This window comes from Bos taurus, chromosome 1, assembly GCF_002263795.3.
Source record: "Bos taurus isolate L1 Dominette 01449 registration number 42190680 breed Hereford chromosome 1, ARS-UCD2.0, whole genome shotgun sequence".
Classification (NCBI taxonomy): domain Eukaryota; kingdom Metazoa; phylum Chordata; class Mammalia; order Artiodactyla; family Bovidae; genus Bos; species Bos taurus.
Window position 1 is genome coordinate 120875202 of NC_037328.1, and position 70710 is coordinate 120945911.

Below are 70710 nucleotides of genomic sequence, written 5' to 3' on the forward strand. Positions count from 1 at the left end.
ATAATTACCTAATGTATCACAGGTACTACTATGTAGCCCCTATCTGCTGTTCCCATACTCCAGCTACATCTGACTGGATCAGTTGTTATTATTTAGTCGATAAGTCATATCTGACTCTTTTACAACCCCATGTACTGTAGCCTGCCAGGCTCCTCTGTCCATAGGGTTCTCCAGGCAAGAACACTGGAGTGGGTTGCCATGCCCTCCTCCAGGGGATCTTCAGGATAGAACCTGCATCTCCTGCATCGGCAGGCAGATTCTTTACCACTAAACCATTAGGGAAGCCGACTGGACTAGAGTATATATCTAATTAAAGGTGGGAAAAAAAATCAGATCATCTCTCCCAGGAGTTTGGAATAGAGATGTGGAGAGATTAAGTCAGTCAGAGAACTGTGAAGACTGAAACTATAGACCATGTAGAGTCTGAGACTATTATCAACCAACACCATATGTAAAGTGAATTTTTAGACACACAAAAAAACCATAATTAAGGAAAGAAAGCTTATGAGAAGGAAGAACAGAATAGATGGTGCAGATATATAGAGACAGTGAGACATCTGGTCTTCCACTTTTCAGTGCCATCCACATATCTAAGCTCTGTTTCATTTACTCATGCTCTTTCCTAACAATAAAACCGTTTATCATGAGCTGCTTTAAACAGAATTGGATTCCTTACAATGTTAGACTCTTAACTTAAATATCCACTATATTTTCCATGGTACAAACTAAGACAATATTCCAACACTTGAAAAAATATATAAAATACACAAAAAGGTTCTCAATGCTGAATCCACTGCTTTTAATTTTAAAAAGTATAAGAAGGCGAAAACCAAGTCTGATTCTTGCCTTTGCAGGATTGCTCATATTCACATTAATTTGCATGCCCTCATTATTTAATTTTAAGTTTGATCACTATTAAAGCTATTATTTAACATTTATTCAGCAAAAGCTCCTTAATTCTGCCATACATTCCCATCCATTAAAACAGCTGTTTTGAGCCTAAATATCCCAAGCCCTTGGTGAGAAGAGTTGTATGTAATTTGCTACTACTAATAAAGTACATAAATTTACAAACTATTTCCCTTTTTTATAAACTCACACAGCTGGAGTTCCTTGCATTCCCACACGCATTCAACAGTGGAAGAAAAAGTGTTGGGTTGACTAGTAAATCACACATTATCTTCAGCCTGTATTACTAGGGCCCAGTCCGTCATTTGAAATATCCAAAGGGAGTAGGTGACACAAATGTGTACTTCACATTGCACCTTCTTAATATACAGGTCACCTACTCAGAAAGGCATTCTCTGGCTCCACCAAAGAAGTTTCTATCATGTTATTCTTTCTGAGTATTAATTCACTATCATCCGATACTTTTCTCGTTAGCTTTTGCTTTGTCTTTCCCACTGGAACATAGTTCTGTGAGAACTGGAACCCAACTTGTCTGTTTTGCTCGTCACCATTTCCCTAGTACTTCAGAGTATGTTGTACCTGGCGCAAAATAGGCACTGAGCAAATACTTGTGGAGAGGATAAATGGATGGTATAATGAACACACCAAGACGTTCCTGCCCCGGGGCCTTTATACTTTCTTTCCTGAGCCAGAATCTCCCACCCCTTATTCTTCTCATGGCTAATTCCTGTACAGCATTTGGGTCTCAGTCACTGGCTCCTCAGAAAGGCCACTGATGACACTAGACTTTCTATCTCTCAATGTCTTCTCTAACCTGTCACCTTATTTTGGTTTAACACAGCCCTTAAGTCTATCCAAAGTTCCTATTTATATGTGTTCTTTCCATGTTTATTATCATCACCTGTCTACTCACTGAAGTGTAATTTCCACAAGGAACTTTGACTGGTTCATCACCTGTCTCTAGAAACTAGAAGAGGGCCTGACTCTTAAGAGGCAGTCAATAAATATTTGTTAAGTGAGTGAATGAAAGGTTGAAAACTGCAGTTTTAAAATATATGCCCACACACACACTATTACTGTTCTTCAGTATTGGGATTCAAACAACAAACTAAATTGTTATAAGCACAAGTAATTTTTTAACAATTAAAATATCACATATGATATACATCAAAAGATTGCCAAATTATATTTCAGATGGATTTAAAATCCCAGTTGGGTACAAGTAGTACATGGTCAGTAGTTAGTTCAACTTTGACTAGCTGCACTTATAGTTTCCAAGAGAAAATCTTCCTTTCTTTCCTCATATGGACTGGAAACTAAAATTGCAAAGAAGGTGTTGCTACAATAAAACCACAACCAGTCAGACTTGCTACACGTATTTCACCATTCAATATATTTCTATAGGCAGACAGACAGAATTCCTAAAGAAAGAAAATTTTCTAATTCCAAAAAGCACCTTCCCATGCCTACTTCCCCAAACAAAATTAAGTTCCACTTCGTAACAGTCTCAGGTCTAAAAGGGGGGGTGCAGTTTCCTCCCCAGAGCCAGAAAATCACAATTATAACCACCTCAAGTCATCAGTAACTGGGTTAGCCCATAGGAGGCAGACTAAAGCTGTCAATCGTGAAGACATTTACCCCTCTAAGACAATTTACCTTACAATCCCATAGCCTCCACCTATAACCATTTCCTACCAATCTATGGGCACCTGTGAGATCTCCCTTACACGCATCACCTTTTGGAAATCTTTTCTGATTAACTTCATTTAGTCAACCATAATGATAATCAGACAACAAATATTTATTGAACAAACATTATGGAGCTGACATAATCTGTGTAGTGAGAACACATCAGTAAAGAAAACAGAGAAAAATGTTCACCCCCATGGAGCTTATATTCTAACTACCTCACATCCACTTCAAAAGCAGAAAAATATAGATATGATAAATACCAGGCATTTGAGAAAGATGACTACTTAAATTCACGGATACATCAACAGATACAATGTTGGTACATAAACACAAGGTTACCCAGTATCATCCAGGGAACTCAGATTTGCATCACTAAAGAGAATATTTGGGGTATGAATCAGCTATGTTGCTTTCCAATCGTTTTCATGTAACATTATGTGTGCCTGTTATCCTCATTATAGACTTCCCTTGGGCAGAAAATATGTCCTTCATTTTCTTTGTACTATGTTCAGGGGGCAAGTTATACGGTGCCCCCAAATGACTATGAGTTCATTAACTGTTTGTTAAATAATACATTGCACTTATATAGTGTTTTAAACTTCATAAAAGGCACTTTCATGTGCATTATTATTACTAACATAGTGTACTTATTCTTACTCTAATACTAGATCAAGAAGAAGACAGTGAATTGCAGTAAGGGGACTGGTGGGAACACAAGTAGTATGTTTGAGACAACCACTTTTGCATGCCAAGAACCAGTTTTGTTTATGTTTTTCTACATTTCTACTAAAGTCAAGATACTAGCAAGTGCAGGAATCTGGCAAATTTAAAATCATAGCAATGGAAATCAGAGAAAGAAAAGAAAACCTGGGCTCAGAAAAAAACTCAAATCCAAGGGCAAAGTCTATGGCTTTAGTTAGTGATTTTTAAGCTTCATTTAATTAAAATGCGCTTTCCTGGGAATTCCCTGGCAGTCCAGTGGTTAAGACTTCATGATTTCACTGCCAAGGGTGTGGTTCAATCTCTAGTGGAGGAACTAAGATCTCACAAGCCGCATGGCACAGCCAAAGAAATAAAAAATTAAAAAAATTCACAGTCCAATGAGCATCCTAACCCAGACATCCTGATTCATTAGACCTGGAGTAAAGGCAAGGAATATGAATTTTTACAAACATCCTCCAAATGATTTTGATGCTAACCCTCTGGGAAATGGTGGCCCAGAGAGAGTTTAACTTGACTATAAAGGTTGGACCAGGGAAGGTTAGTCAGTTCAATGCATGGCATCCAAAGCTTGGCATGTTCGAATATGGTTTGGTACCAGAAGTCTGTCATAGCAGGCATAGCACAGTGATGAGAAAAGTCACCATTTTTGAGTGTGGTCAGAATAACCACTGCTACTGGAGATGACTGGACCAGGATCTAGCCCTGGAAAGGAAAGGGCTAGACTGCTTCCAATGTTGGTCTAGGGCTCAATCTCAGGTCTAGGGCTGTTTTGTACCCTAGGGGAGATTTGAGTTCAAGGCAGGAAAACCTGGCACAGCCAACACATGTAGAATCCCAATCTATGGGAAGATCAGTCAGGAGGGTAAACTTGCCCTTTGAAGGGCTTATTTGTCCTCGTCCCTAATATTCCAAACAAGGCTAGAAAATTAGGAAGGGCAACATAATCTAAAAATAGAGATATGTTATGAAAACCCAAGTCTGAAAATCATGATTCAGCTCCAAGTTCCACAATGAATTACAGTTGAGGATGCTATATTCTCTCTCCAGCAGGAATGGCCCAGAGAGTCTGAAGGGCAGATGTGGTATAAAGGAAGAAACAATGAGGCAGGGGTTAACCCTGAACTTCAAGAGTCTCCATCCCCCACCAGGGAAGTGGATGCCCCAGCATTATGCTCTACCAATAATCTCATTTTAAAATCTACAGCTATCATTGTTTTCCTCACATACTGAGAACGGTTCTATTGTAATCAGTGCACAAAACAAGCACAAACGGAAAGTAACAACTAGGTCTTTCCAGAGATCTCAGAACAACCAGACAGCAAACATTCAAGTAACTGCAAGTTTAAATTATTAAGCAACATTTTCACTAGCAAGGTGTTAGCAAAACAGAGCAGGACTCTATGGTCTTGCCACCCATGTACTCAGCCTGCCTTTTGTCTGTGGAAAAACTTTAGCCAAAGAGTAAATTTAATCAGAGAAGTGAGAAGATGCAGAAACAAAGGAAAACAGTCAAAGGAGACCAAATAATACTTTAGTCATTAAGCATAGTCAAAGACCTTCAGTTCATTCTCAAGGGCCATAGATAATATTCTGATTCATACCCTGCAAGCTGTCTTACAGATAGTAAAACTCCAGGTGGGGAAGTTAACTACATGATGACCAGACTGTAGCCATGTCATAAGCTGTCACAGTTCTGAGAACTGACCTCAAAGAAATGGAAACAAACCAACCCTAGAACTGAAGATTAACTGTACCTAAAAACAATCAAGATGATGCAGGTCAGACTACAGCATGACCAATTTCAAGATGACTGTAAGAGGTGACTATACTATTTCGCCATGTAGCCCCCTTACTCTGTCTATAAAAGCTCTTGCCCCCTGATTGTCACCAGGGAGATTTGGCCTTTGGATAGGCATCCCCGCCCACCCCACCCCCCACCGCCCCGTCCAAGGTTGCCAACTTCCAAAATAAAGCAAAATTTCCTTTCCATCAACCTGGCCTCTTTATAGACTTTTGAGTGGCGAGCAGCCGGATCCTATTTCAGTCACATTAGGAATTTATATCTAACATATAGGGGTACATGGAAAAATACTGGGATTTATTTAAACCAGAGGGAGTATTTTATAGGTGTGAAAATGCAAATTGAAAGAGGTTCATTGGCTTTTTCAAGTATACACATAGGTAGTCCAAGATGAAGGAAATAAACCTCGACCTTTTTAATTTTAAATTCCAAACATTTTCATCCTAACTTTTGACTTCTCTGCTGACACTTTTAAAGTGATAGTTTAGTGGGATATTTTTTCCTGGCTTTTTTTTTACTATTAAGAAAAAAAATATTTATAGAAGTAGTGAGAATATCATCAAGTTCCGATCACCCAGCAATAAAAATCTTGATTCTTTTTTCACTCACTCACCACCCCTCCCCCAAGGTTATTGAAGCAAATTCTAGACATTGTATTACCTCATCCATAAACAGTTTGGCATAGAACTCTAAAGGATCAGTACTCTCTTTTTAAAAATTAACCATAACATATGGCTTCATACAATTTAATAAGATAAGAAAACGTTATACATAAATCACAGTGCATGAATTCATATTTATTATTGTATGAATAATTGGTGGGGGGTTGCCTTGGGTAGTATGAAGTTGAAATTCAAGACATATAGGTGATAGTTTTTTAAGCACAATGGTTTTTCCATATCACTATGTGTTCATCTTATTTTTTATAAAGGGAATTTATAGTCATCATATTTTTCCAAACTCAGAAACTTCTGAGTAAATTATTCTGATTCCACTGTGACTATTAGACTCTGGGAATTGTGAGATTTCCCACTTGAAGCTTCCATCTTCATTGATTATGAAGATAATCAACTGAATTATTCTTTTCCTCTTGAGAACTACAGAGCTCCTTGATTCCAGTGGCTAATAAAGGCTCTGTTATTAGAAGTAAAACTGTTAAAAGGATCAAGTACAGCAACCTAAAAGCTCAAACCAGGCAGTGTTTCAGAAAAACACACTAGTTGCTTTGAAAAAGCTACTCTGCTTTATAGCAAACATTAACTATATATAGTTAAATAATAAATATTTACATATTGAATAATGTAATGCCTAGAATGTGCTTCAAAATAATCCTGGGAGAGAATGGTGGATGAAAATATAGACAAAATTAAATTGGCTATGAGCTGATAAATGTTGATGTAGGGTAATGGAGATTTATTACTTGTATATGTTAGAAATCGTTCAGAATGAAAACTTTATTTTATAAAGAGGATAGGAATTACACAAAAATGATAAAGTTCTCAAACACACTTTGCAACCCCTCCTGCCTGAATCTACTCACCCAAACAGCCAGTAAGTACTAATCAGACTGGTCTGGGCTGTGCCACTTTCCAATCAACCCATAGAACAGCAACAAAGAAGAAGAAAAGAAGAATCTGAATAATATATAACCTGACCAGTTATTTCTACTTCTTTGGTTAGTTACAAGTTAGTCCTCCTTAGAGCTTCTAAAACACTTGAATGCAATCTATTTTGGAGAAAATTAATTATTCCTTGGTTTCATGGGATGACTATCAAATATTATAAGCAAGACACAAAATTTCCCAGGAAAATACTGCCAGAAAATCAAGTCAGCCTCGGGGAAAGGAAAAACATAGCTCAACAGCTTAACATCACAGAACAGATCAAAAATTTATGAAACAATTAGTATGCTAAACTTTTATAGCAATAAATTTTAAATTGAATAGAAATGAACAAATGAACCATCATAAAAATAAGAAAAGGCTTATTTATTAGTGACAAGGAACCTGTATTTAGATCAAATAAATAACAGAGGAGAGAGAAATCCTGCACAGTTCTGCAAAGTGTAACGTCCTTGCAAGCAATCACTGTTCTCTTTTCAAGTATTTGCCTGGAGTTGTCAGAATTTGGTCTCTGTTTGGCCTGACCCACTTCAACCAGAAAAACGGACACTCTGGTACCTGAAAAGCTCTGACCCAGCTCTAAGGCCCCACATTCACAGAGCTTAAGCTCATCCATGGGAGCCCAGGCTAGCTGGCTATAGATGGGCACTCAGACAAAACTGCCCCCCAAAGACAAAGGCCTGGTGAGGACTCAAGCAACAAGCCCACAAACCCACTACCACCACCCTGAGAAAGGTCTTTTGCAAATGTCATATTGCCTTAGGTTCCAGAGTCAGGGAAAGGGGAAGAGAAAAGGGAGGAGAGCAAGGGAGGGAATGGAGAAAAGGAGAGTATGAAGGAGAGAGAAAGAAAAGTTTGTGATGCAGTATTTTGTTCTGATTTTGTAAATCAGCAAGTGATCAGAAAGTCAAACATTGCCCAACCATATTTTGTTCATGCCTCCCTTCTGACAAATATCATATTTTACCTTAAATTTTGTTTAATTCTATGTGTCTCTCCCGTTGTATTCCTAGAGGAAAGAAAGCATTTGGAATTTTTTTTTGAAATGCCACACTCTCAATAACAACTACCATACTTGACTTTAATGTTTGTTGGTTTAATTAATCAATCAATTAATTAATTGGCCTAGTCAAGTGTAGTCAGCTTATAGGTAAGTAACAAGCAACAGCTGCAAAACCTGTAGATTGAATAATATACTCAATATATTTAGCCCTTCACACTGATCCAGAAATGAGTGTGCAGAATTGTGTTTTATTATTTTTGTTATTTTACATAGTGGGATTTGTAAATTCAGTGAATTAATATGTACAGCAAACATATTTTACATACATTTGCATACAACCAGAACTTGAAGTTCACAATTCCCAAATGCATGCCCTTAAACTACTGAATTTAATAATGCTTCCATCTCCTAAGTACTCTCTGCCCCAGGTCCTTGTAATTCACATAAACAAAACATTAGGAATGTATGTTATTTCTTTTTCAAACTAAGAAAAAGAGATAGATTTCCTGTATCCCCCACCCCTTGTTTAATAGAATGCATATTTCTAAAACAGGACTCTCTCTCAAGTACACATACACAAAAGAAAAACCTTAACGATGAATTTTACAATAGGAATTGCTGATTACATTTATATCCAATCAGTTAAGTAAATTTTCCTGATTTAATTTTTTCACAAATAAAATTCTATCTTTAAAAGTTTTTAAAATGTCAATCTATAAGAGTAAGCAAGACCATTGCTTTAAGAACTATATAAAAATTCAGTGAGCATCTTATCTAGGGCACTAATTTTACACTGAAAAAACTAAGAGTCAAGGATATCAACTGACTTTGCCCGGTCAGCAAGTGAAATCAGGACTGAGGCAACACCAAAAATCACATAAGGCCCATAGGATACTGTCCAAATTGCACAGATTACTTATGTGGAGATACACATACATACATAATGACCTTGAAATTTGGCACTTCAATTATTGCCTTAAATCTATAAATAATTGATTCAGGAACTATAGCAATATTAGCTGACTTTTTTAATCTAATGAATATCTTAAGGTTTTTCTCAGCCAGAGTGTAACACATATAGTCTGGAAAATATCTTAGACCCATAAATTTCAACCTGTTGCACCAAAAAAGAGCAGAACTCTCTGGGAATATTTATAGTATATAAAAGTAGTAGTAAGTAAAGTAGCATTGAAGTTGCTGGATGCCGAATAACTGTTGTCCTCAACTTCAAATATTTATTACAGTTAACACACATTTTTGGAATTTTAAATAAAAATCTAGGTACAAGCCATGAAAACAGATAATAATAATCAAAGAAAAAAAGGTTGGAACTTGGACCTTTGTTTTTATTTACCCTGAGGTTCTTTTTTTCCCTCTTTGTATGCAGATATCTCTTTTCAAATACTTCTAATACAATTCCTGGAAATTTTTATTGGTGTGTATTTCTGGAATTTTGTATTCAATACAGGTATTAATATGACCTTTTAAGCTTTTTAAAATTCTCCATAGAATTTCTATACTACAAATATATTTACACTTGGTATTAAGCATGGGCTCCATTTTCCCTCATATTTTATGAACTAGGTCTCTTCTGAGAAATCAGTATATACTTGTTAAATGTTTATCATATAATTATTGGTTCAAAATAAATTACTGATTTCAGAATAAAATGGTCATCATCATAGATCTGAATCAAAAGCTGCCTACAGGGTTCTAAAGGTTTCAAAAGAAAAATTAAAGTTTAGTTCATTCTTTTTCAGTCAGTGAAACTAACAAATTACCTGCTATTTAAAGTACTTTTCAGGATATTTCTGCCTTCTATAGATATAACTAGAGAGGCCTTGTGTTCTGACTCTGGGTAGTATCAGATGCATTCTGTATTCACATGTATGAAGATAATTTTATATTTCTGAGAGCTGCTATTTACTGACGATATGCAGTGATATATGTGAGTTTTATTTTTATATTCAGGATCTTCCAAATGGCTAATTCAACTAGCCAGTTTCGAGGAAATTGTTTATGGCAAATAATATAATATTTAAGACATTTGAATTTGTGGATTATTGTTTCCATTTACATAAAAAATTTAATTTAGGTGGGGTTTTAGTTTAACTCTAAGTTCACTTTGTTCTTTTTTTTTTTTTTCAGAAAATCACTTCACTATCACCTGTGGAATTTATCATATTGCACGATTTTTGTTCCCTCTGCAGAGAAGGGCCCAAGAGAGAATATGCCTCACAGTGACCCTGCTTATGTTTACTAGGCAGTGATCCTCGGAGAAAGGATTTTTGAAAATGTATTAGAGCTAGAACCAAGAATTGGTGTGATTTTTAAGAAGTTATTACCGCTTAAAATTCTATTTTGAGCTAGATATTGCATGCCTAATTCCTTTTAAAACAAAGGAAAAAAGGAAAGCTGCTTTTGACATTACCAGTGAAAGGTTTCGTTGCTAATACAGAATTTCATTTTTCATTTATCTTGACCCTGTCGATGTACGTGGGGTTTTCCCTCTTTTTACTCAACAACAGCCATAATAATATCAGATCTCTGGCCAAAGATCTAACCAAATAGAAAGGGTGATAACGAACATCCTAGATCCATCTTTAGGACGCAATGTCCACCCTATCTCACCTCCTTGGGTTCTGGAGATAATTAAACTCCTCAAACTTGAATCTACAGGGAAGTTGTCAATGCGAGTCCCGTAGGAACAAATACTAGCACTTCCACCGAAAATCTGCCAAACCAGCTACAAAGTGAGGAGCCCACACCTACGGAAGGGTGCACACAGGGGGCGGACCTGGACACTGGAGGGTGAGAAGTTACTAACTATGCTTTGAGAAACCGAATCACTGTTTCTCATTCCATTCCCCCCCTTCTTTTCTCGCTCCCCACACCATTATATATATATACATACACACATATATACATATATATATAATATACACACACACATATATACACACACATATATAACTCTCAAAATCAGCTGCCTCCTGAAAAACCTTGAGCTTCCCGTGTAACATTTACTGTCTGGTAATTAATGATGCCCGCGCCGCGCGCCTCCTGGCCGGGGCTGGAGTTCAGGTCACTGGGAGCCCCTGACGTCAGCGACCGCTCTGCCTTCGTCAGGTCCAGGGCAGCCCCTGGGGTGGCCAGGCCTAGGGCTGTGGGGGGCTGCGGGGAGGGAGCCCGGGTGAGGGCCGGAGGAAACCCCCAAGCGGCGAAAGGGGCAGCCCTGGCGCCCGCCAGAAAGTCCTGCGGCAGTCAGAACCACAGCGTCCGTGGCTTCCGAGCACAAGCGGGCACCCAGACTCCGGACCGCGTGCAGAAGCTCCAGCGCTCCTGGAGACTCCCGGGGCTGGACGTGGGTGGGCGGTCTAGACAAGAGGGCCAAAGAAACTCCAGACTAGTCTGCAAGCTGCGGGGGCTTCCTTCCTTCCACTCTTTATAAAAGTCAACGTTAGATGGTTTCCACTGACTCCAGAAGTGGACCTTAAAATGAAACAGACCCACCGTTTTTCAACCTCAAACTTGACACAACTTGGCAGTTGGTGATCCAGAGAGTTTCTCCCCCAAGCACCGGTTGCTGATGCTCCAAACCTGGGACCCGCCACCAGGGAAAAATGAACTCGATCTTGAAGAGGACTGGCAGCAAACTCTGCTCTCTCCACTCCCAACCTTTCCTTCTTCCCCTACTCTCCTGTTCACCATTAGGCCAGCTTTTGTAACCCTCCCAAACCTTAGGGGTTCTCAAGATTGTGCAGAGGTGTGATTTTTCAAAAGGGGGTCAGAGCCTGAATCCAGAAAAGTGATCCGCCCGCTCAGTTGCCCTGATCCTAAAGGTGGGGGACACGCGAGCCTGTCAGCCTGTGCGTGGGACTGGGTCTACAGAGCTCTGTCTGGAATGAATCCCGTACCTCTCCTGGGTCCTGTCTGAATTTCTTCATCATAGGTCTGGGAGAATCACTTCTCTCCCCTAGCATCCTTGTTTTTAAACTGTCTCTTTCTTTTCATGATAGTTAATTTTCCATCTTTTTATCCACACTCAGAGGACAAGAGGGGATTGGAGGCAGACTCCCAGAACAAAGATTTGAGGCCAAAAATTGCTTTGCCTAATAAACTCTGGTCCCAGAAACCGCCCCTGTGCAGCCCCAGCAAAACCTGAGGCAGAATCCAACACTCAGGTGTAGAAAACTGCCACGGCTGCTGCGACCCTCCCCCAGGATAGTAGTTGAGGGAAATCGGCCTTTGCAGGGCTGCAGGACACAGATTCCTCCTCCCCTTTCCACCCTAAGAATGGCTGGGAACTTACGCAGGAGAGAATTTCTCCCCCCTCTCTCCAATTCAGACCATTTCGCAGGCTCTGCTTTTGGGAGGAGGAGAAAAACATTTTCTAGGGGTGCTTCTTTTTTGTTTTTTTTTTTGAAGTTGGAGCTCTATTGTCAACTTAAATAAAATCACACCTTTCCAAAGTCAGTAAATACCGCGGGAGCCGCTGCAGCCTCCAACTGGCTTCCTATTCCACTGTCACAGCCAAGTCCCCAACTTCAGTCTCATCCGTGAGGCTGGCGAGCTGCAGGTTCCGCCGCCGCGCCAGGCCCGGGATCCCCGTGTCCAGCCTGCCTTCCCTTGATGGGCTCCGAAGTCTGGACACGAGTCGAACCAAATTAAATCGAGACGCGTCAACTTTGAAACGGTTTTAAAATCTGTGACTTTCCCCTCCATATGTGCCCCCACTGCCTGGCAGAAATGAACTGTCACATTCTAACATCTCCAGCGATTAATGAGAAAAAAAATTATATAAATGTGTATTAAATATATATCATATACGTGTATATATTTCCATGCACACACACATTATATATCCATAACTGTGACACTGTCTTCACAGCTTGGCCTCGTGTTAGGAATTAATACAACAGAATTCACTAGAACGAGATGATTAGCCTTATTTATAAGCATCACTTAAAAGGAGTGACTTGGAGGATTTCGGAAATCTTTCAAAGATGATTTGGGGGGTTGATTTTGTTTGTTTTTTAAGGAGCAGTGAATGTGCCTTTTACATAGTGTCTTTCGCTGCCCTTTTCAGGAAGCAATCGGCCCTCCTGACACTTGGTTAAGCCTCAGGACTTAAAAAGATCATTTCCTCGTACACTAATTTGAGCGAAATCTGGATTCAGAGTGTGGGTTTACACGCCCAGCTCGAATGTCTAATGTATCAAATCCTCGTTAACTAACGGCCCGCTCCGTGGCTGTGTCAGCCAAAGGTCAGCCCCGTGCAACAGGGCTGCTCGGTTCAAAAGCACTCTTCCAGCGCCCTGCCTTCCCCTCCCCCCCCCCCCAAAATCCATCCTTCACATTTCAATAACAGAGCACGCGGAGTCCCAACGAGAAATGGCAAGGTTGTTTTTCTTTCTTCCCTTCTTCCCTCACATTAGGAACTTGTAAACGACGTGTCCTAAGGCAACTACTGAAAAATTAAGTTTATTTTTTTTCCAGTGGGAAGGGAGAGGAGTTAGTGGACAAGGTAATTGTCGAAATGCCCTCCAGAGGCACGTATATCTGAGAAGCTGTGACTCTCAGAAATCTTCACTTGAAATAGTAATGATAATAACTTCACAGCATTCGAATGGAGATCATGAGTAAACTTTGTTGGGGACCTCAGGAATTAGAAACTGCTTAGGGGAAGGAGCAATTCTCCTCCCCTGCTTCCCTCCCCCAACACACACACACACTTTAGAGACCAGCAGAAAGCTTATTCTTAAAAGATAGCTTTAGGGGGTGTCCACAGGGACAAAGAGGATCCAGAGGAGCGAGGCTGGACCACCCCCCTCCGCTCCATCCTCACAGGGGAGCCCGCGACACCTCTGACTACTTCGGGTAGTGTGTTCACACACACCAGCCGCAGGGGCCCAAGTTCTCGGCGCGCGCCTCCAGCGGCTCGCGCGCACACGCAGCCGCCCGCGGAGTCCGCTAGAAAGGTGGCAGGGCGGGGTGAGGGGAGAACGCGACTTACCGGATCTGGGGTCTAGATTTCGGGCAAGGTTGGCAGCAGAGTAAGGCCGGGCAGACGGTCAGTCCTACCGGATACAGGCAACTTGGGCAGGGGCTGGGACTGGGGCGGAGGGAGGGGGAGGGGAAGAAAGCGCCTGTCCGGTTGGGGTCCCCGATTCCTTGGCCCTGACCCGCGTCCCCCGCCGTCGCTTCCTCAGACTAAACTCGGCCTGGCTCGGGGAGGCCCCAGAGCCCGCCTCGCCGCCTCAAGTCAGAGCCTCCGGGCCGCCAGGTCTCTGGCGCCGACCCCGGGGGCGCTGGGGGCGCTAGGGGCGCCGGGGGCGGGGAAGGGGCGTCCCCAACTCTCTGGCCCGGAGAGGGCAACCGCGTCGCCCGCACGGACTCTGGCGGCCAAGCGGGGAAGCCGGGCCTGTCAGCCACGCAGGGCTGCCGGCTCGCGGAACCCGGCCCGCTCCCGTTCCCGCCCCTCCCTCCCCTCGAGCCCCAAGCCAAAAGAAAAAGGTTCTTTGGGCCTTGGCCTTTGGGGCAAGAACGCAGGAACCCACGCTGAGTTTGAGCTTTCTGCTTAGAAGGAGCCGACTCAGGTCTTCGTAATTAGCGTAGAGTTAAGAATTAAAATTGCACCTCCCTCCCAACATATTAAAACACAAAGGGACCCAAATCGGAGCGAGTTTCCTGTGGAGTGTCCCTTTTAACGGAGGTTCGGTGGATCGAGGGCCTCTTCTCCCCTAAATAGACGCGGGGTGCACTGTCCTCCCGGGACCTCGAACAAGAGAACTCTGATGCGCCAACCCCTTTCCACCGAGTCCTTGGGACCGAACCCAGGTTGGTTGACTTCTGCCAGGCCTCGCCAGGCCTCCCCAGGCCCAGGTCCCCCGGCAGCTCTAATCCAGCCACCCTTATGTTATTTAGCTCTGAGACTCGAGACTCGGAGGCCTCCGGGTAGGCCTTTTCCTAGCAGGAACGTTTCCACAACCCCTCTGCTGCACTTCCAGTTTCAAAGCTGAAGACTTGGCTAGTGATGGCTGCCAGGTGAAATGATGCTATGGCGCTGGGATCTCAGAACTGGCAGGAGTGAAGCTGGCTCTTGGTTAGCTGCACTGAGAACCGGGCAGTGACAAAAGGCCTCTCCTGTTGGCAGTGAGGGAAGCAAAAGGGGTGGGCCCCATGGAATGGGTCTGCCTCTACTTGAAAGTAAAATTCAGAGGAGGATTGGGACCTGTCTGGGAGCCATTTTCTGATGTTATGGAACCTAGGACTTTTGACAGAAACACTCAGAAGCCTAACTCCATGGACACTGGTGTGAGGATGGAGGAACCAGGGGCGCTCCACTACCCCTCCCCTGTGCTTACAAGTGTTAGTCACTCCACCAGACAATTTATGCACTCACTCTGGAATGTCAGCACATTGGCCACAAAATATCATGAAAAGGGCAGAACCCAAAGAACGTCACCTGGAAAGCAAAGCAATAGCCCAGCGCCTGAACTCTGGGCTTTTCTCCCCAAACCCTACACTTACCAGGTCTCCTGGACAGAGTAGTTCCTCCACCCGTGGCTACTTTTGAGCTTAATAGAACTACACCAGCTCTTACACGTGCGTGAGCGCACGTTTTATTTGGGAAGGGTGGAGTTAAAACCTTAGAGCAGTTGTTCAAACAAGGGGCTGATAGTCCACCAGATGAGTGGGTAGGGACTGGGGGACACAGTCAGAAACAGGACTGGGAACCCGGAGAGAAAAAGGAAAAGGAGGAGAAAGACAAAGACAGGCCTGAATCAGAGCAAAGAAAGAGGGTGGGTGATAGGAAAACCCTTAGTACCCTGCCCACCATCTCAGGCGTGGGGTCTGTGACTGGAGAGGGGCCAGGTGACTAGAAAAGCCATGATGCCAGCTCCCTGGAAGGGGACAGGAGGAGGACCGCTTCTAAGCTGCATGGTTCGTGGTCCACCGGGGCGGTCTTTAAGGAAGGGGAAATTGCAGGGCCCACCCAATTGCTGGAGCCTACGCTGTCTGCCTGGCTTGCTGATCTCACTTAAACCCGCGAGGTTTCAAAACAAACACGTGCAGCTTCCTCGCCACACTATTTTGGCAGCCAGACCACAGGCTTTCGCAGGCCGAAGCCTCAGAGCTGTTTCCTCCGCGGCCCGCGTGGGCGGGGGACGCCTCATGCATATTCATCAGCACGTGGAATCGCGGGCCACGGGCCGCGCATGCGCACTACTCTCCCAGCCAGAGCCCCAGCCCGCGGCAGTGACTTGGAAAGCACCTCTCTGGGTTGCAGGGTGGCGTAGGGGGCCCGTCAAACGCTGACCGCTAGACCTTTGATGAAGGTGCTGTGAGGAAACCTTGGTGTTCCATCCCACCACCACAAACTCACCTCCAAAGCCTCTGTCTATATGTTTCCAAGAAATTCTCCAGGACAAAAATCTTCTTTGACTCACAGACTCACCCACCCCGATCCTTTTTCGTGGTTTTACCTTCCTCCACAACTTTCAGTTTTCTTTGCCAGAGGCTAGGATTTTCCCGGATGGACAGAAAAAAAAATTTAAAGGAGTTAGGATATGAGCTTCTCTCACCTTTTTCTCCTTGTTTTCTGTAGCTTAATGGGGATTTTTATACAAAAGTAGATGCAAAATAATCATACTTTTTAAAAGTTTGTTAAAGTCGCTAGCCTTTGAACGTCTTTTTTTTTTTAAGATAGCATTCCCATCTGTTTATATCCACGCTTAATAATTGATTCTTGTGTATGTTGTAGGTAAAAATATCACTGTGTAAGATTCACAACCCATGAATTCTTACGCATAGACTTACAAAGTACACCCGCTATGTCAGAGACAGCCAAAATTTTGTGGACAACTGACAGACAATGGTGAGTCTCTAGTATTATTGCCAAACAATGTTGTTTTTTTTCCATACTAGATAGCTAAAGTCAGTTTCTTATTCTTGAAAAACCCACCTCCAGTATAGCATCAATTGGAAACTTCATACTGTTTCAGGTCCTTGCTCTAAAGTGGAAATAAACGTTAGGAACTAATGCCAGAATTCAGTTTGCATGGTAAAAATAGCCCCTGGTTTGTTTGGCCTGATCATGTTTCCTCTTGCTTGGTGAGATATTCTGGAGTGAACCAGCCTTGCATAGATAAATAGAGAACACTTCCCTTATTTTTTTAATATTATGCCATTATAGTTGCAAAAAATTTTGAGGGAAAGGCTCAAATGTGACATGCTATAGGAAGTTACTAACATTTTTTTCTTATTTCTAACCCCAAACTAGTGATTACCATTTGAAAAAAGAGATTGCTCTATAGTTACCCCCATAAATTCTTACATTCTGTATATATAACCAGTTTAAATGGATACATATTACTGATGTGAATGAGTTGGTAAAAAGTTGGAAAAAAAAAAAAAACCTGAGTAATATGAACCTTTAGTGGTTTGCCTGGCATAGATGACATAAATCTTTCCATTGCCACTCTATTTTCAAGAATTCTAAAATCAGACAGTGATATCAACTGCGGCAAATTTTATGAAAACAACAAAGACTTTGTTTTCCTTATATGAACACATAGTTCTAAGAACTACATTTGATGCTAGAAACAAGGAGAACTCTATACCTAGACAGGAGAAGATAAATTTGTAATTAGTATTTTGAGTTGGAAAAAAGAAATGTGAGTTGGGAATCTGCTGACATCATACCTAGCTCACAAATAATTAAAGGCACAAGCTCAGTGCCTTCATTTTGATTTTGCCAAACCACATATGGTGAGTTCCTCCCCAACCCATCATAAATTGATGCTCTTTAAGGACCATGGCCTTCCCCAAGCTGCTTCCTGAAAAGCAGTAATGCTCAGGTACCAACTCCACCAGCACTTATTCACAAGGGTTCCAGGACACTGATCACAATTTGACCTCGAAAAGGGAACATCGGGAAGGTTTCAAGGCTGGGTAAGGTATTTGGGGAATTTAGTTCTGTTGCCAGCCTTTAAAAGTTCTGAGAAAACTTCCCCATCAACAAATAAAAACATCTAAATGCCAGGCCCATCAGCAAAGAAGGTTAGTGTTATTTTCATTGTCAGCTAAAGCAAAAAAAAGGAAAAAGAAAAAAAAATGATAAGCATATGGGGCAATTGAAAGGTTACATCTTTCTTTTGGAGGTGGTTTGCTTCTTAAAGGTTAACTTGAATGCTTGACTTTAAAAAATCAAAATCATCAGCTGCAAATGCTTAAAGCAGTTGGGGGTAGCTTTTGAAGACGAAAACAAAGGACCTGAAATGTTTGAAAATTAGCCCCCACATAAATGGTGCTTGTATATTTACATGCTTACTCTATAAATGTACACACACACGTACCACAACTCATTTCTCTTCATTTCTCAAATATGATTGCTTGTACTCAGGCATTTTTTGTTGACACAATATAACTTTTTAATAACTTGTTAGCTGTTCTTATCATTTGATAGTAACAGAATACAATGCAGTCAAAATATGAACCAGGACAACTTTCTGCCTAAATCAAAATCCACAACTACACACAGAAACCAGCCATTTGCAGCATCTTCAGCTCCTGCTAAATAGGGTCTAACAATATATTTCGCTGTTCACATTCATGTATTTCAAAACCTAATAGCCCATGAAGAAAAGTATGAAGAATACATCTCAACAAGCAGACATTAAAGGTACCAGCAAAATAATAGACTACATTTACGTATGAAGCATTATTTTAGGCAACCTACATCATTAATGACTTTTTCTTTGTGGTAAGTGTTAGAAAAGAGAATGCATAAGAGGAATTGACATAAATATTGGCTGCTACTAGAAAAATTCCTTTCTGGTGAGTGTGATTATTCACACACACAGTACTCCTCAAATGGCTTTGTGGTTTTTTAAAAAAAATTATTTGACCTTCAATGTCTAAAATTTTTTTTTACACTATGAAGTAGTTGTGAAGTAAATATTTATCCCTAAAATTTATATTTAAAATATCCTATTTAACTCATATATCACAGTATGATATTTCATTATTATACTTTTATTAAAGTTTAAAAGAGTATCAGATATATAACAAATCATGAGACATTTATATTTGAAATTTTGAGGTAAACTGCTTTCAGGAATAGTCAAAAAATGCACTCATTGACTATCTTCCTAAATGTTAACATCCTAACAAAGTTACAAAGGTACTGTTATTATTATGAATATTATATCAGTCTCCCAGAAATTCTGATCTCTAAAGGAAAGTATTATTTTTTGAGGTGCTTACTTTTCCTTCCTAGAAAGTTGAGCTATTTTTATTCTTCTTTCTAGGTTTATTAATTATTGGGCCTAATGTCTGGAGTCACTTCAAATACTATGCTGTTAGTTTTATACCTCCAAAGCCATTGGGAGGCAGCTTCTACTCTCACAAAATTTCAGAACCAGCAGCAATTCCTGCTTAGGTGTTCCGACTTCCTTAAATCTCACCAAACCTTGCAAGGTGGCGCTCTTTTCATGAAAGGTTGATATCTACTCTTATAGATCACAATAACATTTTTTTTAAGTTAAACACCACCAGCTCTAGTTTTTTGATGTGCTGCAGAAAGTGTAGTAAATCCCCTCCTTACCCAATAAAATTTTGTTGACTAAAAGTGACAAATACAAAGAGCAAGCAACAAAAGGACAAGCCCCCCAAAATTTAAGAGAATTTAACATTTTGACTGTAATGGGTTGAAGGTATACTTTGGAACAGATGTATTTTAGGGGTTCTTATACTCTTGAGGGTTTTTCCCTCTTGCTTTCATTCTCAGAGTCAGTGCGGCCTGTGACTTCCTGAATACACACAGTATATTAAACATCCAAGTCTGGGTTCCTCCTGGCCTTCGGTGAGGTCAGTTTCTGCTTCCAGCTCTGACCCATCCACACCCTTGCAGCTACAGCCAAGACCCTGATTTGTGATCTCCGGCTACGCTGTCTGCTTAATGGGGCGATCATGCAAGCTACAACCAGAGACAAAGAAGCTTGCGTTCCTACCAGTGCAGCTAACTTCGAGGGAGCAGCATAGCTTGCAAATCTATCAAACTAAACTGCAAGAAAGACAATCTGATTTAGAGAAAAGGCGTTCTGCTACAGTCATTAAGCACAAGTAATTTAGATTTTTTATATTGTCTCCTCATTTACAAATTTACTGTATCAACGCCAGCCAATGGAACGAATTTCTTAAGTAAATGAGAAATAAATAAAAGAGATAGAAAGATAATCAAATTACATAAAATAATTCTCTTCCCTAGATGTATTTTTGAGAGAACTAATAACAGTGGCAAAATTATAGGAATAATAACACATTATAGGAGGTAATTAATTTAAATTAGCATCACGTTTGAAGAAATATAAGTAAAACGCTTTATGGACGTTTACTTTTGTACAAAGAAGGCAGGCCTGGAAAAACATGCATCGACATCCTGAAAATTAGTTATGGCCATAAATGGTTTAATTGAAGATGGCAATTTAAAATATGATATTGTAAATCTGCAACTTGGTTTCAGCTGGGGGAATTTAATTTGGGGGACAGCGGAACCCTAGGCTGCAAGTTCATTTGCAAAGCTGCAGATCCAGCCCCTGAGCTTCTGACAATTCGCCTGCATTAATATTGATGTTGCCTGTGCAATCTATTTCTGTTATTTTTATGGTTGTTATTCTACGTCTGCAAAGGTCATTTAAATTATACTGCGGCCGAAAATTTGTTTCATAAATTTTGATATAAATACTAATTACACCCTCTCGGAGAGCCAGCAGGGTAGCTTTCATTTATCATGTTTATACGACCTGCAATGACAGAAAGGGAAGACTGGTGAGCTTTTCCGAGACCCAGTAAGGCTGGTAGAAGAGGCAGCAGGTTGCTGGGAGTGAAGAAGAAATTCCTACTACAATCACTGAGATTTCAGAATCTTTAATAAGGTACGAAAGGTTACCAAACAGTTCTGGAAACTAAAGTGTACATACGAGTTCTTCTAGCCATAAATATTGAATAGCTGTAACATGAATAAACCGGCCCTTTACATGCGGATAAATATGGAAACTAGGAATTATATACATTATGTGGTTGTATCTTTTGCCAAAAGCAACTGGACAGTTATAGTTTATATCTTTTTTTAATATCACTTTACATAAACAAATGGAACAGTTTGACACGCAGATCCAGGCTCGTACTATACGAATTCTTGACAGGACGTGAAACAACATTTTACTGCACTAAGGTACTTAGACTTTGGGACGAAATGTTTGCACTTTATACAAAAAAAGCACATTAATACCAATAATATTCTGTTAGGTCGACGTGGAGACTGTAATCGTACAAAGTAATTCACATTTTGGTACACATTTACTAGAACATTCTTGCCATTCAGTACAAACAGTTGGCTTTCGGCCTCCCAACCCCCCTTCCCCTCCCCCTCCCGCTCCCGCCCGGCCCCTCCCCCCTCCCCCAATGCAAAGACCACAACGCCACGATCCCACCCGCCCGTTCCAACCGAGATATAACTATATACAGAATCCAACAGTACAGTTTTAAGCTAATAATTCTGTATTTACAAGAATGCAAAGCAAAAAAAAAAAAAAAAAAGGCCGAATCCCAGAGAGCTTGTTCCGATTCCCAAGAGAAACCGGCCCTCGGGGTTGGCGGCATTTGGTCAGGCGCCGCCTTCTCCTTGCCCACCCTCCCACCCGTTGGCTACCAAGCCTTTGCCAAAAAAAAGAAAAAAGAAAAAAAGTAAAGGTTTGGTGCTTTCTCTCACTCGGTCCTGGTTCTATCGGCAGGTTTAGAAAAAAACAGGATTGGGGGGGTGGGTGGGGATGCTGTTTTGATGCTCAGGGTTCTTTCAGTTATGTGTTGTATACGCGTGTGTGCTCAGTCTCTTAAATAGGGTTTTGTTCGGTGTTTTGTTTCTGATTTTAAACGTACCATTCGTTAAAATTGGAAGAGAGCGCGCTGTGGCCGGCTGTGTGGTGGACCGCGGAGGATGAGGGCGACAGGGAGCTGGTGGTCGGGTTGTCTGTGGAGGGAGACACGATGGTGGGCGGCGTGGAGGACTCGTAGCCCGAGCTGGCGGCAGGCGAAGGTTGCGAGCCCTGCGAGGAGGATTCATGGACCTGCGGGAATAAAGTCGCGTTTTTACGGAGATAAAGAGCCGCCACGGCGGCCGCTAAGGGAGCATGAAGGCTGAGCGCTGCCTGCAGTCCCCCAACCCCCTACCCCGGAGCCCTGGATCCCCTTGAACTCCAGGGAGGCCCGACCCGTGGGACTTGGGCTTGGTTGCCCCGCCTCGGCGCGCTGCAGAGACCCGGCTCCAGGAAAGGACAGTGCCCCCAGCTACCCCCGACTCACAAAAGAAAACAGATCTGGGAAGCAGGAGGCTGGATGTGAGGCCAGAGCCCGAGATGGTGTCCCCCCCCACACACACGCTCCCCAGCAGCCGCTGAAATTTGCTGGCTCAGGGTTAGGTGAGCCAGCACTCAGGCCCGCGAGCAAGACCCCAACTCCGTGCAGGCGCTGCCAGCCAAGCCGCCGAGGCCGCAGCTTCGGCAGCATCATCCAGCCGGGACTGTCCTGGCTCCCCCTCAGTCGCAGCCTCTGCTCGCTTCTTTTGACTTTCATTATTAAACAGTAAATTTAGAAGGGCCTTGGGTACCCACATCCCCTTTTCCAGCCCCCGCCCTTTCTGCGCAGTCTGCAAAGAGGAATCGTGGCCTTTCCGCCTCTGCCGGCTCCTGCCACAGCCCAGCTGCCACTCGCCGCCAGACCCCGGCCGAAGAGCTGCGAGGGCTCCTGGCTCCAAGGCGGGCGGCGAGAGCGCGGCGATTACCTTCATGTGTTTGCGCAGCGAGCTGGGGTGCGTGTAGGACTTGTCGCACATCTTGCAAAGATAGGGCTTGTCGCTTGTATGCACGTGCATGTGCTTCTTGCGATCGCTGCTATTGGCAAAGCGTCGGTCGCAGCCCTCGAACTCGCACTTGAAGGGCTTCTCCCCTGGTGCGAAAGGCGAGAAACAGAGAGGTCTGATTAGAACAAACCCCGCGGCTCTTTAAAAAAAAATAAACAAATATTAAAAGTAAAGACAAAAATGAAAAAAAGCAGCGGCTCAGGGTTAGGACTTTTCAAGCTCAAAACCCGGGTCGTTAATGAAACAATATATCTGCGTTGGAATTATAAACATCTGAACTATTTTAACTCAATCCAATTAGATCCAGATTTTACTATATTATTATTATTATTGGTGGTGGTGGTGGTGGTAGTTTTTTAGATCCCAGAGTAGCAGCAGGTCTGGCTGCAGGTTTTTAGGCCCGGGGCTATACAGACAACTCCGGGAAGCTTCTACCTAGCTCTCGGTTTCTAATTTTCATTTTCCGGGCGTATTCTCCTACTGTTTGGCTCTTCTCTCCTCCCCCTACCCCCTCCTCAACGCTCCGCACCCTCCTTGTCGCCGTCGCCGCCCCCACCCCACCCCACCTCCTATACACATTTTATAGGATAATCTGGGCCGAGAGCTCAGCACTGCAAGTTCTTCTCTGACTCAGGCGTTAAACGCCAAGTTCCAAACGCGATTCTCAGAAATCACCCGGGCCCACTAGAACCATGAAGCAGCATTCCCGGCTTTGTTGGCCCAAGAAGCCCAGAAGGGCCTGCCCGACCCAGATTGCAGCCCTAAACTCGCCGCGAACTTTTCTTTTAACGGCTCCCGACTGGTCTCTTTATTTTTAAAGGCCAACTCAAGGTATTCGGTGTTTTGAAAACGTCCTCATAGAATCTAATTGACAAAAAGGAATTCTCCGCCTTCTGCCGATTCTCCCGACTCCTCGAATCTACTTACAAACAAGTCGTTATTAAATTCGGGGCTCTTTAAATATGCATAAACCTCCAAAAGCCTCCACAGGCCCGACTGACTTGCTTTCACCACCGCCACCCCCTCTTTTCTGTCCCTGTTTTTGTTTCTATGCCCTTTCATCCGATCTCCTCCAGTTTCCTCAATTCCTCCCTTTGGCAAAGTCCTCACTAAGGTGCGTGGAGAAGGGATGTTGGCTGGAAGCAAACGTTTAGATTTGCCTGCAGCTGAAGCGGTTGGCGCCTCCGCCTCCGCCTCCACCGCCGCCGGGAGCCAGCCACCTCTCTCGGCTTCTCGCGCACCAAGGGCTCCCCAAAGCCGGTTTGTCTCTTAGCTCTCCCGGCCTTTTTTAGTTCTTATTTAAAAATCTATATGCCCAGATCCTTCTCCTCCAACCTTCTCTATACTTCATTAGACTTTCAAACCTCAAACTAAAACCCAGAGCACACTTTCGCTGTCTGTCTGCTGAAATCTTACTTCCAGACCCAACCGAGGCCGGGTTTGTGCACTCCCGCCGCTGACTTTTGAAATGTGGGTCCCAGGGTCGGGATAGGGAACCGAGGGCTGTCTAGGACAGCCGTTTCCGTACCTGTGTGCGTCCTTTTGTGGATCTTTAAGTTCTCAGAACGGGCGAAGACCTTGCCGCAGCCAGGGAAGGGGCAGGGGAAGGGCTTCTCTCCCGTGTGCACGCGGATGTGGTTGACCAGTTTGTATTTGGCTTTGAAGGGCTTGCCCTCGCGCGGACACTCCTCCCAGAAGCAGATGTGGTTACTCTGCTCCGGTCCGCCGACGTGCTCCACAGTGACGTGCGTGACCAGCTCGTGCATGGTGCTGAAAGTTTTGTTGCACGACTTTTTGGGGTTGGCCAGCTGCTCAGGCTCGATCCACTTGCAGATGAGCTCCTGTTTGATGGGCTGGCGCATGTAGCGGAAGAAGGCGCCAGCGCCGTGGTGAGCGGCCATGTTCACGTTCATGGGCCCGTAGCCGTGCAGCTGCGGCGCGGCATAGTGCTCTGAACGCGGACTGGTCACCTGGCCGTACTGCTCGGGCCGCGGGTACATGTCCCCCGAGAAGCCAAGCCTCATCTGCCCGTTGACCACATTGGGCGATGCATGGCCCGCCGCCTGCTCGTGAAGGCCGGGGAAGAGGAGGTGGCCCGCGGCGTCCGTGTGGCCGTGTGGGCCCCCGAAGCTCCCGGCTGAAGCCGCGAACAGACTGTGTTGCGCGCTGGCTGCAGCCGCCGCGTCGCCAAAGCCCCGGTTGCGGAACAGAAAGTCCCGCGTGGAGTTGAAGGCTGCGCTCGAATAGGAGCCGACGTGGCCCGGGTGGTGGTGATGTCCCAGGGCCGCCGCAGCCGCGTAGCCGGGAGCCTGGGATGTGAAGGCTGTCTGGCCCGCGGAGGCCAGCTCGTGCGAGCTGGGGTTGAGCTTGAAGGCACCCATGCCGTCGGCGAACGGGTTGATGCCCAGGCCCACGTCTCTCTCGGCCACGTCGCCCGCCGAGTGGTGGCGGGACGCGCCAAAAGTGGTCACGCCGATCGCGGGGTACTGGGGGCCGGCGTCCAGGAGCATCGTGGCTGCTCGGGGCGAGCCCCGGCCTCCCCCGCCCCCCCCACCCTCGCCCGCCGAGGAGGGAAAATTAGGAGGAGGAGGAGGTGGTGGTGGAGGAGGAGGAACGGGAGGCGGAGGAAGAGGAGGAAGAAGAAGAGGAGGGAGGAGGAGTCGACCCACCTCGCGAAGTCCTAGCCCGCAGGCAGCGGCGCGGTGCGCCGGGGCGCCCGCCTGGCCAAGCGCAGGGAAGCCGGACGGCTGCGGGCCGCGAGCAAAGCGGGCTCCGGCGCCCGCCGAGCGGACCCCGCCGGCCCGGCTCTCACTTTCTCGTCGCTCAGTTTCTGCCGAGAGGACCCCGCGTCAAGGCTGCCCGGGGAAAGGCATGGAGCATCTCAGCCCCCCAAAAAAACTTCCTCCCGGATTTGTAGCATAGAGGAATGTGAGCGCCGGAGCCGCGACTGCTCGCTCTCTCTCCGCCTCGCTCCGTACGCCCCTCCTCACTTCTCCACTAGCCCCTCGCCCTTTCTTTTCTCTCACTCTCCTTTCTCTCAGGCTCGCCTCCTCGCTCCTTCACTCTCCTTTTTCCCCCTCTGCTTTTTGCAAAAAAAAAGGGGGGGGGAGGGGGAGAAAAAAAGAAAGAAGGAAAAAGCCAAAGAAAAGGCGCAAATCATGCACAATATTGTCTTTTGCGGTTTATCTTCCTGGGGAGAAACTTTCACCTCCTCAGCCGGGCGGTGAGCGCGAGACTGATAGCAGCAATCATTCCTGCAGATAAATGAATTGAAAGGACGACACCGTCCCCCCCTTGATGAATGGGAGCAGGGGGAGGCGTCACGTGCTGCTGACGCGGGCGCCCATTGGTGTGCCGGCACTCCCCCCGCCCGCAGCCGCCGCGCCAACGGAGGGCGCGCCGAGGCGCCGCGCGCCGTTCATTGGCCCGCCCGCCTCATCAATCCCAGGTATTGTAAAGCGCTTGACATCCCCTTTTGACAAACAGGGCTGCCAGGAGTAGCAACTTTTTTTTTTTTTTTTAAACCAAAATTTTCCCTCTTCTCATGGAAAAACATTTTTGCCACAATTTCTTTTCCTTTTCGCAGTCATATACATTCTCTCTCTCTCTTTTTATTCGTACCCCTCTCCCTCTCCACCTCTCTGTCTTTCTCTTATCTTGTCCTTCTGCAAACCTGCTCTTAGCTGAGCGATTAGCGACTTCGGGCGTCCCCGAGAACAGGAGGCGGGGATGGGGCTGGTAAACACAGCTAAGGCACTTCCAGAATGTCCCGATTCAGCAACTTTCTTTTCTTTCTTTTCCCCTGTCCCCGCCTTGAAGGGAAGCAAAGGAGGCTTTTGTTATTTGGTCCTTTTGAAGTTTGCTTCCCTCTTGCTTCGTCCCCCTCCTGCTTATAATTTAAGATCGCGGGAGCACACAGACACTCCACTCTCTCTTCACAAGAAATGTTATTTCTCAGGATGAGCGGTTGCCTCGATTTTTCTCACTGTTATTAAATCAATCAGGCTTTTTGTGCCCTACCCACACCCCCCCCCCGAGAAAAACAAAAAGCACAGGTGGATCAGAGCTCTAACTTTCCTGGTTGAAGTTTGATTTGTTTTTGTTTTTGTTTTTTTTAAGCAAATTAAAAACATTATTGCCGATTTTTCTTTTTTCCTTTCCTGTGTTATTCTTTTCTTTTCTCCCTTTTCCCTAGTCTCCCTTGTCTGCCCCTCCCGCTAACCCCTCCCTATGCACTCGTGTTCCCAACCCGGGCCCCTTTCATTCAGGTAAAACTGTAAATTTCCCAACGCGCCATTGTTCTTCAGGATTGCCCAGAGCTCCCTAGAAATCCCCGAATACTTTTTTGGTATTTAAATCTCCGATAGATAGGACCAATGTAAATTTTGTGACATTCAAACCTTTTCTAGTTCACAAATCAGTCACCCTTGTCACAGTTATTGAAATTCCGCAACTCGCCACACCAGGACGGTGGAAAAAGCGGGCGCGGTCTTTGTTGCCGACCAGGCTTTTGATCGCCAGAGAAAATTTACTTACCTTCAGATGAGTGAGCAGAAAAAGAAATAACACTCCCTTTGATTTAGTTAGGAAAATGCAGACATTTGGATTCAGTGCAAACATACAACACTCGCTTGTTTTCGCGATGCAGCCCTCGATTAACCTGTCTTTGCCCAGCGCAAAGTCTATTCAACAACTGCGCGTAGTTGCTTTTTGTCCCGTCCACAAAGAGCCATTGACTATATATTAAAATGATTGTTGAAAGGTAGAGGAGTATGGCACTTAAAAGCAGGGGAAAAAATCCCTGTGACTCAATCAATTAAGGCGAGCAACATTTATGCATTTCAAAAAATGCATGCAGTTACGGGGGGTTGGGGGATGAAGGTTGCATTTCTCCACAACTCTGTTTAAAACCCAGCAGCCCGGGCCGAGGGTTTAGCAGAAGCGTCTGCATATTCATTAGGTCTAATTATTTTCTAGTAAGGAAAACACAAAAAGCCAAGAGTCGGAATCCTTCAATTTGCCCTTTGTTTCTAACTTCATTTGGCTTCTTTGCAGCTGAATCAGAGCCCTAAACTCTTTTCTCAGACAAAGAGACCTCAACTCATCCTTTCACAGGCAGCCCGGTTAGGAAACTCACCAGTGCCTGGGCGAGAGGAAAATGAAAATGAATATTTTTGCCCAGCTGCCTGCTCAGGCTGCACTGGCTGCAGGAAGGCAGGGTCAGAGTCGGCCTCTCCTCCTTTCTGGTTTTCTGGTCTTTTCACCAACTAGACTCCTGCTTGGGGTTGGTGAGCTGAGCTGCTCTTTTCCTGGGTTCTCCCTCCTCAAAACTGGACTTCTTTTAGTTGGGATGATTTCCTGGTGTCTGAGGGAACCTGGCTGAGCATTTGAGCTTGTTGTGCTGGGAAACAGAAATTTGAGAAAGAAAGGAAAAAAAAATCAAATGTTCAGTCCCCAGCAACAAGTCTGAGTGCAGCAGCCCCTGAATTCCCTGCCAACTTTGAGCAGAACTGGGATGGGGAATGGAGGCAAAGGGATTGAGGGTTTGTTTGTTTTAACTGCCATACACTTTGTTCAAAAAAGATATAGTGGAGCCACTCAGAGTCTTTTCTGTTTCCTGTAAGGGGAATTTGGATCCTGCCTCACGGTAGTCATAAAAATATTATCTGCAAGGTGAAGTTTTCTCTAGAGGCTGTACTGCTTTCACCAGGGAGAACAAATATTGAACCCACCTCGCCTGCTTTTCAAAAAAAAGAAAAAACAAGGGAGGGGAACTGAGGAGAGAAGGGTAGGGGTTGGGAGGGGGGAAGAGGGAAAATAATTCTTCAAAAAAGAAAAATCAGTCCTCTTCTTTCCAGTCCGTGGAATATCCAAGGGGGACGTTGACAAGAGGGTATTTTTAGGAAACGCGTCCAAATATACAGAGTAAGAGTGAATGTGAGAGGAAAAAAAAAAAAAAGTTGTGGGTTGTAGAAGTTATCAAGTGGGATTTGCGGCGCTCTCTGCAGGAAACGCAAGCGGCTCCAGTTCAAAGCCACATGCACCAACGTGACATATAAGCCATTAAAATATCATCCTGACGGCTCATTTCTGCTTCATCATACATTCCCTAACTGCTCCCCGAAAGCTGGAAAAGGAGAAATGAAAGATGACCGCCTCGCTGGAACCACAAAAGAGAGGCTTGGAGGGTTCTGTGGTCCCCCCTCAGCCACCCCAAAGTGATGTGCAGAAATGAGGCGATCTCGGCAACAGGTGGAGCAGGGTAAGTGCGTGAGTCCGGGGGGCAAGCTGACCGGACCTGTACCCCCAGCCGCGGGGTAGAACGCACCCTTATCTCGGCCACTGGCACCCAAACCCCTCTGGGGTAAAAGGCCCAGCTAGATGTTTATCCCCATTTCCCCCTCCTTAGCCCCCCAACTGTGGGTATAGGCCCCACCCCACTGACACTGAGGGGAGGAGGGGGCCCTTCCGCGGAGAGAGGCTACGCTGGGGATGAGTCCATCCCTTCTACTCAGAGGGGGGTGGGCAAGGGGGATGAATGGGGCTCCCACTGGCACTCGGACCAAGAGCAGTTCGTTGCCTGTCCGCCTTCCCTCCCCTCTCTGTAAATCGCCTGGGTGCCCCACCGTTGGCACCAGAAGGGGAGTCATGGCCCTGAGCTTCCCTCGCCCCCGGGCCGGCGCAGGAGAGGGGGGGGGCCTGTAGGCAGCTTCTCCGTCCTGCGCCCCCCACCCTCACCCAGGACGGCTCCCCTCTCCGGGGTCAAAGGAGCCGAGTTAGGCCGGCTGGCTGCAAGATGATGAAGCCTCTCCGCCCCAACCTGCCGGGAGATGCCGGCTGGGTCAGCTGCGGGGCCCGCATCCTCGCCCTCGTGCGGTCTGGTCCTGCCTCGGGACGCTGACCGCTGGATCCACTCTCTGCGCGCGGCCTCCCGTGGAATGGGGACTTGGCTTTCTTTCTCCCGGATGCGAACTAGGGCTACGACTAGCTCCCAAGGGAGAAGGCCGCAGCTATCTGGGGTTCTTGGCACTACCCTAGACATCTAGAAGCCTTAGAAATTAGGGACCAGTGGGGCGGGAACCGAGTCAGACTGTGAAAGAAATCTAGCAGTATCCCAAAGGTTTAATAGGAAAGTTTGGAGTTGATGAATAGTCCGTGGGGACAGCTGGGAGCCAGCGAGGTCTTAGGAATGGAGAAGGGGCGTTGGAGGGGCCGCAACTTGGCCTGCACCGTCTGCAGGAAACTCCCTTTGGACTTCAAGGTCATATTTCTACCCCCTTTCCAACAGCAATGGCCTCAGAGCGACCCGCGAAGAGGCACCACGTACCCTTCCACTTTAGCCGCCGGCAGCTTGGAGGCAGGGAGCGATTCAAAGGGACGGTTCAATGTCCAGGCTGGTCCTTTAAGGGACCCACTAACGCAGATTCTATTCTGGACACACGGAGGTCGCCCCGACTTCAGCTCCCAGCTGGAGGAACCCTAGCTTCTCCCTCTAGGGAGCAGAAGAATGAGCCAAGGCCGTCGCACAACTCAGCCTCGAAGCCCAACTTCCTGGCGCCTGAGGGCCCAACGGAGGGGAGCCCGGGAGGTGCCGGGTGCAGCTGGCGAGCGCAGACCGCGGGCAGAGGCCGGGAGCCGTTTTGCCTTTAGCAGGGACGCTCCTAAGCATCCTGCAGGCAACACCCCCCCGCCCCGCCCCCCGCTCTGCACCTGCCCCGCTGGCTGAACTGTGGCCGAGAGGCGGGCATCCCTTTGCCGGCGCGCCCGCGGGGTAATAAGTGTGGAGCAGCGGGTAAGGCTCCGGGACTGAGATCGCTGGCTTGGGAAGCAGGCTGAAGACGACCTCTGACCTTGGGCAGGAAACTCCCTTTGGATTTCACGACCCCACAACGTGCAGCCTTGGGTGTTCCCCCGCAAAGAAAAATGATGCCTTTTGCCTGTACCCACTGGCCCCACTTTTGTGGCTCTCCCCTAACACGATGAATTACCGATGCTCATTGGCACCCTTTCCTTGTCTCAAGGGAAGGAAGGCAGATTCTAATAAGTTTCCAGGTTGTGCTCCCGGCTGGAGATTCAGTGCCCAGGGCTGGAGTGAAGAGGAGACAAGTCAGGAGCAACCATTTGGGGGAAACCAAGCCGAGAATTTTCAGGGCTTTTAGATCCCTGGGTTGGCAATAATCTGAGGTCCAGGGACCCAGGGACAGCTCCTAGATTCTCTTACCCCTCCTTCAGTGAGATGACTGGCTTGCTAAGTGGGGTCAGAATTTGAACCAAAGGAGAAGATATTTACCCAGGTTCCGTGCACAGGCCGGTGATGGAGCTGCTACAGGAGCAGCCTAAGGTCGGTCCCAGTTGCCTGCCTGAAGTCCAGCCTCTGAAACATTTGTTTGCATGCCTTTGGGTTTATAATGCACAAAGGACCGCCAGGACTGGGGGTAGAAGTGACCCAAGCCTCTCCAAGGGAGGGCTCGGGCAGCATTGTGGGTGGACAGAGGTCTCTAGGGAAACTCACACCCATTTCCCTCTGAAGCAAAAAAGTAAATTCTATTAGTTCCAACCAACCAGGACTTTTCCTGTGCCAGACATCCTGCCATGAGGAAATTTTAGAGCAAGGACTCCCAGCATGCCGCCCTTCTGTAGGAATGTGAAGTTGGGCTTCCTTTCTTTCCTGATCTGTGCGGGAAGGAGCTTATTACCTTTGGGGACAGATGCCTTTTGGTTAGAAAGAATTGAAAATAAATAAAACACTCTGGGAAAAGGTGAGTCTAACCCCCTACCCCCACCCCTCAGACTTGAACCTAGAAAAGAAGGGAGAGGGAAGGGTGAAAACACCTAAGCCAGTTCAAGCCTGGGTTGGGGATTGAAGGCTAGAGAAAGAGATCTTTGAGCACAGAGAACTGGAAAGCCTTTGAGATAGCAGAGCCCCACTTGGATTTGGCCTGTGGTTCAACAAGTTAAACAACTGCTTGTTCTGTGGGCTGGAGTGTCAAGACAGGCAGACGTCCTCATTGACAGAGAGCTTGCTGTGTTTGTCCAGCCTGAGAACTTTTCAATGACTGTTTGTCTTTCTAGTCCAAATTGAGGGTTGGGGCTGGGTGAATCGCCTGTTTGGCTGCTCCACTGCTTTCAGCCTTGCCTGACAGATGCAGAGATTCCCCAGGATGGGTTTAAGTCTTTAAGATGGCCAAAGACTGGGTAGCTGTATCCACAAAGTAAATCTGATAAGGAATGCGAATATTTTGGGGGTGGAGTGGGTTCTTTCTGAGCTTCTTGAGCAAGAAATGTGGACAGACAGGACCAAATGATAGAAAAGATCTCCCCGCAATCTGATGAGTTTTACATTAACTTTGAAAAACCAACAGCTACCGCTTCCAAATGGGTGAGGAGGTGCAAGCCATATGAGGTTTAGGGATTCCACATCACCTTGGGCATAACAGGAGCTACGAATCTGCAAAAAACTCCCTCTCCTATCAGTTTCAACACTTACAACTCAATTTTTAACCTGCTAACCTCCCCAAGGACACCCAGCCCGCCTTCTCGCTATACTTAATTAATTAATAAGTTTAAAGAAAATGATGGGGGCTTCTCAGATTTAAAAAATTTCAATTTCTGGCATGAAACATGTTCGAACATTGGCTGATGGAAAGGGTGCGTACCTCTATTTGCGAAGAGACCCACAAATAATTTACAGATTAAAGTCTAGTTGGAAAATGATGTTTTTTAAATATTTTTCATCGCCCAGGATATATTATTTTGCTGTAAAGAGGGACAGTTCTCAGCAGAATTCTTTCCCTTCCAAATTTGAAAATAGTCAAAGAAACACTGAAAAGCTCTTCAGACCAGCACTTTCTTTTTCACTCATACATTCAGTCCACACAGTCTTGCCATACAAACATGTTAGGAAATCATTTAACTAGTGACTGTCTTTTCTTCCCAAACAGGCTTAAAGTCAGAAAATGAGATCCAAGACTTCTTTGGTGATGAGGAAACGAATACGGCTTTACCGAAACGCCCTGAAAGAGCCAAGTAAGTTAGTATCCTCATTTGAATACTGGTCTGCTGAAGTTATTTTTTAAGTCGGAAGTAAGTTACTTTTGTATGTTTTGTTGTTGTTGATTTTTGTTTCTGTTGGTTGTGAGTTTGGGGTGTTTCTTGAGTTTCAGTGAAACTTAAAACAACACCTTAGTGTTTGATGCATTTGCATACAAATCAACAACACAACTTCCCACCAGCAACCAGCTAATCCCCCTCAATGTCTACTCATCTGGACGTTCTAGAATTAATATTTGACGACTCTCTCATTGAAACAACAACCCCTGACCTTCTGCAGTTCCACTGTCACATTATTCTATGACATATTCATCTTGAATTCATTTCCGGACGATTTGATTGGAATGAGGTTTGACATGTATTGGCTTCCATGAAAGGAGCAGACTTTGATCTTGGTGATGGGGTTTACATGATATGCATCATCTTTACCAGGGACACCAGCCTTCTGCAATGTGGCAGCCACGATGTTCCCACAATGTGGTGTCTGAACGGGAAGTGACTGACAGCCGCTCTGTCAGGAATACCTTCATTGTGAAGAATTTAATTTAATATTCCATTTAGAATAAGCATATGATTTAGGGTTGAGAGTTTCCCCTTTCAGGCATCTAGTCTGCCTCATTTCAACTACACCACCAGCTGAGGTTGCCTCCAATACCAACAGCTGCCTTGTTGGTAGGAAAAGCAACCTTCTTAACAAAAGCTAAATGGACAACTTACGAAATGACTCTCTTCTATTATTTTGGGAAGATTTGATGGCAGAATTCTCTAGAGAAATGTGGTTATTATGTAAATTCCGTTGTTTTAATTCCTCAGTGCTGTTCTGGAAGATCCTTTAACCATGTTTACTAATCATTTGTCAAAAGACGGTTTGTTTGGAAATTAAATTTTATCCAAGCATGTTTTCTTTCATATGCACTTCCACTAATGATAATTAAACCCCAAACTTCCATAGCAGAGGGGAGGAGTATCTTCCTTTATCTTCAAAATGCTGATAGATCTCACCTCCTCTTATAATGTGGTCATGGACCCATAGAAGGCTTCAGGGGCTTAAGGTATATTTTCCCCCCTTAAGACTAGAGACAGCTTCTCACTCTAGGAATCTTCAATTCTGTCTGTGAATAACCTATGAAAGGATTTGCCCCCCTGCTTTGGGTGTAACCCTAGCTAGAAACAGAGAAGAAAAGATTAAAACAGTGACTCTGCAGACCAAAACGCAGAATATTCAGCCAACAAAGTTAGTGCTTTGGCCAGGCTCTGTGCAGTGGCCCTCAGTTTTTGGGATCCTGGCTCTCAGCATAACCTGCAAGAGATCATCACTTAGCATTGATGAAAAGATCAAAATAGAAAAAATAGCCCAGCTATTGACTGTACATCTCTCTCATTTTTTTTTTTTCTCTCCAAGGAAGAGAAATTAGACCTTTGCCCACTTAAGCCAGTGATGTGAGGAGCTATGGCAGATGGTAGGGTCACCAAATATGTTTCTATCCAGCAGGACTAGAAAATCACTTTAGTTTATGATGTTGCTTTATCATGGCTGGAGTAAACCATGCTTAGGGCATGATTCTGATGTCTGGAGGGATGTTTGGAGTCTGGTGGTGGAACTCGCTCCGAACAGGCTCCTATGAAAATCCCCAGTGCTTCTTGAAACTGCTGAAGATCTCTGAGCTGCAGAATGTATCTTTTTTCCTTCTGTATATTAAGCAGAAATGTGGACTCAACAATGCTATAACTCCCCAGCATGGTTAGTAGACTGCTCCAGTCAAGCATTTGGTATTTGGGGTAAGTGTGGTGAGATAACTTTCTGAAAGAAAAATTCTGAGCATTACTGAGGGACACCACTACTCAGCCTGCCCAATCAATAGTCAATGGAACCTGGAATCCTTGCTTCCTGGGTTCTGAAAGACTCAGAGGAAGAGACTTGAAAACTAAAATATGCCTCCCTGATTTCAGTGCCCCACCTGTCATCTGTGACTAGCTGGATACTGCTTTGGGATTTATTTCATAGAATCACCTTGAAGACCCTTATATAATCACCCCAAACGTCCCTCTTCATAAATAATAGTGAGTAAATGGATTTTTTCCCTCCCTCTTTCTATCCCTGGGGAAATGTCTCTCTGGGAGAATGCATGGTCCCATTCTGTGTTTAGCCAACCAAAGTGTGAACCACGTGGCTCCAAGGCACTTGCAAAGATTAAGCAACCTTAGTGACCTTAGGTCAACTGACCCCTGACTTCTCAAGAAGCATCTACCCAGGATGCATCCAGATGTTTTCAGTACTTCAAGAGAAGGCTGCATCTGGGAAGGAGCTCCATGGGGCCGGGTGACTGTCCGTGAATTTGGCTGAATCAGATGCATCTGCCCTTTCATTGTTGGCACAAAAAGTCATACACATGTTCAAAGCTTTTCAAGGGTAAAATTATCAAGATACACTGTGTGGTGTAGTAACAGTCTATGTATGTAAAACCTCTACTTCTTATCCCTGGTTTCTGTGGAAGTGCTTAGAATTCCAGGGGAAGAGGTGTCCACAAACTCAGATGGTCAAAAGGAAAAAAAAAAAAAAAGCATCTTCGTTTTCACCACCTTCTAATGGAATGTTATATGCTATGAGTGTGGGCAACAAACACAGGATTATTAAAGTTCACTAGCTTCACCAGGTTTCCAAAAGAGTCCACAACCAAAGACCAACTTGAATACTCCTGTTCTGTGCTGTTATTCAAAGCTTTTGACACAGATGGGGTCACAGCGCCTATACTAAGTGGTTCCTCTTTGTGCAAATCAGTTTTAATGGAAGCCAAAGTAGATGGTTAGTTTGACAAACAACCTGAACATTAGGTTGTAGATCACCTACTTTTGGATGGGAAAGTAAATACTTTAATTTAAATAAAATAATTTAATTGCTGGACTACTGCAGCAGTGCCCCTACACTTAGGCCTGAATGCTACAGGAAGATCTAAGTTCTATGCTGATAAATGGTTAGGAGAAAGAGCCTTTGGGCCAGAGGTCCCAAAAAGGAAAACACTGGGTTTGTTTTTGGACTATGTGTTTTCAGAACCCATCATGGGTTCGTGGGTTTGCCTAGACCACTGTACCATTCAAAAGACACCTTCTCGGTGGGACGCCTTGAAACCAGCGCTTTGTGGAAGGGAAAATGGGGGGCAAGCATACGGAAAGGAGGCACCTGTGGGCAGAGGGGATAAAATCCAGCAAGGGCGAGTGTGGGAGAGGGTGAAAGCTCGGGAAAGGAGACAAATCCTCCAAGTCTAGCCTCAGCACTACTGGGTGGAAGCCCTTGGTTTCAGAGCAGAAGGGGTCCGGCTGTCAAACGCTCTCCTTCAGCTTCTTCTTCTTCTTCTTTTTTTTTTTTGTAATGCTAACGCAGCATCTATTGGTAGCTTGCTTAAGCTCTTCCGGCCAGAGGAGCAGAAAGACCAGGACTTGTCAAAGCCGAGGGAAATCGCTGTGGAAGTTAATCCCTCACCAAATTGCGGCCCTGAGCAAGGAACAATGCATTAAATGAAGAAAGTCTCAAAGACTCTGCCAACCATTATTCATAAGTTAATTATTTTAAAAAAATTAAAAGAAATCCTTATTGACTGACCAGGAAATGTTTAAGAATAGTCCTTGGTGTTGGGGGTGGCTGAGGCAACTCAGTCAACTCCATCAGGGTACCCTGTAACATGTTCAAACTCCTCACCCCCTCCTAGGGGAGCCGGGTCTTTTACCCAATCCTTAAAACTTCTCTTAAGTCTTTCACTGCTTTGAGGGCGCTTTCTGTGGCCACCGGGAAGGCCCGAGAGAACTTAGGTTGGCATTTTCGGCTACTGAGTGCAAGGCCAGCTTGAAGGCAAGCAGCCCTTTAAATCGCCGGGTGCTCCAGCCGGCCCCAACCGGTCGGCACAAACAAAGAACCGCTCTCCACCCCCCTTCCCCGCCCCCGTTGAGGCCACACTCGGCTAAGCCAGGAATGAAGACTGAAGGCTTCTACCACCCGCCGACCTCCCACCCCAAGACAGAGGAACCCGCAGCCCAGGAGGGCGTCCGGAGAGAGGAGGCCGCGGCCGGCCGTGGCTCTCACAGCCTGGCCGGAAAACGTGCCCTTGGCTCTAGGCAAGCTAGTAGAGGACAGACTCCGGCCGCGGGCAACAAGTGGCCTGAGGGCGCTCAGAGTGGAAGTGATTTTCAAGTTTCCTTTCCCAGGGCTCCGTCTGACGGCTGGGTACCTAGTTCAGGACCGCAGACGGACCGAGGGAAGAGACCTGCGGTCGAGGACCCTCCCTCCTCGCTGCGCTCCCCTCGCCTTTGTCTCTGTGGCCCATCGACCCCCGGCTCGCTGTGATTTGCGGCGGGGAGGAAGGATCCTTAGGCCCTCTCCGGAGGGAGGCGTGGATTCGAAACCAGCCTCTCCTAGGTCATGACCGTCTCTGGGCCATTCCTGGGGCTCGGTTCCGGGCCCGATTCTAGAGTCCGCCCGTCTCTAAGCGTTCCAGGCACCCGGGAAGAGGGGCCGACAAGGCTAAACGGGAAAAATATGGAGTGGAGGGAAGAGAGAGGAGGAGCGGAGAAGAAAGGATCTAAGTAGGAAGGCGAAGTGTGGTCAGAGGCTCGTGGAATTGAGAGCGAGAAAGAGCGAGAGCGAGAAAGCTGAGCGACACGAGCAAATTCGGAGAAAGCGAGAAAACAAAATTAGGGGCAAGGGCTGCTAGCCCGGGAGCTCCCCTGCTCTCGGCCTCCTAATCTGCAGCCGCCTTTCCTCCTGGGATCCCCGGCCCTCGTCTCCTCCCGACACCTGGGACCAGCTGCCGAAGCAGGCCGCCGTCCCTGCGCGCCGGCGGTGGCAGAGTTGGGGAGCTCCGGGCCTCCAGGAGGACATGACGCACATCGCAACGCCCCCTCCCCGAAATCTTGGTGGCTAGAGGCAAAACCCAGCCTCGCTCGCTTCCGAGAGCGCGGAGGCCGAGCAGATCTGCCTAGCTTTCGGGAGCGAAGGGGGAGGGGGCCCACGAATAGAGAAAAGAATACGTGCCCGGGTCAAAGCGCATGAGCAGTAAGGGCGCGAGATGGGGGGTGGGGAGGGGAGCGCGAGCAGTTGTGACTCTGTACGTGTGTGTATGTGTGTGTGTCCCCCGTGCGGAGAGACCTGTCATCGCTGACGTCGGACCGGGCCGCGAGCCAATGGGCGACCTAGGCGATTGTTCCTCTCGGCGGGCCCGGGCCACGGCCCCGAATCTCTATTCATTTCCTCACGCGCCCCGCTGCTGCCTCTGTAGTGTAAGGGATTTCAAGTAGACATTAAAGACCGAGAGAGAGAGGAAGAAAAAAAAAGTCACAACCCAAAACTCGGGGGGCGGGGGGAGAACTTTGCAGAAGTTGTTTGTGATTGTTCTCTCCCCTCCGCGCTTTTAGGTGACAGTGGCGTGAGTGCCCCGACCCAAGGAGCTCCAGGGAGCCCCGGCCGGGATGCAGCAAGCCTCCTTCTCTCAGCCGATCTGGGCGCTGAAATTCGTATATACGGCCGGGGCGCTTGGGCACCACCAGCACTTACAACATCGCCACTTCCCCCACCTCCACTCCCCCGGGGAGCTGGCCGCCAAAGCGCACTCGGAGCGGCCGGTCGGACCCCTTTGGAGCAGAGCCCGGGGACCCCCAGCAACCCACAGACTCAGCTTTGCGCACCCCACTACCCCTTCCATCTACCCCGCCGCCACAATCACTCTCCTGCTCATGAAGCGGCAGGGGGCTCTACGAAACAGCCGCCCAGCCGGACCGCGGTGGCGGCGCTTGCCCCGCGTTGTCCACCCGGGTCGCAACGGCTGCCATCTGACTCTCGGTCCCGGCGTTGACCGCGGAGGCCGTGGTGTGGCTGGGCTGGGCCTGCCCCCTGGGGCCCGGTAGAACGCTCAGCCCACGCCACACGTTCTCATTCGCACTATTTGTCTCAACAACAGGTAGCAGCTCCGGACACCATGGCCCCCAGCTCGCTGCCGCCTCCAGCCCCTCGGTGTTCCCGGGCCTTCACGAGCAGCCTCCCCAGGCCTCCCCTAGCGGCACTCTGAATGGACTCCTGCGTCTGGGGCTCCCCGGAGACATGTACGCGCGACCTGAACCCTTCCCGCCGGGACCTGTGTCCCGCAGCGACGCCCTGGCAGCTGCCGCAGCCCTGCATAGCTACGGGGGCATGAACCTGACCATGAACCTCGCCGCGCCCCACGGTCCCGGCGCCTTCTTCCGCTACATGCGCCAGCCCATCAAACAGGAGCTCATCTGCAAGTGGCTGGCGGCCGACGGCCCCGTGCCCCCGCGCCTTTGCTCCAAAACTTTCAGCACCATGCACGAGCTGGTCACGCATGTCACCGTGGAGCACGTCGGAGGCCCTGAGCAGGCCAACCACATCTGCTTCTGGGAGGAGTGTCCGCGCCAGGGCAAGCCCTTTAAAGCCAAATACAAACTTGTAAATCACATCCGCGTGCACACGGGCGAGAAGCCCTTCCCCTGTCCTTTCCCGGGGTGTGGGAAAGTCTTTGCTAGATCAGAAAATCTCAAAATACACAAAAGAACTCACACAGGTCAGTATTCGGCACTGTCTGTTTCGTGCGCACCCTCTGGGGGAAAAGGGGGGCCTCCTTGGGGCCTTCGAGCTGGATTTCCTCAAGTTCCACCTGGGGGGAGGAGGAATATTTTGGTGTTTCCATGAGCCAAGTTCATAAAATATTAATTATGCCCTTCTATTAGAATCTCAGAAGTTTCCTGAGGCTGTGTGTGGGAAGGATAGTGTGAGATTTCTGCTGGGGGGGCGGGGGGGGGGCGGGGAGGGTGCTTGAGTTTCTGTGTGTGCAAATGTGTGGTCCCTGCTTATCGAGTTTGATATTAAGGTATTCTAAAGGGCACTGTTCATCAGAGTTGTAAAGACATAGGAACAATTTGTTTTCCTGGTCCCTTTGGAATTGTGTGGGGAGTACTCTTCCAGTGGTCAGCCTGACAACCTGACTGCCACCTGGACTTAGAGCTCACCAGGGCCTTGGTGCCTTCTTTAGGATTTGGGAGTCTCATGGGCTAACTTTGCCTCTATTTTGAAAGCCTTGGCCACCCATACTCCGGATGTTTCACAGACCCTTTTGCTTTAGCAGAGACCCAAGGAGACTCATCTGCCTTAAATGTCATTTACTGAGCTGTTAAGTGAAATGGGGACATGTGTCAACAACATCTGTTAGTTCTAGTTAACAGAAAGAAAAGGAGCGAGCTCAAGAGCCTGAAAAGTTGAACTCCTCTGGCCAGAAGCATCTCTAATTAATGCAATTGCAAGGAGAAAGTTTTCACACTTCCCAGAACAGCCTGTGAAGTTATATTAATTAGTTTAGCAGCCAGTGTTTTTGCTCTCCTTAGCTAGGGTTTTCTTGCCTTGCTTCCTCAAAGTTTATGAAGTCAACATCTACCCTCCTCCATTTTGGGGGACGGAGAAGGGCACGTATGGGAGAGACAGAAAGGATGCAGTAAGTTTCAGCTTAGTGCCCCTTTCTACTCCCTGGCATTTTGAATTACCTCTATTCTTGGTGGAAACATCAGCAATTATCAAAGTATTCCCCCAGGCTGGCACTACCCAGGAAAAGAAGCTTGCTAAAATCCCACTTTCTCCCCCCAAACCCTGCAGCCTGGGGGAAGGTCTTCGTCAGGACATTGGCACACTCGGAGGCAAGGAAAGTCCACTGTTAGCCTCCTACTTTATTTCCGGAAACGTACGGTTTATCCGAGCCGTTTCCAGGATCCACCCCCCGCCACAATCTCGTGCAAGAGTTTGTTCCCCGCCCCCTCCGATTTTTATCCAAGGGAAGAAGGAGAGAAGTGAGACCCAGATCGCCGCCCTCAGGCTCGCTTATTCATGGAGCTGGCGACCCGCACCGCGAAGGTAGACTCGAGTCCTGAGCCAGAGAAGGAACTCATTTTTAATGACAGGGGGTTTAAAACAAACAAACTTTTACTGCTCTTTGCCGGCCTACTGTTTGAAGTCCGTGAAGCAGAAAATGGTTAAATTCTCAGTGCAATCGACCTACAGCAGAGAAGCAAGTTCAGTGCGCCCGAGCTGGCTCAGGTTTGCGCCTATTCAGAACAGAATTCTAAGTGCATCCTTTCCCTTTCTACTGGCAGTCCTGATTCATTATCACGGAGTTAAAAAATTTTTCTTTACAGAGCTTCTGCCTTGGCGTTTCCCTCAAACCCTCCTCCTAAGTAATGAAAAGAGAGAAAAACAACAACAACAACAACAAAATGTTTCTGAAATGGCAATAGACCTCACTACAAATTATTCATGAAGACAGTTCTCGATTCAACAGGAAAATAATTGCCTTTTCAAATATTAATGGCGTTTCATTTCCTTGAGTCGCGGAAGCGGCAATCAGGAGCCGCTTTCTTGGGAGTTGAGATTTTCTCGGATCTGATTGCCGGGCCCGGCTTCCGAAGCAGCGGCTCCGAGCCCACTCTGAAAGCTTTCTCTTCGCGGTGGTCACAGCGATCTCGGAACAATGGTGCTGCCGCGAGGGAGACTCGGGCCGGCTGCCCGGCGCCCTTCCCCGGACCCCTGGGCGGGTGGCTCGCCCCACTTTCCCAGGCTGACGGTAGAGGGAGGCAGGGCTGGGATCCAAGGCAGAGGAGAAGAGACAGCGCCGGGGCTGATGCTCGGACAGCCCGGCCCAGCCACAAGTGCGAGAAAATGGCGCGAGCCGAACCGCCCCGCCGCTGCCCAACTTCGTCCGGCGGGCCTGGGCCGGGCCGGGGAAGGAGGCCTCTCGGCGGCTGAGCCTCTGGGAGGAGACTGCCGGCCTTTCAGGACTCAGCCTCAGGCCCAGGCTGCTCGGGGCGGGCTGCAGGACCCCGGCCCAACCCTGCTTCCCCACATCCATCCACCCACCCACCCAGGGCGCAGCGCCCAGATCTGGTGGGAGGGAGAGGGCGGGAGGCTGCGTGTTGGGTGTAGGGGCGGGGTAGGATGGGGTGTGCAGAGTTAGGCGAGGAGTCCGGGGCTCCTCCTGCTGCTGGGGAGAGGCCGGGAGGACGCCCGGGCGCGGCCTCACCTGGCCTCCCCTGGGCCTGCGAACTACCAGCCTGTCCGTATCACCTTCAGTGCCCTGCTTTTTTCGCCTCAGTACCTCGTCTGGGACGAAATCATTGTTTCTGTTTTACGTGAATGTTCAACAAGGCGCTCACAAGATGGGTTGGGGAGGGAAGCAATATTGGGGGTTGCAATCAACCTCAAATTCTATTTCTCCTCTGTTGTCTTAGCAAATCTTGCTTTCTTTTGCAGGCTCTGAATTATATGGTTCTTGTAAGTGATTTTAGAAAGAAAAGACGGAAGGAAGGGAGGAAGAAAAGTTTTAGTTTTGCAGATGCTAACAGGGAGCAGAAGGGAGAAAAAGAGAGGCATATCGGGACACTGGTTTATTCTGCATCGTTCTCCTACTTTTTTTTTTTTTTAATAAAATTATACAAGTGTGCCGAGAAACGGCAGATGCCAGCACTGTCCAGTGTTTGCACTGAACTAACAATACTCCTGCAGTGTGAACTCACAGCGGCCGCGAGGTGAGGGAGCCATGGGCTTCTAACCCGCTGCCTGGCGGAGGCGAGGGTTGTACGCAAACCTCTGGTTCAGCCTAAGCCTCCACGGGACTCGGGAACAGGGGCTTTGTTTATTCAAACCTGACCCAAAGCACTCATCTCTCCTGGAAGCGGCAGGAGAAGGACCACAAAGGCAAACCGTCCTCCAGCCGTGCATCTCTTCCTCCTTAGCCAGACGCTTGGTAGCCTCTCCCTCAACCCAGGGCTCCCGACAGCCTCTATTTGTTTAAAGCGCCCGGACATTTCTTCCCCTCCTTCCCGCAGCATCTGCAGCTCCAGCAGAAACCTGGGCTTCCGGATTCTTGGGGTCCTTTCCTCCCCCAGACGCTAGCGAATCCAGCGGGCTGTGAGCTCCCAGACTGGGGCTCGGTCCGCGGCCAGTATTTCCACCCTAACGCGCGCTCGCGCCTTCCCGCGGCTCTACAGGGCATCGCACTGCGGAGCCGAGCCCTCCCGGGTCTGCCCCGGCTGCCCGCTTGCCCTCCGGTCCACCAAGCCAGGCCTGGCCTGACCGCAGCAGCTGCGCTCATCCTGAAGCCGCCGCGACCAAGGTTGGGATTACTGGAGAGGCCATAGATCTCGCTTGGCCCGGGCAGAACCTGCTGGTTTCTTTGCTCAGACCCGGGAGACCGGACCGTGGGCCGTGGGTGGTCTGTGGAGGCCGCTCGACCTCTCACAGTCAGTTTGGACTGGGAGAGACGGCTGCCCGAGGCACAGTCTCCAGGAGGCCGCTGGAGCAGCGTAATAAAATATTATTGCCTGCGCGCGTATCTGGAGGGATCCGGGACAGTTTAGGCAAGATTTGAAGAATGCTGCTAAATGTTTGCCCTCGGGGGGTAAAGGGGAAGGGGGAGGGGGCTCCATTTCCCGTAAAAATCGCGTCTGAAGTGAATCATTTCTCAGAATACCTTTCCCTGCAACACGAGTCCACATTAGGCACACGCCGTGTGCATCAGCTGCGCATCCTGAAATTATTCCATCGCCTTGGCGTTTGCACAAAACCTACTTTAGGAAACAATGTGGGCCAGGACTGGATGTGTGCGGGGTGGACCACTGGGCGGGGAGCAGGGGGCAAGCAGAGACGCTTGGCTGGAACAGCAACTTTAAATTGAGCAGATGCGAGCTCCTCAGTCAACTCTATTCTCCGGGCAAAGGTGCTTCTGGCTCCGAGTGGAGAAAATTTGGAGGAAAACAACCGGAGTGGATCAGGATGTTCCAAGGAAGGCAACTCGACTAAGATGGAGTCTTTGTCGCTCCTCCTCCTCCCTCCCCTCCTCCCAGGCCCAGGCGGGAGAAGGGGAGGGCTGGAGGCTTGCAGGAGAGAGCTCCCGGGGCGCGCTCTGAGTAGGGGGAAGGGGGTGCCGGGCCTGCTGCGCCGGGGAAAGAGGTTTCTGAATTTTTTGGTGTGGTCCTCTTCCCCAAAATGGAACAGAAACTGGGAAAGGGTAACGATGTTACCCACGCGCACTAATGTCTCTGTGTTGCCTCCACCAGGGGAGAAGCCCTTCAGGTGCGAGTTCGAGGGCTGCGAACGGCGCTTCGCCAACAGCAGCGACCGCAAGAAGCACTCGCACGTGCACACGAGTGACAAGCCCTACACGTGCAAAGTGCGCGGCTGCGACAAGTGCTACACGCACCCCAGCTCGCTGCGCAAGCACATGAAAGTGCACGGGCGCTCGCCGCCTCCGCCCAGCTCTGGCTACGACTCGGCCACGCCGTCTGCCCTCGTGTCGCCCTCGTCGGACTTCGGTCGCGAGCCCCCGGTGGCCTCCTCGGCGGCGGTGGCGGCGCGGGGCGCCGACCTGAGCGAATGGTACGTGTGTCAGGGCGCGGGCCCCGCAGCGGCTGCCCCCGCGGCGCCCCCAAGCCCCGCGCCACCACCTGGCCCTGCCGCTATCGCCGCCGCCGCCGCCTGTGTTAAGGTTGCTGCTGTGGGTGCTGCTTCCGCGTCCACTGACTGGCAGGTCTAGGCTGGGTTCCTGAGGCTTGAAGAGAGAGTGAGGAAGGAAGCGAGGGAAGAAGGAAGGGAGGAAGGTCACCACTAATAGGGGGTAGAGCTCACCGAATATGCTGATATAATGTACATTGTCTCAAAATATCAATATGGTACCCACATGGATTCTGCAGGCACATCCAGCCCCCTACGCACCCACCCAGATGCCCTCGACTGTGTTGCGTGAAGCCAGGGTTGGGGTAAAGTAAAGAGGCAGAAGGTAAAAAAAAAAAGAAGAAGAAAGAAAAGAAAACATCTTCGGAGAGTTTCTGCGCAATCTTGGCAACTGCAGGTGGCACAAGTAAGACCACAAAGCCCTGTGTGGTTCACAGAATAGGAAATGTTTTCCTCGAGGCCTGGGCCTCTCTAACTGCGACCCCTACTCCCTTCCCAGCTCCCAGTCGGAGCCTCCTCGGAATTCCTACGCGGGAAGATGGCAGAGGAAACTCATGAGCCATTATCTTCCCTCCTGTTTTCTTCCTCTTTTGCCTCCCTACAATTCCCCTCCCCCTGCTGTTCAAGTCCCAGATCGAAAAATTTCCAGCCACTTCTGTAAAGGACACGATAGGGAAGTGGGGGGTAGGGGTGGGGGAGGGGGAGGTTAAGCACCTTCCCTGCGGATTATATGCCCCTCCTCCATAGACTGGCCCAGGCACTCTGTCTGCGGACTTGTCTGCGGCTGCGGTATGCATTACATACCAGGGGCGAGAAGTCCCAACACAGGAAATACAAAAGAAAGTGTGCTAAAGGGGCTTTGGGATTCAATGCTCTGAGGACTCCACAGACCAGTCACGCTCTTCCCACGTCCCACCTTGGTCCAGGAGCTGCCTGTGGAATCTTGTGGGTGCTTGGGGGTTTGGGATGCAGAGTGGACCAATGACGTCACTAAGCCTAGGCCTCCGTAGCAAAGGGATCCCGCCTAGGCGACAGTGTCTGGGTGAATCGCGGCAATTCTGTGATGGTCTTTGTCAAAAATCACACAATGTTGGTTTTGTTTTAAAAGGGGGGAGGGGCGCATGGGACAAGAGACAAACTGCAAGAATAAATATTTTGAAGGCAAACACCCAATGGGTCTAGATTGAATGTGTATTTGATGTGCTGGGTTCCAAATCCCCTGAAAAAGAACCAGATGTTGGGGCAGGGAAAAGGAAAAGTCTGCAATTGTTGCCAAGGGGGAGGAAAGATCAGGGCCTGGTTCCCAGTCAGTTACCCTCTGAAGGGAAGGATGGTGCTGCCTCAAACTTCTTGCTAAGATTTGGGGGGAGGGGCGGATTAAAAAGACAGGGAAAAGTTTTGGTAGACCCATCCCAGTCCCTTAAGAATTTGGAGCTAAGTAGAAGTGTGATACTCCTACCTATGGGGAGCCCCCAAAGAGCTCAGTTAAAAAGCTGGACACAGCAAACCAGCCCAGATTCTGCCACTCTGTTGGCTTTTCTTATGTTCTTCCTCTTCAGACACTATTGGAAGATTGTCACTCCTGCCCCATCGCCATACACGTCCATCAGATAAATAACGTCCTAACTGGAGAGGGACTGTTTTCATTACCCCTAATAAAAACCAGAATCTTCCTTCCAAATACATCTCTAGTGAATCCGCCCTTGTGGAAGGGGCTCTGCAATCCTCTTCCCGCCCTACCCCCACTACAATAGGTCCCAGAGGCCGTTTGGCCAAGGACTGGAGGTCGGCTGCAAACGGTTCTCTCCCATCCAGCAATTCCCGCCCCGCCGCCAAGGTGCAGGGGACATCTGGGGAACTTGCTTCTTCTGAAGATGTTAAAAAATGTCCCAGTCTCCACAGAGGACTCTTTCTTTCTCTTGCTTTTCTAGGCCCCATTTTTCCTTCCACCCCCATGCAAAATAATGAAATAAAATAAAAAATGCGTAGTCGATCACTAATCGCCTTTAATTTTTCATTTGCTTGTTACAGATGTCCACCGCGTTGCTCGCAAGGTAATCTCGCCCGGCGCAGCTGAGCGCCCGCATCTCGCGCCTGCGACATCAAAGGGGCCGCGCACAAAGCAATGTTTCTTCGCCACGGTGCATCTTCATGGTAAGTTAGGATTTCTATGGCAATGGGCAAGTCGCACTGAAATCCTGAAAGGCCGAGCCTGGAGCCCGTCCAGGCTTTTCATTAAGGACATAATATTTACGTCTAACAGGCCTTTTTTCTTGTGTATACAAGTATATATTTTTGTTTGACGCGGACTAAATCATTTTCATTTAATTTCCGGTAAACAAAACCCACGCGAATGGGCACTTGTTCCCGATCATAATAAAAATGGATAATAATGTGAGGGAAGAAAAGGGCCGCTTGAATCGCCGCTCAGCCCCCTTTGTTTCTGCTTTCTGCGGTGATCAGAGGGCGCATTTGGGTTTGATGGCGAGTTTCTAAAGGCGAGGAAATGGTTTGTAAGAGGGGAAAGAAAAGGAGAAAGGTCTAATCAAACTCGGGTTGTTCAAAGAGTCGGGTTTTGGGGTTGAAAGTGTGAGTTTGACGGTGCATCAGCATGCCGCGTTAGGCTCGCCATGGAAATACGCGCGGGGAGCGGCCGCTTCAAAGGCGGCACACTTCACTGCAGACACTCTATTAAGATACATTTGCGCTGACCTTTGCTTTCACGCCATTTAATACTGTCACTGTGCTCTCCAGTATATACTTCCTCCTTAGGACCTGCCTCGCCAGCGTTTAGGGGTTCACCTTGCACTCTGATGCGGGGGAGGGGCGCTTGACACCAGGGACGCTTTCAGGAAAGGGAGGAGCCGGACTCCGTGCATCTTGACTGCGCCCTGAAGAGGCTCCAGGGTCAGGAGTAAATAACTTTAGGGCAAGCTCGGAAGCTCAACAAATGAGCATCCCCAGCTCGGTTTTGTGCCAAGCAGCTCTCCGCCTCTGGGCCAGGTTGGAGGCCTGAATTTAGATGGGACTTGGGGGAAGGAGCAGGAACCGCCCTGGATGAGTCTGGGGAGTTCAGACTGTGCCTTTGGGACATTTCACTCTGGCCCCCAGCACAGCTCATTCGGCCCCTCTGTCCCAGAAGTTTCTCACACACCCCCAAACTTGTTTCTCCCCAGGGTGGAGTGTAGGGAACCCCTCAAGCCTGGCTGGCCTGGGCATAGATTCAAGAGCCCAAGGCCAAGGGGATAGGGAAGATGGAAGGAAAGTTAGAAGTCCATGTTCCCTTAATTGTCTTGTTGTTTATTTTATCCAAGTACCCCAGTGAATAGGGGAAAAATAAACATGGTGGAAAAAAAAAATCAAACAGTGGAGTCTTCTTTAGTGCCAGTCCTTGTGGTTGAATAAAAAGGATGGTCCGCTTTCTATTCAGCTGAGAAATCTTTGAAGTGGGAGTTATTATCTGAGACATTCCTCCTTGTCGTCCTAACAACGCTGATGAAACGTAAAAGGTTCTTTGTCAGCGATTTGTTCTCCTCTCTGTCAAACTCCCTCTGCCCCGTTAGTTTCAAACCGTTTCTAAAGAGATAAAATCTAACTTCTTAAAAAAAAAATACATGCACACTACACTAACTGGTAACTTAGGGCTAAGTCCTGCCAAGGGGAAAACAAAAGCATTGCAGAGACATCAGGTCCAGAGCCTGTGGAGGTGTGCAGATGTTGAGGGGGCTCTTTGCCCAGGCTCTGGGACACGAAAGAAAGAATGCAGAGACAGTGCAGGCAGAGGGTAGATACCCTAAGCCCACACTGTGGGTCTGCTTCTCTCTTTGCTGCTCTGCACTCAATCAGTCCAAGTCAGGTCACCTGGGGACCCCTCAAGCTCCCACTATTCTTGTTCCCTATCCTTGGAACCTAAAGCTGCAGCAGAGCAATTGTTCATATTTCCTGCTCCTTCAAAGACAATCTCAGCTAAAAATAGACCCATTGTGTGTTTCTTCCCACTAGCAGCTATCAGCAAGCCCTTTCTGCCATTAATAGAAAGAAGAGGGGCTTGAGGGAGAGAGACATTTTTATAATTTCCTGTTTTCTTCAGCACCTTGGCAATTGGAGTTCAGAAGGTCGTCGACCCCAAAGTGCATGCAAACGTCCCGCTCCCCCATCCACATGTGCAGTCCTTCATTTCATATTGTGCCCAGGAAAAAGAGAGAGAAACTTTCACCCAGTCCAGCTTTCCCCAGACATTTTGATGTGGTTTTAAAGGTGTTTTACAAAAATGAGGATGTTCCAGCCTCGCTACCCCCGTGTGTGCTGACTAAATGATTTGTAAAGAAGTTTCCCCAAGCTGTAACCCATGCTGTTATTATAGTTGCTACAAAATGTCATCTCTTATATTGATTTTTATTTGTTTACTGAAGGTCCCCACATGTTTGTTTATATTGCTAATTTATGGGAAAATGTAATGATTGTAATGAATGTGAATTATACAGACAGGCAAATGTTTTGTGATCATAATTTACTCACGCAAGAAAGCCTGGCTGAAATCTTAGACTATTTGGTACCCTCTCTACCCACACTGTTAGTGATTTATCATCTGTCCCCTTAGCATCCTTAAATTATGAACTAACTCGAAAGGAAAAAAGTTGTTATGTATTTCACTGAAAGTGATTGTTGAATGAAAATATAGTTGAAACCTGTAGTTTAATCTGCTGTAAATATGTAAAAATGAGTTAAACCCGTGATTCCTTTTCCCTCCAAAGATTTTTGTGTACATGGAGATACATTTCCCTATTTTCTTTGGAAATAAACAATGTGATGTTCCTCTTTCCCTTGAAATTCGAGTGTCCTGTTATTGCTTCGTCGTCTTGGGAGAGATTTGGGGCCCGCCCAGCAGCATCCCCTCCTTTTCCCTGCCATCCCTCACGACTTCCAGATACATCTCCAAAGTCTAGTCATTCAGAGCAGCAAAATACAGAAGGACCTACCAAAGCGGCCCTTTTCTTAAAGAAGATTTCTCTCGTCCCCAGTTTCACCCTAGTAACATTGGCACTCATTAACTGGTTTCCATCGTGGAAGGGGAAACGATAGGCCGATGCTTTCAGTGTGTTCCTGGCAGGGGCTGTCTTGCAGTTGTACCGCAACCTCTCACTGCTGCTGCTACTGCTGCTAAGTCATTTCAGTCGTGTCCGACTCTGTGTGACCCCATAGACGGCAGCCCACCAGGCTCTCCTGCCCCTGGGATTCTCCAGGCAAGAACACTGGAGTGGGTTGCCATTTCCTTCTTCAATGCATGAAAGTGAAAAAGTGAAAGTGAAGTCGCTCAGTCGTGTCCGACTCTTAGCGACCCCATGGACTGCAGCCTACTAGGCTCCTCCATCCATGGGATTTTCCAGGCAAGAGTACTGGAGTGGGGTGCCATTGCCTTCTCCCAACCTCTCACAAACCACCTCTAACTTTCTAGAGAGATGCCTGGTACCTGGCAGGAATAAAACAAAGAAAAAAAGAGAGGGCAGGCTGCCTCCAAGTCTTCCCTAAGCCCTGATGGGGCTTCCCTGATGGCTCAGACGGTAAAGAATCCTCCTGCAATGCGGGAGAAGTGGGTTCGATCCCTGGGTTGAGAAGATCCCCTGGAGGAGGGCATGGTAACGCAATCGAGTATTCTTGCTTGGGAAATCCCATGAACAAAGGAGCCTGGCGGGGTACAGTCCACGAGGGTCGCAAAGTCGGACATGACCGAGCGACTAAGCAGCACAGCACAGAACATAAACCCTCGTGAGGGTTCTTCGAGTACAGTTGCCCGCAGGAGTCTTCCCAGAGGACGTCACTCCCCTCTGGGAGTAGCCGGTGCTCAGACCATTCACCTCCCCGAAGATTGTGTGGCTACAGCCCACAGGACTCTTCTCTGATCCCCGATTGGGAGGTTAGGATTCAGTGAGTTTTAGCATCTGATGGAGAAGCTCTTATCCCGTCCGGCCACTGGAGAAATTATTTCAGATATATCAGTACCACCTGAACCACCAGAGCCTTCTTCCTCCCTCCCCTGCGGTCACTGAACCTCTGGTCACCCGCGTGCCTTGCGCCTTCCCTCCTAATTCGCAGGCACAGCAACCGCCGGACCCCTTCCTAACGAAAGAGAAGTTGGGTTTCGAGGGCCTGGCTGGGGCTTGAGATGAACTGAGTGAGTGGGACAACAACGGCTTTTGGCGTCTGGATGCTAGGTTCCCTTCGAGAACACCTTGGGAGAACCAACTCGTTGGGCTAGGGTGGCAGGCCTGCAGAGAAGGTTGCGGAAGGGACCCGGGCGCGCAAAGGTGCCAGGGCGACGCGCGAGTGTGAAAAGACAGTCCCGAAGGAACGGCCCCTGGAACAGCCGCGACACGTCGCAGTCAGTGGGCGACGCGGGGGAAGAGGTTCCTGGACTTTAGTCCTGGGGTGAGCGCCCCCTCCCGTCCTTCTCGCGGAAAGGTCCCCCTCCTCCGGCTCTGGGCCGAGGTAGAGCCTCTCCAGATGTTTGGGTCTCTGCGCCCTGCCTCTGTGGGACAGGGCACTCAGTAAAGCCGGTTCACCGACGGAATCCTTGTTGGGGGAGCAAGTGAGTATGAGAAAGGCCCGGGGCACCCTGGGCCTGGTCCCCTGCCTGGAGTCCTCACGGCCGCCAGAGACCACGGACCCTCCAGCTACGCCTCCCTAATCCCTCCCGGGACCACGCTGTTCCGCGGGGTCGCCGGGGGAGTCGTAGCCCAGCCTTCCCTGGGAGCCGAGAGGACATGTGCGGAGGGCAGCTGCCCTTGCCCCCATCTCTCCCACCCCGCCACGCGGGTCTCAGGCGGAAGACCCGAGGTTCGAGAGGGAAGGAGAGGACAAGGGCAAGTGTGCTGGGGCACCTGCCTGCCGCTGCCCCTGAGAGTGCTCGGGTTTCCTTGGGAGACAAGTTATCTTTGGCAGAGAAGTTGAATGGTGTGACCTTTGGCAGAGGGGTGGTCACTGGTGCCCGAGTCCCCCTGGCTAGTTCACCCTAGAGAAAATCTTTAGGGAAGTTGCCCACCTCCTTTCCCACACTGGGAGCCTCGAGGGAAGATTGGGGACGCCTTAGCCTCTTCGCTACTTCCAATGCGAGCACCAACTGGAAAGTGTGGGTAAGAGGGGAAGACTGGCTAGGCCTGTCCACCCGTGGCCCTGTGCTTCGGTTTCCTTGTCTGCTGAAAGAGAATTTCCAAGAATTGTCTTCACAAGTTTGCTTGGAGCAGTTAATAGGATAATCCTTGAAACCATTTAGAGCTTAGGTGTCAAGTGCTTGTTGTTAACTTGTTGTTATTAGGACCACTTACAAGACTCCATCTTTCAGACACATCACTTAGCTCCTCCTTGAATCAGGTCTCCAGACCCTCCTAGAAAGCAAGGCACTTGCAAAGGTCTCAAGCTCCAGAGCAGGGTGTGTCTTTCCAGGCAGCACCTAGGCTAGCTGAGGGTCCTGAAACTGCATGAGTGTATGTACTCTGAGAGTTCTAGATGCTGGTGCAGGGGGCGGAGGGAGGAGAGCCCGGAGGCAGAGATGCCATTTATTTTTAAAAGCTCAAGAAAAATGAGAGGGAATCGAGTTTATTTCTGTGCAAAACTAAGCAGGAGAAACCCGATCGTCTTAATGTCACTCCCATGACTTGTTAAGACACTAACACTGCAGCCGGCCCAGATGTTGATTTATTTTTTTTACCATAATTCTGCGGTTACTTTGAATCCAGATGGTGGCCTTTTCATGGCCCAGGTGTGCAGGGCGGGAATGTGCAAGTGGGGGGTAAAAGTGAGCAACCCAGGACAGAGCAGTTTGGGGCAAAAGTCACACAAAGGCACATTCTTTCCAGGAAGGCATCAGAACCTTTTTAAAAAAATAATCATAGTTGTTTAAAATGCTGAATCCTCATTTAAATGCTGAATCACTTTTCATGCTGAATTCTCATTCTTGTTCTGAGAAAATTAATAACATCTTTGTCATCAAGTGACTGAGAATCCCACAATAACATGTTCTACTTGTCACCAACTTCCTGTCTGGGCATCAGGACAGCATTGCCTTTTTAGCCAAATATCTTCAATGAGGAAAATGCCTGAGAGTTTTCTAGGAACATTACCAAGTCCAGACCCCAAAATCATTTAAGAAAAAGAGAACCTCATTAGACAACAAAGAGAGTTCTTGGCGTTTGCCTCTGAACCTTCCAGTAGTTTTACAAACATCCAAAACAGCTGTGTAAGAAAAGAAACGAGAGAGAGAAAGGAAGAAAAAAATTACTTCAGGATGTAAGTTGATAAAATATAAATAGGACCAGGGAGATGAACTTGAAACCTGTCTTGCATTTTTGGCTTCTTTAGATCCAATTTAGACTCTGTGTGAGCCAACATGCAGGGCAAAAATATTCATCAATTCAAAACAAGTCAAGCAGGCTCTGCATGCTTTTGAACCTCAATAATAAATGGGCAGGCTTGAGAAATGTCTGCAGAGAAAAGAAACCCCAATTGGGTAAATTTCTATAGTTTTGTCTGTGCCACGTGATTGTAGAATAATGGGAAGAAGAAAGGGGGAAACCCCAAACACAATATTATCAGATGACTCATACAGAAAATCAGAAGGATGACCAGTTTTCTCTTGTCTGCAACTGACGACTGGCCCATGAAAGATCAGATTAGCCAGATGAGGATAATGTTCTTTGCCAGAACTGGGGAGAACTGCAGACAGCTCAAGGTCCTTGGCTTATGCCACAGCAAGGTCTTGCTCAGGGTTTAATGGAGGCATCTAGCTTTTGTGAACTCAAGGATGTATTCATTAAGCGTTATAAAAAAGTACACCCAATATCTTAGTGAAAAGTGTTTTGCCTGAAATGTGCATATTCTAAGTCACAAAAACAAGCATATCACCCCAAAAGATTTGCTTATGTCCACTGAGAGAAGGGAGAACAATTGCCTGATGCACATATGCAATTCTCAATCACATTGCAGCCACTTTCACCTGTGAAAATGTGTTTCAAACCTGTGGGTACAAATTTCCTCTACATTTTCTGGCACTGCATTTAGTAAGCAAGAAATCCATAGTCAAATGCTTTGTATCATTCAAAGAACCTGCCAACTTTCTTACACACACACACACAAACTGTTATAGACAAACAGAACTTCCTTTAAATGTGAAATATCATTTCATTGTATAAAGTTAAAAAAAATAAAGGAGCGGTAATCCAACTTCCGGATACTGTTCTGAATTTTTTCACCAGACCCTTTTAAAAGGGGATTAGCAGGGCTTTGGGAGCAAAATCCTTCTGTTTTATTCAATCTCTGATTTTATGTTATAATTACATGTTGTAAAGGCTCTGGAATTAGTATGCAGGCCCCGTCAGGACACGATGCAGGTGCTATTCTAATGGTTCAGCTTTTTAATTAAGAAAAGAGGTAAGAGAATCGAATCATAAAAACACTTTTGTGAGAGCTGAGAACATTGCAGCGACTGCATGAATAAAGCCTTTATACCTTCCTCTGACAGGTCAGCTACCAAGGCGCTGACTTACGACCTTTTCAGGGCCAGACAATAGTTAACAGCTTTCTCACCTTGTCCCCACCAAACCTATTCTTCTAGCACAGATCTTAGAGAAATTGCCTTAAGTCTCTAGCCTTCTAAAAAAGATACTGCAATTAGAATAGATACATATCCATATCTCAGGGCCCAACCACTTATCTCTTGTTCTCCGCATTCCTTTTCATGAGTGGGGCACAAATATAGTAGTATATGAGGGTGGGGAGAGAATCTGCCCTAAAATATCCACACGGGGGAAGCAGGACCAAGGCCAAGGTGGACACCGCCCCCCTCCCCTCCATCTCTGGGAAAATAAAACAAGGAAAGTGCAGGAAAAGCAAGGTAGGGCCTCCAACCAGTTCTGGATGTCTTGAAAGTGGGCTCTCCTTTGAAGAAGCAATTTGGCCTGAACACTGTGGCCTTCCTCAATTCAGTTCAGTTCAGTTCAGTTCAGTCACTTGGCCTGGAGCAGTCCAAATTGGTTGAGTGTCTTAGTCCTTCCTAAGTTCCTTCAGCTCTCTAGTCACTTCCTAAGAATCCTCACCTTGGAGTAAGACTGTTCTTGCCTATGACACCCCTGGCAGTCCCACCAAAGTCACACTGGAGGCCCTTCAGCCTTAAGACACCTCACCATTGGGCCCGAAGCCGTCAATCCCCCCGCGATTCTTCCATCCCAGGTTTTGCCAAAATTGGGGGCCCAGATCTGGACTCCTAGGGACTTCCCCACTCTGTCTTCCACAGGCCCCTGTAAAACTTCTATCCATCGCCTTTTCTTCCAGAACCCAGACAGTATGATTGGGAGACCTGGTCCAAGGCCAGAAACTCAGGCTCTGCCCTTCCTGAGGAGGCCAGGGCGCGCCTGGGCCCAGCTGAGAACAATGCGAGTATTAGGATATCAGCCGCCCTCGCAATGATCACGCGTTCAACGATTTTGTTTTCACGGCTGAGGGGGCTTTTTTCCAATGTAAATCAAGCGCTTTAGTTATTAAGGCCGAACACTAATCTCCAACAACCTTGACATAATGTGGCCGGGCGCGACGGCCCACTTCGCACCTGCAGTCTGAATAGGGCGCCTTGTCAATGGGGGACACGCTTGTTGCCCCGGCTTGCAAAAGAGGGGAGTGAATAAGTCAAGCTTTGTGAATGCCCATGCGCGCTCACCCTCCCGCCTTTGATCACGGAAAATGTCTTCTAATTTGTCCTTTTGCATTGTAACAACGTTTTCAAGGCCCTTTCTATTTTTCCAAACCACATTTTTATAAAGAACATAAATCGCCCCCCGAAAACAAAAGGGGCGCGTCCGGGCCAACTGGCGCCATCACGCTTCAGTGTTTCGCGGTTCTAGAAAGTTTGTTGCGTCTAGAAGCTACCCTCACTGCAAACGATGCGCTGGAAGTTCCCAATCATCTACAGCTCCAGATCCGGGCTTCTGGAAGGACAGTGGTAAGGGGTTACGCGAAGGGAATGTAGAGGGGACTCCCTTTGAGGGAGGGGAGACGCACCGGCCAGCGGCAGGCGATCCCAAGGGCCAAGGAGCTAAGATTCAAACGGTCAGGACCCAGGGGTCAGTTGTGTCCTTTGAGGATGTTATGCCACTTCCTGGCCGCTCCTGAACTCAGCAGGCAATTCCCGGAAGTGGAAATGGGTGATCCACTTTTTCCTACGCAAAACCGATTCGCTCGCTCTCTCCTATCCCTTTTCTCCTATCCCTACTTCCGCAATCGGCAGTGGTCCTGCGTTCCCAACAGACCCTGGGAAGTTGGGGTGTGTCAGGAGAGACTTCCTGCCCGCAGACATTCCCCTAGATCTTCGGTTGTTATCCAGAGCATTTTAGGAAACCTCCTTCCCCATCAAAACCCTACAAGAAAACAGAAAAGTAGTGCTATCTTATCCCGGTCCATGAAGCAATCTCTTTGCTGAATGTGGCTTTTATTCGGGTTTGCAATTCACTAAATCTCTCTCCGGGAATACACAGGCATTAATGACGTTGATGTCTCATTTGATGGGATATTAATTATCAAGTTGCAAATCAATGAGCAATCTCCGCCCCTCCTCCCCCACCTCCACTCCCAACACTGATTTGGATTTCCAAATGTTTTGGGGGACCCTTTGCCAGAAACCCTTTTATCCTAGAGTTTTAACCTCCCCCTCTCCTAGAAGATCAAATAATTTTTCTAAGACAGAGGCAAGCCAAGACTTCTTTTTCCTCTAGTTAGCTATTACTTCAGCGCAGGCTCCGCGGAGTAAGAAAACTAACATCACCCACTAATACAGTTTAAAACACTTTGATGTCTTGCCAAGAAACACACTTCCTTCAAGAGAGAAGTCAACATTTGTTTTTCACATTAAATGGCGTTTAGTCGCCAGTGGAAAAAAATAATTCTAAGGACCACTTTTTAATTCGATGGATAACAACCGCAGGGGTCTAAAAGAAAATAACGACGATAGCTATAGACACAAATAACTAAATTACCAAAACGTTAGTATATCTCCCGGCTTCATTAATATGTAACAGACTCCCCAGTTAATCTCCAAAAGCTAGTGTTCCCCCTGTAAAATGGCACTCTGGGACGAATTGTACATGAGATCAATCACTGCTAATGCAGGAAGGTTTACTGCAGGAAAGAAAAAAAGCTATTTACACCTTCAAATAGAAGCTTTTCAGATTTAAGAGTAAGAGCCATACATCACCCAGAATAAATGATTATGAATTGGTAAACGCGCCCTCCAGCGATTAGCTATTCGAAGCTATTTATCATTTCTTGGGTAGAGATGGTGGTGGAGTTCCCTCCCCACCCCGCTTCTTCTCCTTTGCCTTCTTTTTAAAATCATCTGACTGTTTGGAAAGAAAAGCTTGACAAGCCGAGTAGAAGGAAGGGGAAAAAATAACGCCACGGGAAAGTTTGTTTTTGCATATACTTGAAGTCATCAAAACATGGCGGTGCAGATAGAAACGGGGTCAAGGATGGAGCGCTTAACAGGAAACAATGCATCCCTTTCATTGTTTCATTTGTTATTAGAAGAGTGTTTGCCCGTTTCAGTTGACACATCAGCAGGTATTTTTTTCCCTCTGCCCCTTCTCTTTATTGATCCCCTCCCCGATTATATTTCCCTCCTTCATCCAGTCCCTGAATTCAGAGAGTTTATCATCAGTACAATTCATTCTTAGGAACTTTCTGTGTGTATGTGAGCACGCAGGAGCTGCCCGTCTGCTCTGGCTCGGATGTGTGTGGCAATGTGCTTGCTCAAGACCATCACCCGGAGGCCCACCGAGTCACAGTCGTCCAGGGAGACTGTGCTCGCGTCAAGGCATGGGCTTAGGGACTCCTGGGGACCCCGCTTGCTGTTTGCAACACGAAAGCATATGCAGCCCCTAAACATTTCAACAGAGACAAAGGCTGGAACCGAGGACTGACTTAACCCTGGTGAAAACTAACCCACAGCCCACCTCCTTGGCCCTGTCCAGCTCTGGAGCCAAAGAGGGGTACCGAGACCCGACTAGGGCCAGGGACTAACAGATTTAGGCCTCAGCCTTGGCTGCACTTGGGATCGCTGGTGGGGGCGACTTCTGGTGTTAAAGTGAGAATTCTCTCCAAAGCCCAGGTAGAAGGCGACCCAGGGCGCTGAAAGGGTAGGGTAGGGGGATAATTGCTGGCCTGTCCATCAGTGACGTCAACCTGTGGGATGTTTGGCGGAGGAGCGTCCCGACGTCCTCTTCTTTTCTTGAAGGTGGAAGGAACCTCAGGCACGTGCTCTGTATAGTAGGGGGAGGGGCAGAGCACAAGTTCGTCAGCAGAGAGTTCGCGAGTCCAGGTCACTAGACCGGGGCCTCACTTGCCCACTCCTCTCAAGTACTGTGCCACATTCGGCGACGGTCCACGTGTGGCAACTGGGCAGCACTCTGTGGGCCTCCTTCAAGAACCCTTGTACCTGTGCATCCACCTGAGTGTGTTGAGCCATCCAACAGGGAGGCGTGGTGGAAATTTTGGAGGCCGGTTACATTTCCCAATTGAAAAAGAGGGCTAGGCACAATTCTTATATGCTTTCAGTGCCCCGAATTCGGATTTGAGTTGTGTCAAGGTCTTTTTTTTTTTTTTTCTTCAACTTGAAGGTTTAATAGGACTGGGAGGGAAACTGGCTGTAAGTCCGTCATGGCAGGTAACACTGCCTAAGGGATCTTCCAAGCAAAACAAGCAAATATGCAACAGGCCTTGCAGAGAGTCTCAAGGTTGCAGAATAAACCCATGGCATTCCCCACACAGGTAGGTAAAGGACCTGTTTCAGGCTTGCTTTTATCGTTGACTTTTAAAGCTAAAGCATTTGCAAAACATTTTACCTATAAAGACAAAAGGAAGGCAGATCCCACCTCCCCCGCCAAAGTTGATAAGAATAGTTGGAGGCTGACTCTTAAGTATCTAACTGTGCATTCCAGATTTAAAACATAATATGAAGTTATTATGAAATAAATTGATGTCTGGGAAATGGGAGCAGAAATTAAACATTTCCTGGTTAATTTCAATTTTTATTTCCTGTTCTAGTATGTAAACTTTCCTCCTCCTTTCCCCCATAGAATCTTCTCCCATTCTGATAACTCATGACAGGCTGGTATAGAAAATCTGCTTGAAGGATCAGCTCGGACAGTACTGACCTTCAGGGAATGGATTTTTCTTTAGTTTTCAAAGCTGGCACAGTCCTGTGCTTAGGAAAAGAGAAATGGAGTGAAGGAACGAGCTCAGAAGTTTGAAAGAGGAAACAGACCTTCCTCTTGTTTCTCTCTCCCCCCAAACCTTTAATACTTTGCACTTAACCTTGACTCCAGGAAGGAGAGGGGGGGGAAAAAAAAAACAACTTGATAATAAACCCTGTGAAATAAGCACATTGTCATCATAAAGGTTTAATTTTTCAACTCCAGCAAAGAATATTATTCATTTACTTTCTATTGTTCTCTAAGCTTTTATTCTTAATTTAAAAATTTAATGCCATTATTTTCTTCTGTACAGCCCATTTTTGAAATAAAGGATATGTTTTCAATAGTGAAAGTCTCTGAAGGTCTATAATATTATTTATCTGAATTTTGTAGCTCTGAGGGCTGTATATGCAATGTAATTGCTTTAACATGTTTTCATAAATTACATTCAGAAATGTGTCATAGTAAATTACCTTTGTAATAAAATGTAAAAAATGCAAATGGCTGTTGTCTTTATTACGTTTTAAACCATTGGTTTATCTGCACTATTTCACTTGTCACTTGCACAATATGTTGGCTAAAGGGGCGGCACAGTTTGATAACAGAGAGCTGGGTCCTGTGTGTAATCTTGCAGGCACGTACAGTTTGGGTCATTTCCTCATCTCCCGCAGAAAAGACATTATCTGGCTCATATTTACATACTTTTCAATATTTGTCAAACAATCATAAATTATAAATTAATGAAATGTTCGACAGTCTTCAGAGATCAGACTAATGAAGACATTTACCTTTTTGGTGATTCTGAGTCTCATCTTTGTAAGTTTAATGACATTTCAATGCTCATGCTTTATTAGGCTTTATTAGATTTGTCTTTCACTCCCGCTGTCATTCAGATGTCTCTGCTGAAACATCACCTGCTTCAGGTAGAACAAATAGACTTCAACCAAGAAACCTCCAAAATGGGGACTCTGTCACCTTAGTTTTAAGTTGGGTCTAAAGACCCAAAATAGGGACTCTGTCACCTTAGTTTTAAGTTGGGTCTAAAGACCACTGGAAATTTTTACCCTTCTTAACTGTTTTAATGAGACTGATGTAACACTTATTCACTAGAAAGCAATAACATGGATACTCAGAAAGATGTAGGGCTGAGATAGACTGTAGTTTCAAAGTGATTTACAGCAGCAATATTAAGAATGAGGGAGATCAACTCTGATCCTGATTTCACAGGAATGGGGGGGGGATGTTTTAAATTTTTCTTTGGATTCAAGATGGATGCATAGTTCCTAAACCATTTCTTGAGTCCAAAGGAAGGGGACTCATTTAGAACTCAGCCTAAATCTTGGCATCATCTCACTCAGCTTTGGTCTTAGGCAAGCAAAGAGCTCCTCTTTTCAAATGTCATCACCCATGGGAGCTGAATTAACCTTGTGTCCTCAGAGGGAACCCTAGGTGTGTGCCTGCTCAGTTCAGGACAGCTTGAAAGGGATGGTGTAAGTGCCATGTGTCTGTGAAGTTGACACATTTCCCTGGAAAACGTTGGCTCTCAATGCTCTCATTATGATTGATGGCCATGAGGCTTTTTAATAAAATTATAGGTGATGAATTTAGTTCAATCCAGAGAGGTCAAACGATCAGCCTTAAGATTCAAATAGTAAATCACAGGAAACAAATGCACATCGTCATCACCATCCCCAACCAGCAGGCCACCAGGATGGAAGTGAGCAGGGGCTTTGGCGCCATCTTACTCCAAACAAAGGGCAAGGAACCGAGGAAGTCAAAATGTCAATGTCTCTGTCATCAGATTGTGTAATTTTATTAGCCCTCTTGCAAATTTTATCAACCCGTGTTATACACACTTCCCCGCTGGGCCACCAGACGCCTTGCTTTTCTTAGGCTTACCCATGAGGACATACATCCTTCAGGACACAGAGGTGTTTGTGGAGCTGAGATGAGGCTCCTGAAAGGAGGGGGAGCTCATAGTCACTCTGAATCATCTTTAAGTAGAAAGAGATTGTGTGTGTGTGTGTGTGTGTGTGACAGAGAGAGAGAGAGAGAGAGAGAGAGAGAGAGCGGGGAATCTGAAAGAGAGTTTAAAGATCGCCGCCGGGCCTTTATAGGGATCCACAGCGTACCCGTCAGCCAACTCGGCTTGGAGCGAAGCGCGAGGCGTTCGCTGGGTGGAGAGCAGGAGGGGGACTCCAATTCTCTCTCGGAGCAGGGACTTAGGAGTTTAGCCTTTGCCCCTTTATAAAATATACATCAGGAATAAAACGGCAGCCCATTAAAGGCCACCATCAGTACCTATAAAAACGTTGGGAGCGGCTTCAAAATATTTCCAAACACTACTTTTTTAATACACAACGGAGAGTTATTAAGCGGCTCTTGGTGAAGCGAGCATGGCTTCCACAATCATCAAAAATTGATATGTACCGCTAGTAAAGTAATTATGCGCCATCCTGAGGATAAGGGAGCAGGCAATTGTTAATCCACTTGCACACCCGTTGACTTGCAGCATCAAGCTGCAAATAGCTTAATTAAGTCATACACGTGGACTATAACCATATTGTTCCGTTGCATTATGCACACTATATCTCAATTTATTGGGACAATTAATGCGAGAGCTCCACTTCGGGTGGGAAAGTCATCCACCCTGCGCCCAAGTTCCTTTCTATGTATACTTGCCCGACCCAGAAAGCCGAGAACAGGGAGAATTGAGAGAGAGGGGGAGAAAGAGAGAGAGACAGGAAAAAAGAAAGAGAGGGATATTTCGGGTAGGGAGTGGGGGGTGAAATATGTCATGAGTAAACGTTGGCCCAGTGGCGTTGTCTGAATGGAGTGCCCTAAAAGCTGAGGTTAAGCGAGTGCCTTGGACAGATCATACAGTTCATCACGTCAGAGCTGGACAGGTTTATTTAATTGGGCTGAGTCTCTAGTAGTTTAATTATAATTGTAAAGCGCAAAGCAGAGGCTGTTCATCAATCATATGAAATCTTCAGCCCAGAGGTCAGAGGTATGCTAGGACAGTTATGTAAATCGGCTCCACCCCACCCCCATAAATGTCTATTGGCCACAGGCAGTTTGTTTTTCTGAGTGAAAACTACAGAAATCTTTAGAAGTAAGCCAATAGACTCCCCCCATTTCGGAGCAACCTAGGCACAGAAGTCAGTCCTGGAATCCCCCTCACTCACTTCTTGAGGGTGTAAATATTCGAGGTGATATGCGACCAGGAACACTGTCACCCGCCTGAGAAAGAACCTGGGCAGCAGCGAGGAGAGGAGAGGAGGGAGCGGACCCCGCCCTAAAATCAGGGATGCTTGACTCATCTTCCCCTGCAGGAGCGAGAATCCGAGGCCTCAGTTGGACTTTGTTGTACCCCCTTCTCTTGAGGTACCCCCTTCTCTTGAGGTACTTCCTTCTCTTTGGGTACCTCTTTCTCTTGAGGGCCCGTGGGAGTGCTCTAATTTAGGTCTGAAGTGCAAGATGCCCAAAGTAGGGAAAACATTGACGGAACTCTGGTTCTCATTGCCTCTTTAGACCAGGTGGGGACCAGGAATCACCTTTCTCAACTTCCAGCACCACAAAGGAGTGGAGGACTCCAAGTGGAGGTAAAGGGGCTTGTGGTCTACGTGTCCCTTAAAGCTGGTTGATGTGAACCAGCCTCAGGTCTTGTGGATTTTTAGTTCGGTTTGTCCCACAAGATGGGGACATTGATTATGATAGTTATTTCAGAGATGAGGTCTGGATTCCGATCTGCTGCTTTCCTCCAGGGTCCTGGAGCAGTTGGGGGCTACAACTTTCATTCCCGAGGGCCCAGCCCCCTCCTCTCCACCCTCTTGCCCTCAGGTCTGCGGGGCCCACTGCAGAGGTTTCCTCCCTCTGCAAAAAAAAAAAAAAAAAAGAAAGAAAGAAAGAAAAAAAAAAAAGGCATTCCCTGCAAAAAACATTTCCAAGGGAAGCTCCGAGGTGTTAACCTGGAGTGAGCGGGTGCGTGGCCTGAGCCTCTCAGCTGCCCCCACATCTTTCCACCAGTTCCCCTTTCCCATTTGTTTCCCTTCACTTCCAAAAGAAAAGTGAATGCCTCGTCTTTTTCAATCCATGCTGTAGGCTTTCTCTGGAGTCTGGGCACTGTTGAGAGACCAGGTTGGGGGACACTCCAGGTCTTCCCAGAGGCACGTGGGTTCCCTGGCTTTCCGCAGGGAAAGGAGGGGGACAGCCAGGCAGCCACTAGGACTAGGTCGACCCGGGAGGGGACAGCCAGTCCAACCCCAGGATTGTCGAGGTTTCCGTCGGTTTCCAGGGACCTGATCCTGAATCTCCAGAGCCGGGAGAGGGAGAATGTGGGTCCGAAGACCCGCTTGTTGGGAGCCTATGCTTCAGGGTACTGTCCCCACAAAGCCTACCTCAGCATTTATAGCAAAAACAGCAGAAGTAACCCTGCAACAGGGCAGTAAATATTTACTGTGCTCCTTCTCTACGTGCTTTGCACTCTCAGTCCTATTTAAAACGAACGAACGAAAACCCGGGTTTGAAACAGAGTCTACTTTTATGCCCATTTTAGAGATGAGGAAACAGAAGTGAAAGTTGCTTAGCCCTGTCCGACTTTTTGCGACCCCATGGACTATACAGTCCATGAAATTCTCCAGGCCAGAATACTGGAGTGGGTAGCCTTTCCCTTCTTCAGGGTGTCTTCCCAAACCAGGGATCGAACCCAGGTCTGCCCCGTTGTAGGCCGATTCTTTACCAGCTGAGCCACAAGGAAACAGAGGACTGAGACTTTATTCAGGGACCCTTACGAAGTGGCACAGCAGGTACTAGGAGCGGGGGCGGCGGGGGTAGGGTGGGGGGCGGTCCCTGAAGGACCCAGGGTTCTCCTTTCCTGGGCTGCATCTCCTCTTCGGCTTGGGTAGGTGGGGCACGTCACGGGGTTCCTCCCCTTTCTCTGCCCCCGCAGGATCTCCAGTGCTAGTCCAGTCGAATCTCCAGTTCTAATCCTTGTTCCTCTGGATCGTTGTGTCCACTTTTCCTGCCATGCCCCTAACCGTCTGCTATGTGTATGTGGGCGGGCGGGGGCGGGGGGGTAGTGTCTTCTGGGTTTAGCCTAGAAGAGGAGGCGCCCAATTCGCCAACTCCTTCTGAAGACCCGCCCCCTTCACACCCACCTCAGCCTGGAGAGTCTCAGTGATTCTAGGACAGAGTTCCGGAGGCCTTCCTGGAGGCGGTGGTCAAACCGGCAAACCAAATTAAATCCTGTGAAGGCCGGGTCTGAGGAATGGGATCCTGGGTGCTTTCCGATCCTGCCTTACATCTTGAGAGGAGGGGCACAGGTATTAAGTCCTGTCATCCGTTTTCACTGTCCCCTCCCCAAGTTCTCTGCTTAGCCAACATCAGACTTCAAGAACAAGGTTTAAATAGGATACATGTTAATTTCACAACTCCCCTTCCAAGTCGGAATGAAGACACAGTGGCCACTCCAGTCTGTTCCTCTTTGATATTATAGGAGCCCCTAAGGATATTATAGGAGTTCCTAAGGATATTATAGGAGACCCTTAAGAAATTTACATGGGACTCTAACGCTGTTCAGGCTGGGATTGTATGGGAGGGACCCATGAGGGTAAAAAACTGAGTAAGCCGAGCTCTTCTGATTTTCCGCGGTTGCGGATGGGGGAGGGGGCGCGGTCCGGCAGGGTGGGATGAACACATTTCTCCTTATATTCAAAGGCCTTAGCTGTCAAAGGCCGCAGCATTTGAACTAAGAACCTGACGATGGGTCACAAACAGCGGGCCTACCGCCTTCAGAGTTAGCTTCTCTCCAGGCTGCGTGCGCTGCAAAGTTTAACTCTATTATCAAAGGGGAAATTGCAAAGTGACTTCTGCAAATCCCTAGACGGGGTCTCACCAGCAGCTCTGGGGTGGATAGTGGGGTGGGGGACCACAAGTGAGGTGAAAAAAAGAGCGGGGGAAATCAATTGAAAAAAAAAAATAAAGATACATGCGGGATTAAATAAACTAAGAAGCTCAGCCAGCGGAACTCCAGATCTTGGTTTTGAAACCGAGTCTATCTACCTTTGGCCATCTGGCTGTTTTAAGCTCTGCCCCATGCTGTATGATTTTAGCTGAAAATCTCTTCCGTTGCAGCTTCGCTTTTATTGAATTCATCAAAAGCAAACTTTCCCTGAGGTTTTTTTTTTTTTTTTTTAAGAAGGCTAAAATAATACGCCGACCACTGTGACATTCTCCGCGCCCAGGCCATTTTTCATAACGCCGCGGATCGGCTTTTGTGCCTCTGAGGCGACTAAACAGATGAATAACGAGCAAAGTCTCCCGAAAGTAAGCTAGCAGCTTTTCTCAGCTCGAAAAAAGTTAACTGAAATGAGAGGTGCATGTAAAAACCCACACCCAAAGATGGGGGCCACACTTTTATTACTCTGAATGACAACGACGTCTTTTTAAAAGCAACTAACCCCCACACCCGCGCGGGCGCGCGCGCACACACACACACACACACTCACACACACACTAGCACATTTGCGCACACAAACCACACAAACTTTAAGCCTTGTGAAGCTGCCCAGGTGGTGTTTAGGAAATTTGGGTAAAGAAAGAATGAAGGAAGAAGTACTTGAGGCAGATCCTAACTGGCAAGATGTGAGAAGGGTAAAACTCGGTTTTATTTAGTTTTTAATTTATTTATTTATTTATTTATTTTTTACATTGTAGCTAGTTTGAAAGTTGGTTTCTGGCAAGAGGAAAGAAAAGGCTGCAACATTAAAAGAAGAATCAAAGTGTTAAAAGGACGCCCAAAATGTAGTATTGTGGCAGGTCGGGGTAAGTTACTTTTTTTTTTTCCTCTCCTATGTTCTCTTTGGTTTTGGATAGCAGTAAAAATGCACTTCGGGGAGAATTTTTCCTGTTGTTTCTAGGGAAAAGAAACTAACTCCAGGCTCTCTCCTGGGATGGCTGCCTCCTGCTACTTTGCTCTGTTTTTGCGGATGTTTTACAGGGAGGCGTTTTCTTCCCGAGCCCTGTCATCACGGTCCCAGAGGCCCCGGAGCCCAGAGTGTCAAGGGTTTGGAGAGCCGCTAGGGCCGCAGAGGCAACAAGTCCTGGCCTCTAGCCCCGGGCGAGCGCCGCGCCGCTCCGCAGCTGAGCCAGGGGCTCGCTTCGCAGAAATGAATTTTGCACGTGTAAACTATTTGCCTGTGGACGCGCACAGCTGAGACCCTCCGGTTTATCAGGGGAAAAAACTCTCCCCTTAAATGGAGGGTTTCGAAAAAGTCAGCCATTGGTTCTCGCCCAGATGATTATTGATGCAAAGTGAACCCTACGGGTTGGAGCGCGGGCGCGTTTCTTTAACCCTAAAAGTCTCCCACTTCCGAATTGCTTACGCTGACTTCCACTCGAAATCGCTTGTATCTTTTTTTTTTTTTCCAGGGGTGAGAAAAATAACTAGGAGTGATCTGTGGGAGATGGTGTAGACATGTATTAGTGTGAGAGACACATCTCACTGGAAAGCGATACCCCATGTTCGCTGAATTGTAGAAAAGTGGCCCCAAAGAAACTGGAAAGGCGGCTCCCAGCGCGCGCACACACATTTCCACAGATATGTGTTGGAGATGCGTACTTATATGCACTTTACTGTCCGCGGCTCTGGGATTCGGTTTTGTGGTTTGAATAATATTGTTGGTCTGCTGTGTATTTCATGACACGAATATTTAGGCATCCATGCTGAGTGGTCGTTCATTGACGCACTAAACAGTAACCCGCAAGCGTATTCCATGAGCCAGATTTTAATCAGTTTTAGTTCTCCCCTACTTAGCAGAGTGGAAGAACGCGAGCTGCCCCAAAGGTTGGGCAGAGCCGATCCAGTTGTTGGCAAACAAATCTTTGCCAGTTATTGCTGAGGAAGCCCAGAGAAACTGACTTAGGAAGCCGGAGAGAAGTTGACAAGAGAGCTGATCGCGGATCGGAGGCGATTTTGTTCATTAGCAGGCGCGACTCCTGCGCTTGGGTCTGGCGGGGCGAGCATATAAAATGCAACTTTTGCCCCATTGGTTCGCTAGGTGAATTAGCGCATACTGGGACTGAACAGTCCTTGACCTTTGCCTTTATGTTTGCGCAAATGTTTGCCTAAAACACAATCGGCCTTGACAAGGGAGCATGCTACCGTGTGACACTGCCTATTCACCAGATAGATGTTCCCTGCCACACACGACCCAGAGCAGCCTTTTAAATAGCTTAGGTATTTGTGCAAACCGTATAAATTAATGTCGGATGATTGCTAGTTGCTAGTTAAATAGAAGACAGTTCGGGTGTGGGATACACATCTCTCTGGTCTTTTTTTTTCTACCCCCCCCCCCCCTCAAGTAGTCAACAAGATAATCAGAAAACAAAACTGGTAGTGTAGGAAAGTTTATATTTGAGGGAGTCAAGAAATTCTTGTTTGATTATACCCATGACACAAGACTGTAGTTCTCCTACAAATGACTTTTCCACAAAGATGGGGAGTGGATGAAGGAAGAGAGAGGAACAGTGGGGAGAACTGGGGGACTAATGCCTAGGACAATTGGTAATGGGGAGGTTTAGGAAACAAACCCGAAGATCCTGGAGGATTTATTGTTCCTGGAGGAGCCATGAGAGTGAAGACGCTCTCCGGGGGCCCCAGGAACCCTGTGGGACTGGGGAAGTTCTCTCTCGACTTTTGAGCTTTATGGTTCTGAATACTTCCTCCAATAAAACTAAATACTTTAGCAGGTGGAGAAAACCATCTTGTGAAAATCTAAAATTGGTTCAAACCCTCTTTTTAACTAGTACTTTGTAGATCCGAAATGATTTAGAGGGCTGGGCTGCCTTTCCCTGAACTTTGACATAGGGGAAAAAAATGAACTTCCCTTGGCTTTGTTTCCTAGCTGGCTTCAGAATTTTCCACATTCCTTTCTTTGCCATCAAGATGGCAACACATCACAAATTTCCAGGGCTTAATTTCTGTGGCAGGTAGAACTGTAGTAACAGAGAGGACAAATTAAAAAGAACTGGGGTATTTGAAGTACTCCCTTTAGGGAGTGTCATTCCTTTGGGTGAGTGGAGTGTTTATTTTGTTCCAAAAGGATGGTGTTGACCAGAGAAGCACAAACTCAAGCCACAATCTGCGGATGCAGATTTAAATGTCCCAAGAGCCTCTATAGTTTCTCCAAACACTGGCCAGGTCTCTTTCAGGTTTCCTTTAACCTTATGCAGGTGGACAGGAGGGTGGGTCAGCAGTTCTCCTTGGAAGCCCTTCTCTAGTTCTATGGGCTGAATTTACTTTTTCACTCGTGGGGGTTATGGGTCAGAGCTGGGGGAAGTTTCTTTAACAAAACCTTTGTCCCCCAGATAATTTTGGTGTAGCACAAAAGCAGTAGAAAGGTAACAACAACAAGCCCAGAATGCAAAAGAAAAAGATAAATTTGAGAACAAGTAACTTGCAGAGAATTGGAATCAGGAGGGGCTCAAAAGAAGAATGAACCTAAGGGATATAGAAAAAAATTAAGGACACAACCTCTATTTTTCAGTAATTCCTCCTTAAGAATTTCTTCATTTACATGTAAGATTCGTTAGTTTATCCTTGTTATTTAATTAATAATGTGGTAGGTATAAATAATTTCAAAACAGTCTGTAAGTTTCACAGAAAACAATGTGAATGATAGCCTGTGTATTTTGTCTTTAGGTTTAGGAATGTAGGAAATTGGATATACACAGAAATAAGACTTAAGTTCTCAGAGAATATTTTCTTATTTTCTTAAACTTATAATCATTTAAACTATTTTTAAAAATTGTTTCATTTAAAAGTAAAATGACTCTAGGTATTTCCTTTTCCCTCCTTGCCCCTTGTCACCATTCCCCAATCTTTTAGAGAATTTAGAAATTAAAGCGGTAGAATGCACATTTTAGGGCTCAGTCCTTTGAGATATTTTACAATGATATGAAGAAAGCAGGGCAATAATATGTTTCTAGCCTCTAGCAATATGTTTCCAGCTATCCTATAGTTGTACTTGAGGTAGATGAAGTTTGTTCAGGCTTATGGGTGAATTGGGACCTAGAATTCACAACCCATGATGATGAATATAAAAGAGAGGTTCAGGTCTAGTTCTTGTAAAAATCAGTTTAGGAAACCAAGAAATTTTCAAATTTGCTTAGTTTTAAATAGATACATTTTAATAAACCACATCTAGTTAGAAAATATCTGTTATATAAAACATATTTCACATATATTCTAGGTATCAAAAATTATTTAGTCTCTGTGTTCATTTAGTTATTCTATTATAATAAAGCAAATTGAAGGGAGATGATCATTCAATCTTATTGCTGGAAGACGTCTAGAAATTGTGCATATTTTTGGTCAAAGTTAAAATATCATCAAATATTTATATTGTGAAGTCTGTATGTGTTTTTTTCTGGCAGTGGTCAAGATGACATATAGTAATTTTATTGACACAAAATATTGATATATAATTGCCAAAACCATTCTTATTCAAATGAATAACACAACTTTAATGGAAAATAAAGGAGGAAAGATTTTTATCATTTCTGAAAATAATCAAGCTCTTATAGTAATGTTATTTTCCTTAGAGGAAAAAATAGATCTAAAATTAGTTTATAACTACAGTTGAGAAATGAAGGTAACTGATTTATTCTTATGAGTTGAGTAGTTCACAAAATCTTTGCTGAAAATTTATTTGCAAATGAAATTAATGTTCAGTTCATTAAAGGTAAAATGATTGCATTTGGCTGACACTAAAACTTTAATATCTTTTAGATTATTCTATAGTACACATTAACTTCTGTGTTAACAATATTCTTACTGACGACTATAAAATGACATCTGCCAGGATCTGTGAATTTTTTTTTAATCTTACTATGCAGTGAAATTATTAATAAAGTGAAAAAGTAAGGTTTCAGGTGCTGGAGGGAGCATCCTAGACCTTCCTACCATTTTATCCCTTCAAAGATAATTCTTATCCCCTAATTCATGCAGACAATGCTTATATTGTTTTAATAATCCTCAACAATTACTTGCTATTAAATTCCATTCTACCCAGCAAGTGAACACTTACGGATGGCTTGGAGGCATGCGAATTTTACTATTAACAAGGGAACTTGAGTTGAAATAGCCTAAATTTGCCACCCCTAGACATTGTGTTTGTGCAGGTGAATAGCCAGGCTGTGTTAAAGTTGGGGTTCAGAGACCAGCTATTCCCTGGTTGATGACAGATCTAGGTTTTGTTGGTACAGAAAAGGAGAGTCCTTCTCACTTCCTTCTTGATACACAATCTCTGACCAAATTGTGCTCCTATCTCCAACGCCCATTGCATCTGACATCAGGCCCTAATTACCTGTTCCTGGCCAAGAGAAGGGGGAGGCTGGGGTAATACTGAACTGGGCTTGGATGCCAAGGGGCATTTCCAAGGGTCATGCAGATCTTCACCCTGAGAAGTGAGATCTAAGACTTGGATAAGCAGAACTTGTTCCTATGGACAGTTGTGGAAAATCCACCCCCTCCATCTTAATCCTCTCTCTTTTTGGTAAAAGTTGTGAATTCAGAGTTAAGGAAGAGGGAGGGGTGAAAACATTAGGGAGGGGTGAAGGGCCCCAGGTGCCAGCCCGGTAAACAGCCCACATCGGAAAAGTCTGGGAACAGATTCTCAGCTAACATTTCAGGAGTTCCCTTAATTTGTCAATAGGGCTCAGCGCAGCACGTGTTAATCAGTTACTCTCAGAAGCAGATCTCCACACTGAGCAGAGCGAGGCGGGTACCCCGAGAGTGCGTGCGGAGGGGTGGGGGCTTATTCTCAGATTTATCAGAGCCGGCTGGTGGAGGAGTGAGGGGTCGGGGTGAAGTTTTCCTGGCTTCCTATGCAGTTCCTCAGGCTTTTTGGACCCCTGTTTATTTGCAGGACCCCGCCTCCTGTAGCAGCCCTTGAGACTGACCCCTGTGGTCAGCTCCATCCTCCTTACTCCCTGTCTCCCACTTCTTCTGACACCTCATACTCTCATCCTTTCCCACTCTCAGTCCTTCACAACTCCTCTAGTCCTCACACTCCTTCCCAGTCCCTCCCAGCCCTTGACTTTTTTTCCTTCTCACCCTATCCCACACACACACACCCACTTACTCCTCTCAGCCTCCTCATGTCCTTCACCACCCCACCCACACCTTTTCACCCCTATACCCCATTAAACTCCTACACACCCTCTCACAACCCCACAGCCTCCTCTTGCTCTCTGACACCTC

The 70710-nt window shown here is 47.0% G+C and overlaps 2 protein-coding genes across 5 annotated transcripts; one reads left to right on the plus strand and one right to left on the minus strand.

Annotated features, from left to right (window-relative positions):
- The first annotated feature begins 13718 nt into the window (after window positions 1-13718).
- Window positions 13719-49044, plus strand: ZIC4 (Zic family member 4). 4 transcript variants are annotated; one of them, XM_059888919.1, is made up of 6 exons: window positions 13719-13823; window positions 16518-16631; window positions 32615-32699; window positions 38669-39286; window positions 43821-44139; window positions 46246-49044. In XM_059888919.1, coding segments are annotated over exons 3-6 (1008 nt in total). In that variant the 5' UTR covers window positions 13719-13823; window positions 16518-16631; window positions 32615-32629; the 3' UTR covers window positions 46247-49044. The 4 variants fall into 4 exon arrangements, 3 of the variants coding, with proteins under 3 accessions (XP_059744902.1, XP_059744903.1, XP_059744904.1); XM_059888920.1 differs by lacking the exons at window positions 13719-13823; window positions 16518-16631 and adding an exon at window positions 28449-28935; XM_059888921.1 differs by lacking the exons at window positions 13719-13823; window positions 16518-16631 and adding an exon at window positions 31081-31432.
- ZIC1 (Zic family member 1) lies at window positions 21450-26075 on the minus strand. The gene is made up of 3 exons (XM_024995953.2): window positions 24202-26075; window positions 22596-22759; window positions 21450-21882 (listed from the first exon to the last, which is right to left on the minus strand). The coding sequence occupies exons 1-3, from the start codon at window positions 25181-25183 to the stop codon at window positions 21685-21687; spliced, it is 1344 nt and encodes a 447-aa protein (XP_024851721.1). The 5' UTR covers window positions 25184-26075; the 3' UTR covers window positions 21450-21684.
- Window positions 49045-70710: the final 21666 nt, after the last annotated feature.

Bases quoted from the DNA above. Each gene is read 5' to 3' on its own strand.
- ZIC1 (XM_024995953.2), bottom strand. From the start codon at position 25,183: ATGCTCCTGGACGCCGGCCCCCAGTACCCCGCGATCGGCGTGACCACT. The intron at 22,760-24,201 runs GTACGGAAACGG...CTTTCGCACCAG, and splicing joins CCACAAAAGGACGCACACAG to GGGAGAAGCCCTTCAAGTGC. The intron at 21,883-22,595 runs GTAATCGCCGCG...TTATTCCCGCAG, and splicing joins CGCTGCGCAAACACATGAAG to GTCCATGAATCCTCCTCGCA.
- ZIC4 (XM_059888919.1), top strand. From the start codon at position 32,630: ATGAGATCCAAGACTTCTTTGGTGATGAGGAAACGAATACGGCTTTAC. The intron at 32,700-38,668 runs GTAAGTTAGTAT...TCTCAACAACAG, and splicing joins AAACGCCCTGAAAGAGCCAA to GTAGCAGCTCCGGACACCAT. The intron at 39,287-43,820 runs GTCAGTATTCGG...TGCCTCCACCAG, and splicing joins ACACAAAAGAACTCACACAG to GGGAGAAGCCCTTCAGGTGC.